Source organism: Botryllus schlosseri, chromosome 10, assembly GCF_051294905.1.
Source record: "Botryllus schlosseri isolate E-star chromosome 10, Bs_hap1, whole genome shotgun sequence".
NCBI lineage: Eukaryota > Metazoa > Chordata > Ascidiacea > Stolidobranchia > Styelidae > Botryllus > Botryllus schlosseri.
Genome location: NC_137245.1, coordinates 9,117,429 through 9,170,866, shown reverse-complemented (window position 1 = coordinate 9,170,866; position 53,438 = coordinate 9,117,429). Strand labels below are relative to the sequence as shown.

At 40.7% G+C, this 53,438-nt stretch overlaps 3 protein-coding genes and 1 long non-coding RNA gene across 5 annotated transcripts; all 4 read left to right on the top strand.

The window, feature by feature from the left end:
• The first annotated feature begins 508 nt into the window (after window positions 1-508).
• Window positions 509-12,441, top strand: LOC145447905 (CYFIP-related Rac1 interactor B-like). The gene is made up of 8 exons (XM_080326175.1): window positions 509-696; window positions 758-879; window positions 2,973-3,078; window positions 3,523-3,659; window positions 5,372-5,578; window positions 9,372-9,451; window positions 9,516-9,645; window positions 11,820-12,441. Exons 1-8 carry the CDS (start codon window positions 627-629, stop codon window positions 11,964-11,966), a joined length of 999 nt encoding a protein of 332 aa, XP_080182301.1. The 5' UTR covers window positions 509-626; the 3' UTR covers window positions 11,967-12,441.
• Window positions 12,442-18,539: 6,098 nt separating this feature from the next.
• Window positions 18,540-28,119, top strand: LOC145448422 (nucleolar protein 10-like). Of its 2 annotated transcripts, XM_080326806.1 has the most exons (19): window positions 18,540-18,683; window positions 19,586-19,767; window positions 19,844-19,988; window positions 20,286-20,363; window positions 21,230-21,267; window positions 21,331-21,467; window positions 21,543-21,608; window positions 21,675-21,827; window positions 22,193-22,271; window positions 23,526-23,675; window positions 23,739-23,858; window positions 23,995-24,121; window positions 24,388-24,566; window positions 25,133-25,225; window positions 25,284-25,469; window positions 26,085-26,165; window positions 26,224-26,360; window positions 26,709-26,802; window positions 27,788-28,119. In XM_080326806.1, exons 2-19 carry the CDS (start codon window positions 19,702-19,704, stop codon window positions 27,899-27,901), a joined length of 2,043 nt encoding a protein of 680 aa, XP_080182932.1. In that variant the 5' UTR covers window positions 18,540-18,683; window positions 19,586-19,701; the 3' UTR covers window positions 27,902-28,119. The 2 variants fall into 2 exon arrangements, with proteins under 2 accessions (XP_080182932.1, XP_080182931.1); XM_080326805.1 differs by lacking the exon at window positions 18,540-18,683 and having other exon boundaries at window positions 19,330-19,767.
• A 3,502-nt stretch (window positions 28,120-31,621) lies between these two features.
• Window positions 31,622-33,823, top strand: LOC145448511 (myosin regulatory light chain 12A-like). The gene is made up of 3 exons (XM_080326909.1): window positions 31,622-31,876; window positions 32,153-32,314; window positions 33,323-33,823. The coding sequence occupies exons 1-3, from the start codon at window positions 31,696-31,698 to the stop codon at window positions 33,490-33,492; spliced, it is 513 nt and encodes a 170-aa protein (XP_080183035.1). The 5' UTR covers window positions 31,622-31,695; the 3' UTR covers window positions 33,493-33,823.
• Window positions 33,824-48,145: 14,322 nt separating this feature from the next.
• LOC145449191 (uncharacterized) lies at window positions 48,146-49,177 on the top strand. The gene is made up of 2 exons (XR_013918168.1): window positions 48,146-48,537; window positions 48,600-49,177. It is a non-coding gene; the product is annotated as an uncharacterized LOC145449191 (long non-coding RNA).
• The last annotated feature ends 4,261 nt before the right edge of the window (window positions 49,178-53,438 follow it).

The window sequence follows — 53,438 nt, the reverse complement described above, 5'->3', positions numbered from 1 at the left end:
ACACCCGACCAACTCCGGTTGAAATTTATCAGCATGTATAGTGACATCATCACAACTAGAATTTTTCCAAGTCAGATGGTGTTTTTCTGTTGTGTTGGATTGATACATGAGCACCTCAGATTTGGAATCACTTCTCGGTTAAAATGCTGAAAAAGTATGCTGATGTGTTCTAAAAACTATAATGACGCCTGTTGTAGGCTACTATCGGTAACCATAAATGAAGTTTATATGGGATAGACGTTTCAAATTACTGCCGCTAATTCCAGTTTAAGTTCTAGTTGAAATATGTCATATTCATGTATCGATATCTGTCACTGTCAGGCTCTTAATTCTTAGTCACCTAGTAAGATTTCCAATTCATGAAATATGTTCTGACAACCAACGACCAGTGTGACATGGTCCTATTCATGCTACAGTTCCTTTAGATTTCAAGTGAAGTATTGCCAAGTGCTGTATCCTCCTTGTGATGCTATCTTGTATTAACCATGAGTCAATGCATGCCATATCATATTATCTCTCCCTTTGCAGTGTCGGTTTCTAGGTATTAGCAACATAAATAACGACACCAGCAGTACAGTGTAGATGTGCTAGCACCACTGTAGCCTGGTCAAATTTACTTGAGTAATATGGGGAATCTTCTCCGCGTGCTGCACTGTAAAGACGAACCTTACGACGAGATATTTTTAGATTTTGAAGGTGAGTGTCTTTGCTCTTCTGTGAGAATTTTTTGCGTCATCCTTGCTGGTGTGAATCCTAGATGCGAGGCCTAGTGAGGCGGAAAAGGAAGTGTACACTCAGGTGTCGCATGTGCTTTCATTCGCGCCCGGAATTATTAAAGAATTAGAAGCATATAAAGGCGCAGGGGGACAAATACGAGAGGTAAGAGCAAAAATTCCCCCCATCAGACGTGAAGGAATCAAAATCTGTCATTTTAAATGCAATCAGTTGCAAGATTGATGCATTTGATGGAATTCGACAAATTCGGTTTGTCTACTATCTAAAAAATAGTACATTGAACGCTCTTGTATTCGACATTTCATACTGGTGACGTCAAATTTTGTGATACGATTGTTGATATACGATGTTCTTTTGAATTCTGTACTAGTTGCTGACGATTACGGTACCCCTGACGAGTGTCAGCCGAAAATATTTGTGTTCATTTCGATATGAATATACTATTCAATTGTATACCGTATTGAAGTTCTGTACCTCCAAGAAGCTGTTCAAATTCTGTTTCATATTCAAATCAGATTTATTAAATCAAAATTCCGAACTCAATAAATTCCTGTTCATCGTTCACCAATCGTCATGGTTTGGTTGCATTCAATTTGTAAATCCAATTTCAATCCAATCTAAGTAGAAATAAATTATTGTCTTCATTCTCCAAAAGATGTAGCCTATAAAAACATTTGAAGAGCTTCGTGGAGGTACAGAACTTCAATATACAATTAAATAGTATATTCATATTGAAATGAACCCGAATATTTTCGGCTGACACTCGTCAGGGGTAATCGTCAGCAACTAGTAGAGAATTGGAAAGAACATTGTATATCAACAATCGTATCACAAAATATGACGTCACCAGCAAGAAATTTCGAATGAGAGAGCGTTCAATGTACTATTTTTAGGTGATACACGAACTCCTTTTGTTGACAGAGTTTTGGTTGGTGTATTTTGATACAAGTTGATTCCAAGGCACACAAATGGAATTGTGAACGGCCTCGACCTACGATTCGAAATCGGTCGTCTCGATAATTATTCGCACAAATCGGATTATCCAACAGATGTTTGCCGACAGCTTTGAAAAACAATTGATTTCTGCTGTCGGTAAATGTTACGATACAGTCAAAACCAATGTGATTTTTACAACAACACAACTGCTCCCTTCAACACGCAAAGACGTGCTTCCTGCACTTCAACAAAGTAATGTAGTGTACGAATATAGGTGCCACTGTGATTGTGGCTACGTGGGAAGAACGTCAAGACGTCTGCAGGACCGCATAAACCAACATGTCCCCAGATTTATCAGAACACGTGCGTCACGCGATGTGAAAAGCTCACCCTTAACTCATCCACTTAAGATTGATGCTGATCGATCAAAGGCAATTAATTCTGCCATCGGCAAACATCTGTTGGATAATCCGATTTGTGCGAATAATTATCGAGACGACCGATTTCGAATCGTAGGTCGAGGCCGTTCACAATTCCATTTGTGTGCCTTGGAATCAACTTTTATCAAAATACACCAACCAAAACTCTGTCAACAAAAGGAGTTCGTGTATCACCTAAAAATAGTACATTGAACGCTCTCTCATTCGAAATTTCTTGCTGGTGACGTCATATTTTGTGATACGATTGTTGATATACAATGTTCTTTCCAATTCTCTACTAGTTGCTGACGATTACCCCTGACGAGTGTCAGCCGAAAATATTCGGGTTCATTTCAATATGAATATACTATTTAATTGTATAAAAACATTGGTTATTATTCTTGTATCATTTAGGTGCCTATTTTTCATAAGGTAGGCCTGTATCTAACATCTCTTGGACATCAAGTAGGCCTATAAGCATTTGAAATATGTATGAATGCAAAAAAATGGGCAATATACATAATCACATTTGATCGAAGGTGTGCTGTAATGTTTTTTATGCCACAATTATGGATCTAATAATAGTCGAAGCTGTAAATATGTAAATTTGAATTTCGATAGCATGACATAATTCTGCTTTGTTGCAACAGTAGGTGGTGTTTCTACTTTTATGCAATGAGTCATCTCAATGACAAAAATTATCAGACCAAGCCCACTCAGGTTATGCACTTAAAGATGGTGACCTCACCATTGTGAACTATCATAAAAACCTATGTTTTACTACGTCCGATTTCATGTTGCGGCTGACGGTCTTATGCACGTCACAATGATTCGATTGATAAAGTTAATTACTCGCATCAATATCTCGCACTTATTTCTCAGGCTATACAAAATCCATCTTCAGAGGAAAAGCAAAAGGAAGCTTGGGACGCAATCATTCCACTTGTCCACCAGTTGAAGAGATTCTTTGAATTTTCTCACAACTTGGGTAGGTTTTTCGATGATTCCACTTATGACTGATTGTGTCTTCCATGAACGACTTGAAATAGGAATTTAAACTAGCATATATTATGTTGTCTTAGCGTCCTGGGAAATGGTATTGCTGTATTGGCGATTCTAGTTTCGCTAATGTGTTTCCCTGTCAGATATAACGTTTGTGTTGTCGAACGTCATTGGTTATGTAGGTTGCTGGTGTATCTTGCAAGCTACCATGGGCAAAAGCCAACAAATGTTACGTTCCACAGTATTTATTTCATCCTAGTATAGTCTATGAAATTATCCAAGTAATTGGGGTGTGTGAACATAACATGAACCATAATACATGATATATATATTCTTTATTATTGTTTCCGAAATGTGATATCTTCACTATATACCAACCCTTGTTTGCTGACCTCCCTCCGCTTGGCTACTGGTTTTATGTTTCGTTCAGAAAAATGCCTTCAGCAGCTACTGAAAGCGTTGACCAGCGAGGAACAGAGCACCACACAGCATTTGGAAGCGAAGCAGGCCTTGGCGAAACAGTTTGCAGAGATCCTACAGTACACATTAAAATTTGATGATTTGAAGGTAATCCTTGGTTGCAGCACTGAACAGGAAGTGATGGTCGTAGTAACCATTGGTTCGTTAGAACGCTTTGAGTTGAACATACTGCGAAATGTGTGTGGTGTTCTGGTGGTAGTAGGAATGTAAATGATTGCTTGGTCATCACTTTTATATACCCTATTAGGATACGTAGTTCTTAGCGCCAGGCAACTGGTAAGGTAATAAGCCGACGCTTTGTATTCAGTGCGTGTAAAATGAATTCACATTACCCTGAACATGCATTATTTAATTCGCAGTATTTCAGTAATTTATGGCCGCAATATTTGATTCTTTTACCAATGATTCTAAATTCAAGAAAACTGGCAACTTCTTGAGAATATTCCTAGGCTATTAATGTAAGTCAGCATGCTAATCGGTAAAAATATTTGTAGGTATGCCGCGGCTGCAGCCGCGTTGTGAATGCCACCACTCACCACATATCTATCTCAGCGGTGTACAGTGCACATAATATAATTATTTACAAATGCAAGCCGTGCGACCAGTCACAAGCATGTGAACGATTAATTGATAGGCTAATCCGGGGACGGGCAATAGAGTGTCTACCCTAAACGAGAAATTGTATTCTAAAGGTATTGAGTATAACTGATGTTCGCGTGCAGTCTTTATTAAGAGTGTCTACATGCGACATGCGGCCAGAGTTCAAAGAACTTGTTGACAACTTTCACCGACCACAGATATCTGATTGACTTTAACAAGCTATTGTTAATAAATTCATTACATACTGTTTTTTGCCTCCATGCTGTGAACTTGAACTTTACATTAAATACGATATATTCCTTGTATGGATAGATGAATACGAGATTAATGTATATATTTTGTAATCCAGCCCGCCAAATACTTCATTTCCCCATATCCGGCCCACCGACCGGAGAATTTGCCGCCCCTGGGCCAATCCATTCATATTGAAACTCATACCTACTCTATATAGCAAGATATGTCCCAAACCAACTGTCAGCAGACTGTATCTTTGAACCTTGTACCTAAAATGCTTCAGTAGCATGAATTTGAAGAGTTCAGGCCTGCCATGATGCTTTTTTGTGCTCGTACCATGAAAGGATCGCTGTGCCATGCAAGCGCTGAGTCGAACAATGTTGACTTGGTCAGCATGTTTTCTGAATTTCGATATCAAATCGCAGATCGACATCAGCTTTGTCTCGTCGATATGACAGATGAGAAGGGCTGCCTAATTTGGTTCCTTGTGTGCCTACTGCCTATGCGAGGTTCGTCTGTGGTCGTCTGGTCAGTTTCAACCTTCTTCTGGGCTCCAAAAATTCCTTCTCGTTGCTTTGATGGCTAGGAGGAGAAAGCGTTATAATGGCCCACAAATCTTTCATTTTTATTGAGACCTTCACGCAAATCCCCTCTTTTTTAATACCTGATACTTCCGGCCATGTCCCAGACTTCTATGTGTAACTTCTTGATATTCAGCTGATATCAGCAAATATTGGATCAGTGACTACACAGTGGGCAATATAAGTAGGCCTATATATACATATATCTAACGGAATTGTCTTGAAAAACTCAATCTGCTCAAACAATAGGCATGCTTTTAGCATTGATCATACTCAGCAACTCTTTCGACTGTTTTGTTGTTTGCCGTTATGCAAGTATGATATGATCGTGCTGTCTTGAAAGCTAATGTTCTCTATCTCGCTGCAAATTCTGCCTTTTTGCAGATGAACAATCCGGCCATACAGAACGACTTCTCGTACTTCAGAAGGATAATGTCGCGTCGCGGCATGAACAATTCCTCTAGCATCATCGACTACGCTGAGGGACAGTTCATATCGACGGAGCTCGCGAACAAGATGTCGTTGTTTTACGCCGAGGCCACGCCAATGTTGAAAACGCTAAGCGACGCAACCACAAAGTTTGTGTCTGAAGTGAGTGTAACTGGTCGATCGGCGTGGATGGGTTTTATTGTGGTCGATAATTTTTGTACTCTGTGCATAATCATAACTTTATCTTTTTTCTTGATTTAGTTTTATAGGATAATGCAGAGTCCAGGGACAACTTGGATAATTTTCAGTTTATCCAAATTAACTTCTATTAGAGTTACTGAATCCACACAAACTTGAAACAGTTCTCAACACATCACCATTCATTCCCATGAGCATGTGAATGGCAAATGTCTATACACAAAGCTTGTTGTCCTGTTGTATTTTCAGTAAAACCATAAATTACTCTAAACAATGTACTTCTACCGCAGACGGGTACTGTAGACTACACATATGGCAAGGATGAAAATTTGAAGGGGCGCCGTAAAAATATTTGTAACGTGATGGGTAAATTTTCTCAACAGTGGCACAACATCAGAGAGTAATCAGTACATATTTTGACTTTGACTTTGGAACAAGTCGGAAAATCCGGAAGGGAAAGGGCGCCATGCGTTATGTCAGTGTTTTGCTGTATCTATTCCTCTTCCATTTTGTCTCGGTCATGATTTTCAAGTCAATTTTAGTCGGGGAATTGTATTTGTTATTCAATATTTGTAGCTGGTCAATGTAGGCGCTGATGCTGCTCTAGTAAGAGGGGGTGACATTAAATTTCACACTGGTGGTGATTCTCGAAACCAGGTCACTTGAAGTTCAAGTAGATTTAGGCCTATTAGGCTTGTAATTAGTCCTCGATATTTTACTATGAATAGCCAGTGGCAAATTGAAAAAAAATAGTGATGTAAAGTAGGTGTTGATGTCACTAATTTGATAAAAGGAGAGAGGGACTGTGAGCTTTTCCACTGGGATTTTGATCGTTCAACTTGCAAACATAATTAACCATTTTGGTGGTCATAACTGTGTATTGTGCAAACAGCAATGGAAATTTCCTGGTTTAGAATCTCCTTTGCACAGCGTGAGATATGGTCTGTTTGAATTCTCTGAAATGAAGGCAATGGGCTGGTCTAGCATAATCTTCGGTAATCTAGGCCTGTATTCTGATTTGTGCCCAAGTGCAGATAAGTGGTCTGCTTGAATGGTTGAATTGAAATTGAGTAAATGTCCATTGATGCATAGCCTACTCTCATCTACATCCCGGTTTATGCCAATACCAACACATACGCTCTGAAGCACAAACCATGTTGGATCTGGTTGTAGTGCATGTCATACTTAGCCTGGATTCTTACACATATATTTGAAATAATGAATGATAGTTGGATAGTAATCCTTACTGATCAGTAGTGCTTTCATTGTGATCCTAACAGTGTTGATGAGTGTATTGTGCTCAATATGTCAGTTAGAATTCACTCAATACACCCTGTATCCATAAAACAACATTTTATCCAAACAAACAATGGGGAAATATCAACGAGTAACTAATCAATAACAAACAACATGAAATTGCTTTGTTGAAGTAAGGGGAATAAATTTCAAATCAACTCACAGTCAACCTGAGATTGACATTTTATTCACAACCACCACTGGGGTTTTCCATTCATATGCACCGACCCTTCACTGTGGAAGGGCTGCTCCAAAACAAACACAAGACTTGGATATTTTTGGGAAGTAGCGTTGAATAGAATTGCCCTGTGTTTGTGTGTCACGCCAAATCTAAGTTACGTATGGATGTCGATTTCATCAACTTTATATATAATTGGTCAATATTTTGGAATAGTATAATTGTTATATAATGCTAAAAGTTCCATCGCTACAAAAAATATGCACATTTTGGATTGTGTTCTGGAATCAATGCGGCATTTGTTGAGTTTTAAACAAGCTCACCAACCTGTTTTCTCTTTAATTAATAATATTCATATAGCTCAAGCACTTTCATCCAGCAGCCATGCTACGTTTTGCTCCTATTTGCTTCCTATTCTGGTGGGTCTCACTACTGAACTTAACTGACAAATTTGTTGGGATATTGATATGACTGTATTGGCAACTTCCTTGGAAGGCTATAACATATGCAGTATCCATATTGGATTGAAATTTATCTCTGTTCGTCACTTGCTAAATACCATTGCCATCGAAACCTGGTATTTAACGTCAAATTGTCAATATATACAAGGTGTGAATAGTGGTAGGCCCTCGTTAACAAGTCTTCTAATCTTTAATCCATCATTCAAAGTGCCCCCATGAATATTTCATCACATGAAAGGCTGGTTGCTTGTAACTCGGCCATCACTTCTAGTCATTTCATACTAGCAACCTCATTCATGTGGGAAGGTTATTGATTTTGTTTTGTGGAATTCTAATCCCATGTGACTCTTGAGAGGACTGGTAATGCAGTTATGATGAGGCTATTTCTGTGCATGTAGTATAATAACATGTCTGTTATCCAGTAATATAAGTAAAAGGATACAGACAAACATTTTCAGATGATACAATTTTACATGGTTAATTAGGCCTGATTGGTTTTTTTTATGAATATCTCATTATATAAATTGCTGATGTTGCCAGAGTTGATATGTCTGACCTTTAGCCTACCGGTATTTGAATTTAGTAGCAACCTTGTCAAAATCCTTTGATTCATACCCGCTCTTTTCTCAGTGATGCTCTATTCCTTATATGGTAATGGCATTCAATCTACAGTATTCCTTGTGTCTGCCCTGATACATTTGCAATTTTTATGTCATTTGGTAGGTTGTTCAATGTGTTGGGCCAGTTGATCATATTGGGTGGAGTACACCAGACCAATAATTATCATAATCAATCTTGATGGATGTGAGAATTGTCTCCATACAGCCATACTTGATAGGATCACTATATTAGGATTCATAATATGTGTGTTACAAGAAATGTCTTTGTCCATCGGTAGCCTACCTGGTCGTATCACTCTGACGATTAAAGGCTTTGAACAGGTGTTATGTCATAATATTGGATAGCCTAAGCCTATCTCTTCAAAACATAACTTTGATGCTCACTGTCCATGTCCAGTACACACACACCTATGTTTACTTGATTTCAAGATTTGCTATGACCTGATAGCATTAACATCTAGCATATTTAATGTTGAATATATTTCCATATTGGCATGTCAATCAACTGAATGGTATCTTGTGCTGAAGAAACTAGACAAGTTGTACGGTTTTCCTAGTAGCATCTGAGGATTTATGTACCGATATATATTGTCTGATATTATGTTGTGTAAGATAGTATTAAACTATGCTGCACTTTGCTCCTTGCTAATTTATCAAAGGAGCAAATTTCTCGGTATGATCAAAATGCTATGCTGTTGAAATAATGACCTAGCCATCATATGTGCTAGCATATCTTAATCGGTTAATACGATAAAACACTTATTCTAGCATTCATGCGCATCATTAGGAAGGACGTAATTGAGGACGCTACCCTATGCATTAGATCTGAGTCAAGTATGTGTCATACATGTAAAAAATTACACGCACAAGGAGACTGCTAGGCAATTCAATTCTATGTCTCTCATACAAGTATTGCGTCAAGCCACAAGGTCTTGACAAAAACGGCTAGCCTCATAAACTAGTGTGTGATGGTACCAAATGATGGTGCCGCCGACATCTAGTTGTATAGTAGCCAAAATCTAGGTTGTGATTTGGCACATTTTGACATCGGCCATTTACCTCGGAAAGCCAACGTATTCGAACTGCAGCTAAAAATATTTTCGCGCAATCTACCATTCCACTGCATCTATCTCTGTGGGATAGAGCTTATATAGGGACATTTCCTATCGACTGCCGGCTTTCAATTGGTCATTTTTCTCTAGAATTATCAATGCGAAGCCGAAAGAACTTCTGAAGTTTTGAGCACTATGTGCAATATCTGCAAAGTTATGTTGGAAAATCCGTAAGTAGCGAGATCTATCGTTATTTTTCGAGTGGAAACTGAATATCTTTGAATCTCATCGCAGGGTTCACATGAAAAGATTTCAAATGGGCGAGGACACGGTCCATTTTTGCCTACGTGTCATGGTAGGGGTGATCATTCTGTATGACCACGTTCACCCGACAGGGGCCTTTTGTAAAGGATCTCGAATTGACGTGAGTATGGCTGTTTTTTTCCGTAAGGGGCGTGTAAAGTTTTGATTTTCTACGTCTATGCCAGCGGTTCTCAAGCTTTTTCGACTCATCGCCCCCTTTCCAAGCTCGAACGCCGATCATCGCCCCCCAAATTTTGTGAACCGAAAAAATGGTATACAAAGTGTAATCACCGGCGGGTTGACTAAAAAAAAAAGGTCAACCACTCGCCTCGATGTCGAATTTTACACTTTTGCAACTGAATTAGACTAAAAAAAGGTCATTTCTCCGACTTGACTCCATAATAGCCGTTTTAACACGTCATCGCCCCCTTCGCTATGTTCGCCCCCCGTTGCCCCCTTTGTCCATTTTCGCCCCCCTATCGCCCCCTTCGTCATTTTCGCCCCCCTAGACCGCCAAATCGCCCCCTGGGGGGCGATATCGCCCACGTTGGGAACCACTGGTCTATACGGTTAAAATATAATAGACTAAAGATCAAAATACATCCAAGTAATTTTCTTTAGTTCACGGCTCGCTCAACACTTGTTTCAGAAAGAATATGTCAAATTCCCATATTTAAACTCTCCCGGCTCCATGCTTACCATCATTTCATGTCGTGTCTGCTGTTGATGTTTTGAATGATCTGACCCACACTAAAACGCAGATCACTGATCTTCTTTGGTGACCGCTACATGGGAAAGGGCAAATGACAAATAAGCAGCAGTGGCATTGTGTAGTTTGAGCATTTACTCGGAGGTTGCTACTTTTGAAGTTACGAATGCTTATTCGTGACTAACGCAAAATGAATACGGGCACTGAAAATAGGTTCAATTTTCTAAAATAATAGTCGGTTACCCTGATACGGCTATCCTGATGGTTACCAGTGAATTGGGCACAAAAACTAGAACTAGAACTACTCACTTTTCAAATCTCACAAATAAAAGCAGAACTAATAACTAGGGTTAAGTTTTGTTGCAATAAAATAGCGAGAAATTTATACCGTACTTAATTTTAACAAAAGTTCTAGTAAAAAGTTGCATTATTCCCGGCACACAGCAAGAAAATTACGCAATGCGGGAATAATTTTCCCGACCAAAAGCCAAACAGCATAGCGATTACCCCAAACCCCCTAGGTCGGCAAACTTGACCCAAGGCGTTACAGAAATACTCACTCTCGGCGACTTCAACAGAATCAATGGCCTGAGAAAGGTGACTCGGTGAAAATCTAATTTTTGGTGGTCTCGCCTGGGCGTTCCTGAAATGGCAGGGGTAGTTGAACTTTTTGCTTGCAAGCCATTGTGTCATAGATAACTGTGAGATGCAGCTAGAAGTAGGTTATGGCATGTTTGTTAATCAATCTTTTACATTTTTAAATGAATAGCATATTCATATTGAAATGAACCCGAATATTTTCGACTGACACTCGTCAGGGGTAATCGTCAGCAACTAGTAGAGGATGGTAAAGAACATCGTATATCAACAATCATATTACATTTTTAAGCAATATTTGATAAAAGCTGCAGTAAAAGTTGAAATGAAAAACAGAAAAGTTGCACTATAAAATCCCTCCAAACACCTTACAACATCATAGTAGGTTACGTATGTTCGGAAGCTGTAAAAAAAGATGCAAGTTGCAAAAACTTGCCCTACTAATGACGTTTTAAAAATCCCAACCAATTAACTAAACACAACTTACTAGATTAAATACATAAGCAACTTGTTAATTGTTATATTATCGTAATCTGATATCCTTTCCTCGTGAAAATCAGTAAAAGTTGGAAATGAAAGTAGTTTCGACCCCCAAAACCCACCTCTGGCTACACTGGGGTTATTATTGATGACTCTGAACTAGCAATGGCTGCAAGAACATCACACAACAAAACACCGGTATTACTTTTCACGCCAAACAACGACACATGTTTTCTAGTTTTTACGCAGCAAATTTTTTCGAATGCACTAGAATGAACTAGAACAACTCACTTATGAAAATCTGTTCTACAAATGGAACTGCTCACTTTTTAAAATGCGCCACTAGAACTAGAACTACTCAGCTATCTTTGTCGATAGTTTGTACAAGTCTGCCTGAGTAGATGGTGCCAGCTAACGAAACCGATTTGAGTAGTCCATCGCTGACTACTACCTCCATCTGTAAATGAGCGGCTTTGCGTACGTTAGTGACATGTCAATTTCAATCGCAGATTAAAGGAGCCATCAAAGTGCTCAAGGACCAACACCAGGGCCCGATGATCGTCAACCTACTCAACGCCCTCCGCTACACAACCAAGCATCTCAACGACGAGACCACCCCGAAAGCCATCAAAAGCCTGATGCAGCCGGGATCTTAGGCTCGACGTGACCGAGCCCACGCCATTTTCAGGCCCGCCTCGGTGCCTTTCTCTTGCCGCCCTTGATCAAATCGCGTTACACACTTGCCGGGCGGGCCAGACTGCAGACTGTGTACCGTTTCCCAGCCGTTAAGAAGCCGCTTACTAAATTGAATGTAGGGTCAGTCGTTTTTCTACCGTTGCAATTATTACTCTGTCGGGACTCGGCACGCGAGTGCCTCTGGGCCAGAGATGAGTGGATTTATTCCAGGATTAATTTTGTATCTAGTTCTCGTTTTGGTTTGAGTTTATATGATTCCATCGTTTCAAAACAGCATAAGATTGCGGCACAGTGAAACATTAGGAAGTTGTCTTACACGCACGCACATTTTCCTGTCATATCTGAGTCTGAATCTTTTGATGACTGAAATTTCATGCTTCTAAATCCAGATTCAAAGTAATTGTAAATACACATCCAATCCAAATCCAGCCAAAATCATCAAATCCGTTTCTTCAAATTCGAATCTACGCTCATCTCTGCCACCAGCCACTCTTCAAGAAGTGGTTCGGATGCAATCAATCAGTCTTTTAGTTCAACAATGCTAGCTAAGAAAAGTCATGCTACAAATTAGAATAGCTTTCATGGAAAATAACTTACTGCTAACCGCTTCAAGGGTACTCGCGAAGCTGAAGTTGAAGAAGAGGCTACGGGGTTATGAAAATTTGCAATATCTCACAGTTCAATTCAATGTTTGACGTAACCAGCTAAAACTTTTGTTGTGTCTACTGCCCCCTCGTCCCCTGACTGGCTATGTCGATGTGTACTCGCCGAGATGCTGTACACGCGGTATGCTTGGAACGTTCTTCATTTTTATTGCGCGTCTGACTTAGGAGATATTTTTTATTGCACCGTTTTGAACCGATCGCAGTAGTTATTTTGTTTTTGTCTCAACGTCGTCGTTTTTTCGCACTGTAATCATTCCTGGGGATGACGAATCATGGACGCCACACGTGTGGAGAATTTGCCACGTACTATTGAAATTATCGGCTTTAATCGGATATTGGTCGACTCGTTATGGTCGGTTCGCGATCGCTAGCTCGTTACTGAGTAGATTGAAATCGTGTAATGTGTATTCGGGTTTGCATGTCTGTCTTATTTGGAAATCGAAATTATTATGCTACAATTTTCATTAAATTAATCAAATGTGATGCGTAACTTTGTCTTTTGGGGTATCGCATGATAGCATAGTTGCAGTAGGAAACGTGGTTTGAACCCAAATGCCAGACTATGTCGTACAATGCAATTTCTCCTGGGGTATGTGGAATCAGAGTGGGGTGTCGTAATATCTTTTACAACTTACGGATCAGTTGGAGTCACGGAATAGAGTGTCAGAAATTCTTGCTAACTACCAATTGAATAATAAATTCCAAAGTAACTTGTATTAGGTCCCTCAGTTTTGAGTAAGAGTCGTAGTTGCAATTCCGTGCGTGTAAGAGTTGCTAAGAGGGAGTCTCTGTTCGGGTCGGTTTATGAGCGATTTTAATCAGTTCCATACACTACAGAAGTCGCGATACTTTGAAAAGATAGAAGGGAATCGAAACACCTTGGGGTAGTCTTTGAAATCAGACACCCATCTTGGTCTAGGCCAGGGGGGGCAACTTCTCCGGTCGGCGGGCAGGATATGGGAAAATGCAGTACTTGGCGAGCCGGATTACTAGCATGCACAAATTAATCGTGTATTTATCCACCTAAACAAGGAAAATATCGTGTCCTGGAAGAGTCATATTCACAGTCCCCAGACACTAAATTATCACCGAAGTGCGGCCTGTTCTATAGTCTTACACACTTCATGCCAGCCTGGGTTCTTCTGATACTCTTTTAATCCTTAATTCAATCGACGTTACAATATGGCCTATCCTCTGTTGGGGGAGGCTGCCAGTAACACTGCACTCGAGCCACTGCAAAAACTACAACAGAAATCGCCGAATTTATGTATCAGTTCCACCGCGTTCGTTGCCTCGAATATTTCAATGATTATTTTTTACCTCTTAATCAAAAGCGCACAAGTACAACACACGTGCATCCACGTCCTCCAAATATCACATGATCGACCGAAAAGGTCATCGCTCCATCAATATGCCTGTGCTGATGTGTGGAACAGTATCCTGCCGCCCATCCGACAGTCGACGAGCATGTCCACATTCAAGTCGAAATACAAGCAATTACTACTAAATGAATAGCCAACTAGTCCATTCTCAGGATTACCGCAACCATGACTGAACTATCGATATCGCCTTCCGCATTCCTCGTTGCTTGCTTTTTTCTATACTATCTTCTTTACTTTGCATTCAGTGTGCATATGTCTCTTCTTTACATCGCTTAGGCCAAGGTGGATGATGATGATGTTTAATGTAAACTTTAAGTTTAAAGCATAGACACCAAAAATGGTATTCAATGAATTTATAAACAGCAGCGGTTGAAGTCAATCAGACATCTGTGGTCGATCAAAGTTGTCAACAATTAGGTTCTTTGAACTCTGGCTGCATGTCGTAGCCTATGTAGAAACCCTTAGTAAAAGACTGCACGTGAACATCAGTTATATCGGAAAACATCCCTCTGTTTCGTTAATGTTCAAGTTCATGGTCGAAAATATGTAGCCTACACCCGAACAGAGCAAGTAGGCCTATAGTTTCATGTCCATATTTCTCAGGTTGGCAAGCTTGGATTCACTCTGTGACGCTTAAAAATTGTCATTACTTTGAGAATAGAATTTCACTTTCAGCGTAGAAACTCTCTGCGGGCCGGTCAAAATCGCTTGGCGGGCCGCATGTTGCCCGTCCCTGGTCTAGGCGATGTAAAGAGTAGGCAGCATGCACTGCACACTGAATGAAAAGTAAAAGAAGATAATATATACAAGCAAGCGAAAAAAATGGGGTGGCATGTCACGGAAGGCGAGATCGATAGGTCAGGTCGTGGTCCGGTAACCTTGAGGGCGGACCAGTGTCCATTGCGACATCAGGTAATAGCCGTCGGTTAGTCTGCGATAAGTATACGGCAAGTCCGTGATCAACGGATATCCGCTTACAGTTAAAACTTAACTGGCACTTCCGCAGTAGCTGACACGAACGTCCTGTGTTCTGTGTAGTTCTTGACTGTAGTTCAATAGACACAAACAATTGCCTTTTCCAGATATATTGTACAGTAATTCGGATAGTTTTAGCAGTAAGTTTCAGCGTACATGAGTCTCATAATCTGAGTCAATCTTTGATATGCACTGGGTTATAACTATGCGATAAGTCACGTGATATAGCATTATACCATAACAGATATAGGAGAGAGAAGGGGCCAGAGCTCCACACCATGTAGTAGAAGTTGCTTATATTTAGACTTGAATGTGGACACTGGACATGCTCGTCGATTGTTGGATGGCCGGCGGGAGACTGTTCCACACGTCAGGTCCGGCATATTCGATAAAGCGATGATCTTTTCGGTCGATCATATGATAAATTGGACGATGTGGACGCACGTGTGTGGTACTTATGCGCTTTTTAATTGATTCCGAGGTAAAGAAGTCGTTGAAATCGAAGCATGTAAAAGTTATGTTGTCCAGTATAGTCACTTTGGAAGTTAAGCGACTCCAGTTTTCGTCCATTGCTGCGATGGAGGAGGGCAGCGATTTATATGCTTGGAATATTTGGGAATGAATAGCATACGATTTCGACTACGCTGATGCGTGATGGGAAACTACTTGATGTCGGCAAAACACGAAATAAGCTCCTATGGTAGCCTACCAGTGAAATTAAGGTTGGTCGGGTCCATTGTCTATCTATTCATAGCAGAGAAGAGTTCTTAGACATCAGGGACTTGTTGGATCGGTGTCAAGGGCCACATATCCCTTGACGCAGAAAGTGCCTGGGATTTTAGGTATCGCACAGGACTGGGTTGAACTGAATGAAGTAGAAAATGTAATATATCTCCCTGTTTTTATCACTAACTAAGGCTATGCTCAGACGGCCAGGTCAAGGTGGGAAGTCATGTGTGAAAAAGTTTTCAAATTATGTTTTATTACATGAGTATTTGATTTAAATACTGGAAAATACTATGGTCTAAGCCAGGGGTTTCAACACCACGCGGCCCACGAGTGCATTTCGTGCGGCCACGTCGGGATTTTGAATTAGATTCGACAATATTTAACTGCCACATATCTTTTTTTTTATATTTGAGAACTTTTAATTACTATGGCACATTAATCATTATATTCAAGTTGTTATTGATCTGTTCAATGTGTGAACGTAAATCAAACTAACGAACCTACCGATAGATAGCCTACGAAACATCCATCGTCACGCTTGCTTGCCCAGAGAAAAGCTCAGCAACACAATTGCTAATCCATAGTTGACGTCCCGAGCGCTCAAATTATATAAAGTTAATCTTATTTGAAAGCTACTGTCGTGCTGATTCTGAAAATATATTAAAATATCATTAAGGCAATGGAGCCTCCCCAAAATAGCCCTTAAAGTCTGGGAATCGTCATTGATGCTGTAAACCAGGGGTGGGCAAACTTTTGAGCTCGCAGGCCGCATTCAACATCTGAATCCATTCGCGGGCCGCACTATATAAAATTGGGAATTTAAACCAAAACGCAATATTGCTGGTATTTGATTATATAGTGAGGACATGGAGATAATAAATATGCTTATTTCAAACAAACCAACTATTGCTATGATGATATCGTACACGCGCCAGAAACAGTGGCGAGATTTCATAGACTGGCCGACCTTAATAACTAATTTGTCAAAACTATAGAGATGAAAGGCTGTTGTCCCGATTGTTAGAACAGGATTGAAATTTAAATCTGTGAGCAGCGATCTATTCATAGATTTACTGATTCCACTTTAGGTTCAGTTTCGGGACACACAATGCTGACAGCATCATAACCATGTTAGCTTCAAACACGCTTCTACTATATGTGTAGATAAAATATAAATACCCTAATTGTACGCATACAGAGAACCAATCTATTTAAGACACGCGCAAATCGTTTTTTATAAGCACATCACTTATGAATAATAAAAACTGGAGTGGCCGATCTGAAATCACACTCGTGATCCGAATTATGTCTATCTCGTTTAGGATTTCTGTAATGTTGTAGCAGACCGCTGGTCCTTAACGTAACGTCCCTAAATAACGTCAGGTATCTGTTGAGGGAACTACATGCTTTGCTGTAGTACTGCGATTACCATGTGACCCACATACGATTGCACAATATCCTGTCTCGCTATCTTGCCGCGCACTGCGCAAGTCTATACCTTTTTTCTCGTATCGCTCGTCTATATGCGCCGACCTCTCTCGCACGCCCTCAGACTCATTTTACTACGCTACCTGACGTACGTCTCTTTACTGCAATACATCCGTACCGAGTGAAACTGTGGGTTAAGAAGTCGCCAACGCCTAAGACAGCAAGCTACAAGCAAGTCGTTCAGCTACTTACTGCTCCAGCACGACACCCAGCCACACTGTTACATGTTGCCCTGAGTTCGGTAACTCACAGCTGAGCCTCAGGATATCTATTGCAAGACCGTACGTTCGCCATCACATCCAGGAGCCAAGGGATCATCACTCAACCTCACTGTTACATGTTGCCCTGAGTTCGCTAACTCACAGCTAAGCCTCAGGATATTGCAAGACCGTACGTTCGCCATCACATCCAGGAGCCAAGGGATCATCACTCAACCTCACTGTTACAATGTTTAGCAGTTGAAACCTATTAAACTGCGTGGACCCTGAGATCGGGCTGTCGCGACAGAAATTAAACATGGAAAATAACATAGGAAGTATTTACCTTAGAAATGTAGTTCTCAAACTTTTTAAGACATACCCCCCCCCCCCTTATGATGGTGAAAGAGTTCGCGCCCCCTTATCGTTATATCATAAAACGCAACCAGGATGCTGGCAAACTTAACGGATGGTTTTCTGGCATGGAAGGTTGTGACTATGATGAGAGATTTGTAAATATGAAATACAAAGCCATAATTATGATTCAATGTAAATCGCGCGGAGCGCGAAAAAAATTTCAGTTGGGCTCAGCTTCGCGATCCCCTTCAGATGCTTTCACGACCCCAAGGGGGGCGCGTCCCCCAGGTTGAGAACCACCGCCTTAGAATTATCATGGTGAAATATACTAAGAAAAAGTTTAATCAAGTCCCTGCATTATTCGATTTTTAGTACTCATTTTATCAATATTTTAAATAAGTTTCGTTAGACTCTCGCGGGCCGTAGTAATTGCCCACCCCTGCTGTAAACAATCGTAGAGACGCAGCACAATGACCACATTACATTGGATAGGAAGATAGGAAGGTGTCGAAACGACTTATAGGAGTATAGCCTTTGAAATCAGACACCCACCTGGTCCTTGACGATGAGGAGGCATGGACACCGAATAAAAAGTAAATAAGATAATACAAAAATACTAGTATTGATTCAGTAGAAATTGCTTGTATTTCGAATTGAATGTGGACATATGGACGGACATGCTCGATGACTGTCGGATGGCAGGCGAGATACTGTTCCACAATTCATGTCCGGCATATTTGATAGAGCGATGATCGTTCCTGTCGGCCACATGATAGTTGGACGAGGACGCGCGGGTGTAGTACTCATATTCTTTTGATTCGGGGGTAACGAAGACATTGGAATTTTCTGCGCAGTGACAGCAACGGAACTAATACATGAACTTGGTAATTTCTAGTTTACGCATATCTTTTATGCTTAAGACACTGCATATTTTGAGCAGTGATTTGCTGGCCCCATTGGGGCGCAGGCCATGATTCGAAGGACCTAATGTTGCGTGAGCGTAGTTTTACCATAGCCTTTATGAAGGCTGTGGTTTTACTGATTTAGCGATGGAACATTCTAATAAAATCGTGACAAAAACGAAATCCTAATGCGATTAGGATTCCCAGAAATATTCTCAGTCGGGTCGCGAATATTGAAAACCTCTGTATGAGGATTGAGCAACGAGTGCCCACTGCCCACTGCCCAGCAAATTCCAGTGATATGTGTTCGAAAGTGGTCTGTCTGTACTGCCAGCGTACCCTATAATCAGTCATGCGTCCCGACCACTACAGAAACAGAAAATAATCAAGTATATTTGTCGCCTGTTGGTAGCAGAGATGAGCATGGATTAGGATTAGGTTTTGAAAAAACAGGATTTGTGAAATTTTGTCGGATTTGGATTGGATTTGGATTAGAGATTTTTTTCAGAACGGATTAGGATTTGGATTGGATTTACATATTTTCAAGAAGATTAAAATGTCGTGTGGCGAATGGCGACAAACTTTTTTCAGATCAGTTATTAATGTACTTGTGGTTACTAAGTTATCTTGAATCAAGTGAATCGTTGGTTGTGATAGAAAATTTTCGAATCCCTCAATTGTATAAATTAGTATTTTTTCTTGGAATCGGATTAGGATTGGACATGGACTTGATTATGAAAAAGTTGTGGATTAGGATTTGGATTTGGATTTGAAGGTTCGGATTTGGATTGGATTAGGACATAGAAATTTCAAATCCGCTCATCTCTGGTTGGTAGGTAGTGGAAGTATAGTACATCCTCTATAGTGGAAGCTTCAACTTCTAGGCGATATAGGGCTTGGCAGCAGTACGAAGATATCTGTGCTACATTCTCTGGTAAATACTTTCTGACGACCATATTTTACTGTGGAATTTGACAAAGGCTGATACGGAAGGGTCGACATGCAAGTTACGAGCCCCAACAACGTAAAAATCTACAACTTGAGCCAAGGAAAGTCGTTGCCTGAGGTATGTAAAAGGATAATTACCGAAATTTATATGCATGATGTGAAACTATTACTAACCAGTTCGCCTGTATTTGCAGTTCTTGTCTGATGCTAAGAAAAGAGCATTACTTAAGAAAGATGTAGCATTGCGGAGAAGAATTGAACTGATACAGGATTTTTCAATGCCAACTGTCAGCACAAAGGTTAAAGTTACCCCGGACGGAAATTACATATTTGCTGCGGGTAGGCTGAATTGTTATATATCGGAATAACGTTTGTCACATTGAACACAGAAACTATGCAATAGGTCTAGCAGTACTTGAGTTTAAATTGTTGTTTATAACATATAGTTGCATCCGATCTCTTTCATTACCCTGAAATTTGCTACTCTGGCTCCAATCCAAGACCAAAATCCAAATCCTGTCAAGTTGTTACATGGAGCCCCAATTTTATAGCAATCTTTATTCCAAACCCCAACAAATGCTCATTATAGAGCTTAAACTGCACCATTGTAAAGTTTCTGGTGTTATTTTTGGACAGGGACGTACAAACCACGCATAAAATGCTTCGACGTCAATCAGCTTTCTCTCAAGTTTGAAAGGTGCATCGATGCAGAAGGTAAGAATGAAGCAGAACATTTCCTTCCACTAATTATGAATACAGACACAATTAGATTTCGATCATCATGGATGCCTTTTTGATTTTGAACACTTTCATCTGTTTGCTCTATAATAAGTCAAAATAATCGTATCTCAAATGCTTTTATCCTAGCAAATAAATATTCGCTAGAGAATTTGCAGCAAAACTTGGCAATAGCAATGAGTCTATATTTGCCATCATGTAAAAATAATTGTCGACATGACAACATTGTTCAATTTACGAAGTCAAAAGAAATGAGACGCATATGAGTATTTTAGTTAAGCTTTTCAAGGACAAATTTGATAGCTTTATACTCCTCTTTAATCTTGGTAGAATGACCAATGGATGCAGGAGAATATGTATTTCTGTTGTGCAAAAGTACAATTTTTAGGCTTGACAAACCAATATTTCGCATCAGGTCATAGTCAATTATCTATTTATGCGCAGTATAAAATAAAAAACAATTCGATATTCTTCCTACCAAGTGAAACATTCAAGGGTGAATACAGTGATTTTGGGCTTTTTTAAGGGTATAAACATCTTCTGATCAGGAGCCAATCTGACAAAACTAATGTAATATCGTAATCAACAACCTTGAAAACCCCAGAAACAGCTCTAAGATGTTCTGCCAAAAAATTTTCTTCAAATTTTGTTGACCAGTGTAATTATTGGGTTTGCTGAGGACGATATTCATTCATAGGGATATTGACAGATTCAGCAGAGAGAACTCTGGTTTGAACTTAGGGCAGAGGTTTCAGTTAGACTATTGTCCATCATTGGGAATCAGGCATATAGAAGTTTCAAAGTATTTGTCAATCTAACATCTTAATCATGTCCAATTTCAGTTGCTGCCTTTGAAATTCTGACCGAAGACTATTCAAAAGTTTGTATCATTGAAATACGGCATTTTTTGTTTTGTATGAGCCTTTTCTTGTTTCCATGTCAGATTGCAATGTTGTTAAACGACCGCTATGTAGAACTGCATTCGCAAGAGGGACGCTGGTACAGAATCAGGATGCCAAAGTTTGGCCGAGATTTACAATATCACCCGGCAAACTGTGACTTATACCTAGTCGGGGCTGGGTAAGTGGCCTATTACAAATTAATATATGTTCATATATCTGACTAGATTACTTACTGTAATATTTTATCTTCAAGGCCGGAAATTTATCGTCTCAATCTTAGTCACGGACAGTTTTTCAAATCTTTTATGACTGATGCTAAGTAAGTTGTGTATGTTACAGGATACTCGGTACCTTGCATGATTATGCCGATTTTATATCTTCACAGAGAGCTTAATGTCTGCGAATTGAATAAGGAGCATCATTTGCTGGCTGTGGGTACGATTGACGGAAAGGTGGAATGTTGGGACCCACGGTCAAAGCAGAGGGTCGGGGTGTTGGATTGCGCTTTGAATATCGCGGATATGTCTGACGACTTAGAGTGAGTGTTTTAGGCTCATTTGTATCTTTTTATATTGTTAGATGTGTTTTCTTACTCAGCTATTGTTTTATGATGAATAAAGTTAAATCGGGTTAGAAATTCTTGAAAATATGTGACATGGGGTTATCGGCAAAAATATCAGCTGTGTTTGCAAAAATGTATTATATAGGGAGAGCTCAATTTATTAGAAATGGGACAACTCTGTGAGTTGGCAACTTGCAGTAATGAAATGAGTCCGCCACTGGGAGATTCCTTCATTCGCTTTACGAGTTCAACAGCGCCTGAGGCTTGATGCTGACTGAGCTGCTACTCGGAAGAGAATCTGTTCTGCTTGTCTGTTGGTCGAAAATATGTTTTTCTTTCAGGTCGTGCGTATGTCCGGAGATTACGGCGTTAAAGTTCAAAGGTGCGCTGCAGATGGCGGTAGGAACCAGCAACGGTCGGGTAAGATATTGCCAAAAGTACACACTTACGTTGCTTCGAAATTCATTCTGCAAGTCTCGTGCATTAATGTAGGCTAACCATATTTTGGAAATCTAAAAAGAGGACACTTTTTCAGAAACCTGAGACTTGCAGAACCCGAGAAGAATTCTCAAAAATCGGTGCATTTTTCCCACTTAGTGATCGGTTGACTAAAAAAAAAGGTCAACTTTCCGCTCAGAGCTCAAAATACCGTTCTCCTCTCCACATTGCTAGATGGTTGACTAAAAAAAAAGGGTCAACTTTTCGCTCAGAGCTTAAATCACCGTTTTTCACTCCGAAATAACCACCGGAGCGTCACTTCTGTGCTAAGTTACGGCATATCACTCGCATTTTGCTCTGAACGTGACCTGAATTTTCAAAAAAGAGAACAAAAAGGGCGTCTTCCGAGGACACTTTCAAAAAAGTCAAAAAAGAGGACGTATGGTAACCCTAATTAATGTGAAGCATACAAAAAATATTGAAGAGTCCACGTTTACACTGGTTTATCCAACTTCAACCAGGCCCCACGCCGACCCAGCCGCTGGCAAGCACAGCAAGTCCAGGGCTGCAGTAAATGGGTAGGGATACGGCATGAAGGTCATCCGGGGTAAAACATCGGCCAAATCGTTATGCATATCGCGAAGTGCTGATCCGCTGTGGCAACCCCACATTTGGGAGAAACTCAAACACGCTCTCTCATTAAACGTCATGTCCACTTAACCTATGATTCCTACTACCGGGCTAATATGAAAGATCTATGTCCAATTGTATTGTTTTCAAGACTTGTTTCATTTCATTATAGTTTGCAAGCTCATGTGCCCCTCATCAAGAAGATTAATGGCATGATATCGAGCAATGAAATCAAATTTGGAAAAGTATGACTCGCTGGAGTGATTTCAACAACAATTGTACACAAAGACGGCCGTACCGGTTGTCTTAATATGACAACTAGCGAGAATCAAATTGCACAATTACACGTACAAACGTCGACAGACCTATATTGATGGAATATTTTTAAGATAGTAAAACTAATTCTGTCTGGATTATTTAATTTAATGAAAATGATTGAATGATATTAACAGAGGTAGCCCTGAAAGCAATATTTTTCTACCGGTCTGAATAGCAGTAAAACCAAGATGGTGACGATCACCAGAAGTGAACTTAAAGACAGTTAGGCATTCCAGTGACTATATGATCAGTAAAGTATGGAAATCTCACCCGGTTCATCGTTGACAGGTTCTGCTCTACGACATCCGCACGAATAAGCCTTTTGTGAACAAAGACCATCACTACGACCTGCCCATCCATTCGATAGATTTTAACAACGACAACAAGATCGTGATATCGTCCGACCAGAGATGCGTGAAACTCTGGGACGAGAACACAGTAAGCGTTTGGCCGGTTCCGTGTGACTTATGCGCTTGTGTCTGACGGTGCGATTCGTTTCAGGGTGCACCAGTTACGGCCGTCGAACCGGAACACGACATCAATCATATGCACATCGTGAAAGACAGCGGTCTGTTGTTTCTGGCGAATGAGAGCAGCAAGATTCAGACGTTTTTCATACCCGTAAGTATGAACTGTATTTTTCGGTAAAACCATCAACTTTTCACACTTTCGATTTTGCCAAAAGTGGAGAAGTAGCTTGCTTGGTATTAAGCTGCATCCCCATTGAATTTCATTCAAGTATTCGCTCTGATCTCAGATGCTGGGCCCTGCTCCAAAATGGGCTTCTTTCCTGGACAGCTTGACGGAAGAACTTGAGGAAAATCCGACCCAAGAATTGTACGACGATTTCAAATTCATCACCGTGAAGGAATTGGAAAGTCTAGGTAGTTTTTCTGTTGCTTGTATCTTGTGTTGTCTGACTATGCATCCTGCAATTTCAATAGCAGCCACTTCCGAATGATTCTTAGAAGTAAGCCACCACTCGGCCAAGTCTACTTGTAAAAATTGCTGGAGTGGGCTACTTTTTTGGACTTTAGTTTATGCACATCTTAAAAATCACTACTTTTTGCTTTTATTTACAGCAGAAAGTTTGGGTGTTATTTTAACTTGTACATCAGCGCCTTTATAACCTTTGAGATCCATTTCTTAGGCCTTTCGCATCTGATCGGGTCTTCGTTGCTGCGAGCGTATATGCACGGATATTTTATGGACATTCGGCTGTATCACAAGGCAAAATCGATAGCGAATCCGTTCGCGTATAGCGAGTATAGGAAGAAGAAGATTCATGAGAAGATTGAAGAGTCGAGAGAGAACCGCGTTCAAATCAAGGTAATCTAAGTTTTTGTGTACTGACACAAAAACGTGACGATGTGATACTTGTAAAGTTTTGCATTACCCATTTGCCACTTCATTGGTGAAACTTCTGTTTTCGCCAAGTTTCCTTAATGCTATTGCTCATTCATTCAGGGCCTCTGTAGATATCAGTTATCAATGATGATATTGGATGGAAAGCACTTTATTGACAGGCTATATCAAGTCATGGTTTTGTTGCATGCCAGTTTGTTGGCAGACTCGATATTTAAGGAACAGATCTGGTACGATGTATCGCTGTCTGCGTTATGCTTATGCAGACACTCAAATCTATGTAATGAACCTGCTGTATATTGCTATTGCCTGTTAAAGAGAGAGTAGATTGTATTCAATGTGCCGGTTAGCAATCCCTTCTTATACCAGCCAAGAAGTATCCAGCAAAACACCCGAGAAGCAAAGTACGGTAGATGTGAAAAAAAATTTTTTCTCTTAGTATCTTTGAATGATTATTAATAATTGAACCTGACTCTTGTCTCAAGACATTGGTTATTTTCATCGATGAGGTCATGCAATTGATTTCACAGAAATTACCTAAAGTCAACAGGAATCTTGCGGAAAAACTAATGCACCAATCTAACGATCTCGAACTGAAGAGTGGCAAAAAGAAAAAACAAAAGGTATGTGGTTATTCGCAATGTGTGCCGGCCTTTGTTAATGGTTTCTCGGTATACACAGAAAGAAGCGGAGTCGCTTCTTGGCGACAATCGGTTCAAAGCTATGTTCGAAAATCCCGAGTTCCAAATTAACGAGGAATCTGAAGAATTTCAAGTTATCAACCCTGTCGTCACCAAGAAATTCGATAAAATGCGAAAGAAAAAGATCGCGAAAGATGAGGATGACGTATTATCAGATAAAGAAGATGTAAGGCATTTTGTATAATTAGGACCTAACAAATGCTATGTGCAGCAGTTGCCGTACTTCTACTCACGTACAAAGGGCAAGCAACACAATTCTTTCCACCTGTGAATTGACCATTGTATTCTTTGGCAGATATTGTCATGATGTACTTCTACTTTAACAGTTTTTAGGTAAACTGGCTCCTTTACAGTTTGGATTTTAGTACAAAGTAGTTTTGGCCTGTGGGCAAAATCTAAACCAGTTTTATGGGTGTAATTGTCTGGGTAACGTAGTCGGGTATTGCGGTAACTATATATAGATATATATATATATATTCAAATATTTCACCTATTCATAGTGTGATTAAGGATATTGTGTTGGTCGGATAATACATCTTGCAATTTTGACAGTAGCAACGTCCTACTAATGACATCCCTCTACTTGAATCTATTTTTAGGCTAATTGAGCACTTTCGGAACTTTTCTTTGCTTCTTCTAATTGAGCATAAATTTACAGTATTGCTACTTTCGGAACTTTTCTTTGCTTCTTCTAATTGAGCATAAATTTACAGTATTGCTTCTAATTCAGCTTGAGTAGCAAATGCAGAGTATATTTACCACATCTGTTCCTTGACTTCAGAGCAAGCCGGAAGGCAAGGGATCCGATAAAGAGTCTTCCGACGATGAATCGGCTATGAGATGGATACAGCATCACAAAAAGGTATCCGTCTTAAATGTGGCGCTGCAGGGCCTGTTGTGAGATTTTTGATTTTCGATAGTTGCCCAAGCAAGCGAAGAATCCAAAAGCGAAAGAGGCTAAGATGTATCAATTAAAGACCGATCAAGAATTCTACACGATGAAGGATTTGAGCAAAGTCAAGCATGACGATATTAAAAAGCGACGCAAAATTATGAAGTAAGTTTTACTTGCTTATTTCCGGCTGATCGTTATCAATCGACTCCTATCAATATTTACTGGCCTGAGTGTCTAATGACGTTACCACTATTGCAACTGTTTCATGCGAGCGGGTCTTCAGCAATGTTGCATTGATTCGTGAGGATCTTGGTACTTCAATTCTTGATGGATATGCTGAAATAATATATTTCCAGGTGCTTATTACTTAATTCTAGTTTTAGTCTGAATAAATAAAGTTCAAATTACTGCCACCAATTTGAAGTTCTAGTGTACACATATCACATTCTGATATCGGTTGAGCTCTAGTTGTGATCATAAAACTGTGATTTTGTTTATTTCACTCTGAAGAGCAAGCATTGAAGATCGTATTGAAAATGATGATTCGACCAGCAAGCGGCCAGTTACACAGCAATGTGCAGAAACAACATTCAAATCAAGAAAAGTGAGTGAACTATTGTGTTGTTCTGTTGGAAGCATAAGTATCGACTTAATGTGTGTTTTGGTCCCTATATTATATATTTGGAGTGTAGCTTGTATCTGATATCTAGCTACAAGTCTTAGAACTATTGTAGGTCGATGAGATCGTTTGATCTGCAGCTTTCACACTGTTTTGTATCGACCTACCTCAAGATTCGGTTTGTCTTCGTGCAATAGATCGACAGTAATCGCCGTGTTCTGTGTAAAATCTGATTGAACTATGCTGGATATGATATGCTATGCAGTCAAATAGCGAAAAGTAAGTAAGCAGATCACAAAGTATTACGAAATAGAAGTAGCGAAAATCAGATCTACTTGAGTAAGTACCAGAAGTGGAGGAAAACTACTTGAGCACTTTGAAAAAGTAGAAGTACTTCGTTACTGACCACCTCTGCTTACAACTAATCGGTCATGCCTAGGAATTTGACATTTCTGGCCATTGGGTCCCAATTTTCCACTGTCCACATCACCCAAGACCAAAAATTGAGGCGGACGAAGTACCACTACTTTTTCAACTCCTCAGTTAGGTTTTGGATAACTTTTTAGGCAAAGCTAGGTCTGGAATACTTACTTTTTTACTTGATTGGAAATAGCTTTCAATACAATATCCATTGTAGAATAATATTTATTAACTCGAAGACTTTTCGGGTGCCTCTTTTCAAGAGTTATCGGCACACTAAAGGGATTTAAACAGATTTAAAAGCAAAACCAAAAAGGCAATGTATGACGCAACAATCAAAATCACAAACCATGAAATTCGCATTGTACCAATGGCAACAATAACAAACTATGAAGTATACGGACATACGGCACTATAGTAACAGCACAATTTGTAAATAAACGATTGCATTCTTGCAATTGATTATATCAATGATGACTACTTTAACGAACTCTGCCCAACATATAAGCATTGTGATTACACAAGATTCAACGCTTGTCCCATTTTGCAGTCTGAAAACCAGGCAAAGAGAGACAGAGAACAGAAAAGTCACAGAGAGGAACGGAGGAAAGTTCGCCGGAATGCAATGAATTTACCAAAAATTAAAAATAAGCCTACCTTGTGAGGCTTTCTTTCGAAGTCCTGCAATTGGAGGAACTGGGATGGGGCAGCTGCTCGAGTGCTCTATAGGCATCTCTTCGCAAAGCGATTCTGGCTGATTAACAACATGCAGATGCCGACAAGAAGAGGGTGTGGAAAAGCTCTGTCGATGGTCGAAGAGGGTTGACAAGCATTTGTTCGTGCGATATGAATATTAAATACACGTGTTCACCCGAAAACGAATGAAGCGAGTAGTGTGTTCATGGTTATAGGTGTTGCTTTCATGTTTCTCGTGTGCGTCTAGGTAAGTGGGCTAACCGGAAGTGCCACGTTCACTACCCATGTGTCGGTAAAGAGTGCGTCGGAGCGGGAGTTACAGATCTAGGCGAAGTTGAGTGTAGAGATTGAGCTGATGATGAGAGCTAGGTCGGGCGAAGGGTTACGTTGACGTGTTGCTGTGTAATCCGCGACAGGATAATGAATAATGGCGTCCTGTGATCCCCTGCCGGATGTTGGTTGATTAATGATTACGTATGAGTACACCTACAATGTAGCAGCTGCTTACTATACTATCACCTTGCGAATCTTTCAGCCCGTGCTAACAATATATATATATATATCATTAGAACTCAGTAGCAGTTTTTGCGATGGTATGATGTGAGCAGCGATTGATAGGGATATATCGTATGCAGCTACTGCGAACGCCCTTGCGGCGGCTGAATTGTACACTTCATCTGTGTATGACCCATTTGCTAGGGTTACCATACGTCCTCTTTTAAAAGGGTTTATCCGTTTTTTTTAAAAGTGTCCTCGGAGGACGTCCAAATGTCCTCTTTTTTGAGAATTATGGTTAAATATAGGGCAAAATCCGATTGAGATACATTAAATCAGCGCTGAAGTAATGCTCCGGCGGCTATTTCGGGAGCTGAGTCAAAAAGCTGACCTTTTTTCTAGTCAGCCGAACACGAAGTGAAGAAAATTTACCATGTTTTTTTAGGATTTCCCTCCGGTATTGCAATTCTGAAAATCTTGAAAAAGTGTCCTTATTTCAGATTTCCAAACTATGGTAGCCCTACCGTTTGCAAGGTAATATTTAGGAAATTGAGATTGATTTGATGGAATCTCTGTCAGATATTGAAATAATATTTACCTCGTGGTGTATTGAACTGATAAAAAATGCTAATAAACCAATGATGATGATCGTGAAGCCTGGTGCTCTAAGAGATTCTGCGTAAATCACCGATGCGTGATGATGTTCGGAATGACGTGATGGACGTACCTTATATGGAGGTCGCTTCATATTTCGCTTCAACTTCTTCGATTCGGCATAAAATCCGTGAGCAGGGTGAGGTTGCGTACTTTTGAGTTTTGGCAAGGTTTTATTCGTAAAAATAGCTTGGATCGGGTGTTTTCTGCCTTAGTATGCAGTCATTTTGTTTGATGTGATGGTATGGTTTCGATACCCCAAACAAAATCCATACCAGTATATCAGTATGGGCCGTGCATAGGGTATTATAAAGTCTTTGTTAGTAAACTGATTTGAAACAGAACTGTTGACAATTGCTATACTGCGTTCGGACGTTAGGTTATATAGATTTATTGGTCCGACCTGTCGTTTTCACTTACCCTTAATTTTGCATTCGTGTAATCGCTTATGTTATTTGTTCGTAGGCCTAGTACGTACACGTTTGTTATCGCATCAACAAGATGTGACTTAGTTTGGCATGTGTTTTCAATCAATTCCCAGAAATGGCGTAATTCTGAAGAAAATTAAAAGTTTGAAAGCACTACCCATCAATTTGTGAATTGAATTTACGAAAAAGTACCTTACATCCTATAACAATTGTAGACCTACAGTAGGCTATACACTGTGACTCGGTGTTGAATGTCGTTTCCTATCGTTTCTAAGTGAGGTAAGGTGGAAATACTTCAGGTTTTTGTAATTTTTCTAAGCTTTAACATTCCTGTCGTTCATCATATCAACTAATCTCTTTAATACCGGGAAATATTTCAATACTCAGCTGTCAATATAATTCTCTGGAAAATTGATTGATTAAATTCTTTTCGAATTCTTCTACTTGCTTAAGTATTGCAGGTGTGAGTGAGATGTATTTTGTTATGAAATTGATGGATCCAATCCAACCCCCTTTTTCTGTTTTGTAGTAGCGGAAATACGGTAGCCTATACACCTAATATAACTATCTGATGTGAAAATTGATAATCAAAAACCAATGTTTACAACTGCATGAAGTCTTCTTGCAATGAAACATACTAACTGTCAATTTGTAGCTACTATAATTCAGGGATATATATATTATATTTTGACATATATAACTCATAAATTGTGAAGGATATATCAGGCATAGTTACTAAGCTGTCATTCAGGTAAATGATAACCTTCACATGCTAAGACACAGATGCTATTGCTGTTCTGAATGATTAAATATCAATATAATTATGAAATTCCAGGTGTGTACTGTGGATATGTGTCCAAACCAATTTCAACAGCTCATATAAGCATATGGTGGCTTAAAAGGACCACAATCCTACACAACAACGTGAACGCAAGCTATATAGCTATAGGCCAGGGGTCACCAACCTTTTTGTAACCGAGAGCTACTTTTGCGTAATGATTGAAGCGGCGGGCTACTAGTTACTCCCACCGTTTATCCGTACCTCACTGAATTTCCGCTTTGATATTCATAGCACTGGGTAGGACTGGACATCATGTTATCTGTTTCTATAGCAGTCAGTGGGAAGCCTGGTATTGTATGATATCAACTAGTGCGCTGTACTCTGGTATTTAACTTGACACTGCAATTCTGAGTGAGTGTTCCAGATGTGCAATAATTAGGCGTGTTTTGCGTTTGTTTTTGATGAAGTTCATGTCCGATAACGTTGATTCACAACGATAAGTTGAACCATACACGCCTGTAACCTTCATAGTTGATGCGCATACACCAAGTGCTGTACTTTTCCGTATCAATAATGCACCAAACTTTTGCCGCAAAGTGAGGTGGGGGTCATTTTGCAGTGTTACAATTTCAAACTCCTACTGTTCAGCATCCAGAAATGACAAGATTTCATTATACCGGACAGCAGCAACGATTACAGAAAATTAGAAACATGGTACATTAAACTGCATTGAGTGTAACAGAAACAAGCTGTGCCAAAAATGCAATACGTAATGGGTATACAGATACTGAAAATCTGCTAGTACTTCACGGCTGTCTGAGTCCGAATAGTAATTTTGTTTACTACTTTGGCATTGTCCTGGTCGTCGAGCTATCGTAACGGAACCCCCCACCATTTCAAGAAGACCGTTGACGGCATTCCGTCATGGCACCTGTATAGGCAATGCGCCGTATCTTGAATTTCTGATGATTCTATCACATACATCTATATATTACTAATTGTAATTAAAGATATTTTTAAGTGGTTACGTATGTAAGTTACACGTTAGTTAGTTTTAAACAAGAATAGTTGAATCAATCAATCTATATATTTAAAAGCTCACTGGTAATAATCTGACGAATATTGGTAAATGCTGCTATTTCACCTATTTTTAGAATGGGCTCGCGGGCTACTCATCTTGTCCTCGCGAGCTACCCGGTGCCCGCGGGCACCGGGTTGGTGGCCCCTGCTATAGGCTATGTTGATTTTCCCCCTCTCGCAGGGAATGATGATTTCTATTGCGTTCCAACAGAACAAAGGCAACTCACTATAGGCGTGTGTGCTGTGATGTCACTGAAGTATCGGATTTATGCATTTACAGATATCTCTCGTTACATCTTGATAGCATAATCCTAACCCGCCAACATGTCCAGTCGTAAGACGAAGAAGACCACAAAGAAGCGCGCTCAGCGTGCGACTTCAAATGTCTTCGCTATGTTCGACCAAGCTCAGATTCAAGAATTCAAAGAAGCTTTCAACACCATCGATCAGAACAGCGATGGTTTTGTCGACAGCGATGATTTGAAGGATATGATGGCATCTTTAGGTAATATCATTGATTATATTCCATATATACTATATTTCTACATATACTGTTAGTTCAATATGAACTGTCAGCATTTTTTATCATGCATTTGTATTTCTCATGAATTATTTTAAAATCCATCCTCAACTGCACTAAGTTGAACTATAAATGAAATTCAGGAGAAATAGGCATGAAACACAAAGAGGTATTTAAAATTTTTAGTGTGATATTAATTTCATTTGTTGTCAACTTTCAATAAATTTCAAGCGTGTTATATGGTTTGATTTCTGATTTTAGGAAAAAATCTTCCTGACAAGTATTTCGATGACATGGTCGGTGAAGCTCACGGGCCAATCAATTTCACCATGTTCCTGACAATGTTCGGTGAGAAGTTGAATGGCACTGACCCGGAGGAAGTCATAAAGAATGCTTTCGCATGCTTCGATGAAGATAGTACAGGTTGGCATTTCAGTTATTCCCTTGTTTCGAATCTCAACTACTGATGAAAAGTTTTCAACAGAGCTCATTTTAATTACGATCATCCGTTTGCCGATCGTACCTTTTTTCTGAAATTAGCTGAAGCCAAAGCAATTACCTTTCACGTCTCAGATTATGTCAAGTCGTAGCTTGTCGATGAATGGCATAAATTTTTTGATCCAACTCATCACAAAAACTGAAACCAAACAATTCGTAGCTCCTTAAAAATCATTAGTAACTGCACACCTCCTTTATAGAAATCTGTTAGTGGCGTTCAACTATTGAAAGTAGTCCCATGTGATGCCTGGTTTTCATCAACTTTTTCGCAGAACTTTCCTATTTAAGCATTTAGCATTGGTATGTCTTTGAAAGGTCAACGTGTAGCCTATAGCCTAGTCCGGGAGTTGGAGATGTAGCCTACACATTTAGGATTGTGGGGTCTAACCCAACAGAGACGATGCGAATTTTTCAGAAACGTGATTGGTCCAGGCTTGATCTTTCCTAAAGTGCTGAAACGTTATCTCGGGTCTATCTAGATATGTCCATTGATGCATAAACGCAGACAGAATCTTGAATTTGGAAATCCATGTTGGTCGAGATTTGCATTGCATCAAACCGCATTATGTACAGCTCCGATAATACGATATAGATGTGAGTCATACAATTATTCGAGTTCATTTTGTTATCACAGTAAACATAAGAAATATCAAATACAAAAATGATAAAATTATAACAGGGCTGCAGTGAAGGTATATGAAATCATCAAGTCTGTGACTGTATCTGATAGCAAAATAGGTCATGCTTGAATGAGATTTATAATGTATAATATAGCATAAGTTAATAAATCAGGCAAATAATACTCAGAATACATCGATATGATTCATAATATAACATTCATTTCAGGAGTCGAAATTGATGCCATTGCCAATGTAACATGTAGATCTTGATCAGCATCATTGACCAATTTCACCAACTGTGACATCATCATAGGAAAAATCAACGAAGACTATCTCCGCGAGCTGCTGACCACCATGGGCGACAGATTCACGGACGAGCAGGTCGACGAAATGTTTCGCGAAGCCCCCATCTCTCAAAAGACGGGCGACTTCGACTACGTGGAATTCACGAGGATACTGAAACACGGAGCCAAGGAGCCGTAGACACGCCACAAACTGGATTGATACACAAAACGAAACGGGTGCACATCTTACCATCTTTTGGTTGGACTCAATGAAATGATCATAGCGGCTATTATGTTAACAATATTATTCAGGTTAGGTTTGATTGTAACGATGTCTTGCCGAGTTTGATGCTCCGTATTTTGGATCCTTTTGGGAACTTTGGAGCCTCTCCAGTCCAATCTGATACCGATATTAGTGAGCCTGGTTTTGAGGCGTTGTATACCTGCATTCCCAATGCTGCATTATAATGTAACCATCGATTTATTTCTGGTTTTGAATGAATTGTATAAATATAGATTCAAGATTTTCACTTTGTCTGGATGCTGGTAGATTGTTCGCATTTGCAGCGACGTGCTGCTGTTAACAGTGACGAGAAGAAAGCTGCAATGAGTGAATATCTTTCCCGATCCAGGACCTTTTCGAAATGGGCGCTCGGATCCAAATGAGGAATATATTGCATACCAGGGTTGTAACCAAGTCACAAGGCTCCGAGTCACTAGTCAATCTCACTTATAGTTTTGACTCGAGTCAAGTCGAGTCATTTTTAATTCACCACCGATTCCAAGTCAGTGAGCAGAGGGTCGAGTCCGAGTCATGGTATCATGACCCGTGTCCGAGTCCAAGTCATTGCGTTGACTGCTCAGTTTCCAGTTAAAGTCTTGTTAAACCCACTTTTTATAACTTTGTCTGGTGATATCAAATGGTTCTCATTTAAGATATACTAATTTTCCTCACTTTTAGCAGTTTCTGGTCGCATTTTCAAGTACAGTACCGATAGGCGAAATACCAACAGTGTGCTTACTTTAATTCTCTTCCAAATTACCGTACAATGAAATGTCGGACATGACCGTCTGAGACTCGAGTCATATGACTTGGTCCGAGTCATGCCGCAATGACTCGAATCCAAGTCGAGTAAATATACAGATCGACCCGAGTCGAGACATTTTTCGAGAAAAGGACTCGAGTCGTCAGAAAATGGCCAGTCGAGTCATGACTCAGTCATTACAACCCTGTTACATACAACATTTGGTTGATCAGTCGGTATCTGGACATGATTCCGCTACATTCAAAGGCTGCATTAAACTGCAAATTGAGGAGTCCATCCTCATAAGCATGAGGAGTCCATCCTCATAAGCATGAGGATGGCATATGTCTGTACGGCAAGCTTGGCTTGTTTCGCACTACACAGTTCTGAATTTCCAGGAAAACCAGAGATTAGATTAGCATTAGAGCAGAAAAGTCAGAAGTAATTTATGAACCACTGTATATAGCCTAGGGTTACCTTACGTCCTCTTTTAAGAGGATTTGTCCTCTTTTTTGACTTTTTTGAAAGTGTCCTCGGAGGACGCCCTTTTGTCCTCTTTTTTGAAAATTTAGGTCACATTTAGAGCAAAATGCGAGTGATATGCCGTAAATTAGCACAGAAGTGACGCTCCGGCGGGTATTTCGGAGTGAAAAACGGTGAGCTCTGAGCGGAGAGTTGACCTTTTTTTTTAGTCGACCGATCACAAAGTGAGAAAAATTTTGAGAATTCTACTCCGGTTTTGCAAGTCTCAAATTTCTGAAAAAGTGTCCTCTTTTTAGATTTCAAAAATATGGTAAGCCTAATATAGCCTATTGATATAGGGTCGTCCATTCAAGTAAACCATTATTCGAAACAGCATGTGATATCTGACCAACGGTAGCTCATTGGATGCTGCAAAAGCAGTCTGCATTCTTCCAATGTAATGTGGCATGCTATGGTGGACAGAACAAGAAATTGTTCACTCACGGCATTAATGTGTGTATATAAATAAATTCACAATCAAGTTGGAGAGCGAATTTGCCCGAGAAAAAAGAAAATACTGCTGCTGCAATATCAAACTTCGACATCATCCCCAGGCCAGCGCAGCTTAGAGGGAACAGAACAGTGCCCCATACGCACTTTACTGCGGGTAAGTTGATCACTTCCAATTATACACACACGATCATTCCGTAGCGAACCAAGTCTGGTTTTACGCAGTTCACGAAGGAGTCGCAATAATAGATTATGACTTTGGCACTTACGATAAATTTTATCCTCTCTCGGGAGAAGGGGTAGCCTACCAATAACAAATTCAAGAAATCCAGTGTCAGTAAATCACACGAATAATAAAGTAAAAAGTTCACGTTAAATATATCTACACACGAATATTTTACTTTATGCTCTCAAGTGAGGGGCTTCGAGTGCGGCTGTTACAGCCCTGATTACCGGCCGCAGACATCACAAATCACAATAATACTTATCATAACGATTCCAAAGCGTGGCTAACATTTTTAGCTCGCATCCTTATCTGCCTAACCACGAGGGGCCTCGCTTTTTAAAATAACTTGAAAAACTATACGCACCCGCAAAAAAACAAACGTTCAGGAGAGGGATTAAATCTGTGATAATCCGCAACAGGAATCTGCTTGATCAAGATCCCAATCCACAGATTAGGGCTCTCATTCACGGATTCAAAAATCTGCTGAATATTATCGAGAATAGTAGCCTACTTTTTGGCGGGAGGATCATAATAAATAGCTTAATCGTCAGATTATATTTTCATCTTCTGTGGCACAAACACGAGTAGCCTACAATGCGATGTAATGAACAGATAGGCGGATGGCGAACCGACCAGTTGCTGTCTCATATCGGGCATCCACCTTGATCTAATGATACGGTTACCATATTTTGGGAATCTTAAAAGAGGACACTTTTTCAAAATTTTCAGACTTGGGCGACAATGCCGGAGTAAAATCCGGAATAAATTTTTTCAGTCTGTATAGTTGGTTGATTAAAAAAAATCAACTTTGTGGCTCAATTCCCGAAATACACGCCGGAGCGTTACTAGAGTAGTCAACTGAGTCCCCATATCTCAGTCGAATTTTAACATAAATTAAACCAAAATTTTCAAAGAAAAGGACAAATTCTCAAAAAAGAGGACATCACTTTCAAAAAAGTCAAAAAAGAGGACAAATCCTCTTATAAAAGAGGACGTATTGTAAACCTACCTAATGCCCGATGTTGCAGTGTTGTTGGCTTTTCATTTCTTCTTACACCATTTTATTGACCGTGGTGCAAAAGACCAACAGGTGATAATTGCGCCAAATCTTCCCGTTTAATAAACAACAACAACCTATAGTAGCCGGTGTTACAGTATTTTTCGATGATAATCTTATTTCGTCGCTATTTCTTGCTCTTTTCTTTCTTCATCGGGTATTTTCCATTGCACTTTTTTGTCGCCGTAAGAATAGCGACACAGGGGACTAATAAGTTTTAGAGCAGCGGTTCTCAACCTTTTTTGACACGCGCCCCTTGGCGATGGTCAAAAAAATCGCGCCCCCCCCTAACCCCCCTTACATCTATCGTCATGTCAAAAAGAGCACATCATCTAATACAGACGTGGGCAACCTTCTTGCTAATCATAGCCGCATTTCGATTACTTGTGTAGCCTAAGGCCGCATTCCAGGGCATGGCCGCAATGAGCGATATAGACGCAAAATACCTCCTATGGTAAACTGTCCATATCCAATCCCGGTGAACTCCGGACTATTCTACTTTTCACAACGGACTATTGTACGCACCGAAATCGCGAGTGGCAATGTTATGAATAGTTGCTGGGAGTGGATAATGTCGCGCGGAGCGCGAAAATTTTTCAAAGCCGCGAATGAATTGTTGTTTCTTGAGGATTCCCATTCCTGCTCCAATTAAGAAGGGCTCTACTGCATTAAAATCGAAAAATGAAGTCTTGTTTAATTGCGCGGAGCGCGAAGAAAATTTCAAGATTAAATAAAGTCTCTCGAAAATTCGGGAGTGAATTCGTAATTACAATTTGCACGTCTACGGCTGCCAACACATACTAATTGAATTAGGCGTCGACGGCCGCACAAATTATCTTCTACGGCCGCATGCGCCCGTACGGACTGCCCACCCCTGATCTGATAATATACATAAGGTATATCTTACGCCAATTCTGAATCCGCATTCCAGTTTGTTTGTTTGTTTGTTTTGGGGTATTCATGGTGTTTGTCGACTACTATGGTCATTTACACCAGGCCGATATTCTTCATATTTTCCGTAACTGCCGACATATAGCACGGCCCACCTCTAGGCTTTTGTAAGACACCGCTGACGCGGATGAGGTGGCGAGGAGGAGGCATTCCAGTTGTTTAGTCTTTTACATTGCTGACAAACTTCCCCAAATTTGTTTGAAAATAACAAAAAAAAACATTGAAAAGGCCATCAATTAATTTCAAGGTAGGTTGCACTGAGACTAATCCTGATGCTGGCAGTGACTATATATACAGAGAGCACGGCGTCGTTCTGTCCTGCCATGCTAAATTTGATCAGTTTTGGAAATGAATTAAATTGTGTTGATTTATAGCCAAATTGAGGGCGAAACCGGGCAACCTATATTGCATATAAGTCCGTCTTAGGTAGTGCAGTTTGCCAGCTATCAGCAACAGCTACCTAGCGCACAGAGATTTTGGCTACTGCCAAAGCTATAAAGTAATGAATGACTTGCACGTAGGAACTTCTCTAAATCTTCAAAGAATATCAAAAATTTGCTCAAATGAAGTTGAAGTCAGCCTATACTCCGTTGAGCGCGACTGCTGGAGTTTGAGTTTGCCAAGCTTTCTAGAATACGAATTAAGTTTAATCTTCAATAATCGTCTCTTCAGAAGGGTTGTGAAACACATGTTTAGTCACAATTAATACAGGCATTGACAAAAATGACAAAAATTTCTCGCGCCCCCCTGAGATCTTCCCGCGCCCCCCAAGGGGGGCGCGCCCTCCAGGTTGAGAACCCCTGTTTTAGACTGTATAAGCACAAGGGTACTTGTTTGATGCGGGTGTGATCAGACTTTGACCCTCAAGGTCGTATCGATCATTCCTATCACGCACCGAATACTGTGCAGTGTGCAATGTGCAAGTGCATGCATATTTTGTGTACCTCCATCATTGCTGTAGGTTTGTTATGTATTTTGGTTGTATGAAAAAACAGAGACTCTCTCTCTCACGCTCACTTGCACACATTACTATCAATATTTTTCTCTATCAGCTTAAGTGATCAGATCTATAGTTTGAGCTGATGGAGGTTACGACTCATGACTTAGCTCCGAGTCGTCCTATTGGTAATTTAGTCACTTTGGTGAAGCATGTTCTCATTCCATAACCCCAGGAAAATATTTCCGCTACTGTAATGATATTGAAATCCCTCAAACCTCCCATACAGCCCGCCGAAAGGAAAACTACTATCGTGATTAATGAGGCGCACGGGTTTACAAATTCGCATTTTTCCTTGGGGCCTCTTATACGTTTCATGCCAGCCTGGGTTCTTTTGATACTATTTAAATCCTTAATCCAACCGAAAGTTACAATACAGCATCCTCTGTTGGGGGGTGCTGCTAGTATAGCGGCACTCAAGCCACGGCAAATTCGCCAACTTTGTGTATCAATTCCGCTGTGGTCGTTGCTCCGAATATTTCAATGACTTCTTTACCTCAAAATCGAAAGTAAAATACACGCGCCTCCACATCGTCTAAATATCATTTGATCGACCGAAAAGACCATCGCTCTCTATAGTCTATAGCAGGGGCGGGTAACATACGGCCCGCGGGCCGAATCCAGCCCGCGAAGGGATTTTGTCCGGCCCGCGGACAGTTTTCCGTCTTACATGATAATGTGGCAGCGGCCTCAGTCTGCCCAGATTCCCCACTACTTGCTTATTACGTCAAATTTTAGTGACCATGTTATTATATACGTGTATGCACAGCGTGCGAGAGTGGACCTTACGCGTGAGTTCGTCGAAACGAGAAGACTTGCATTATCGGCATTTACGATGTACTCAACCCTCATTTCGTTGGTGGTAATCATGGTGTTCATCGACTACAATGGTCATTTGCACCAGGCTGATATTTCTTATTTTTGATTCCGTAAACACCGACTTGTAGCACGGCACACTTCTAGGCTTTTGTAAGGCACCGCTTATGCCGGGGGTCGCCAACTCAAAACAGGTCGCGGCCACTTTTCAAATTTCGTAGAGGTCGCGGGCCGCATGAATTCAATATCGAGATTAATTAGGGCACACAGTTCATTAACGACACTATCTCGTCACCTATACTCAACCCTAATGAATTGATATCTTGGTAAATTTGGGGTACCGGGTAGGGATGGTGTGAACCTCTGAAAGGTTCAGGTTCGCGTGAACGCGAATCTTTTTGAGAGGTTCTGTGTGAACGCGAACGTGAACCTCATGACGTCACGTGACGTCATATTGCTAATTCCAACCCTACATTTCAGTGAAGTGAGAGCCTATCTATATTAATGTACAGATGTACGTACTAGGGATGGTGTGAACGCGAGGTTCACGTTCGCGTTCTGTGTGTGAACCTCGGGAATTTGGAGGTTCGCGTTCACAACAGAACATTGGTAGGTTCTGCACTGTGAACCTTTTTCATGTATTACAATTTTCACTTCATAATGACATCTTTGGTGCGAATTTATTGCATTTCAACTGAGGGCCACTCTATGAATGACGCCGGCAGCATAAAAAAAACTCAAAACGAGCATGCACTTTGACAATCTCAAAGATTTTACTTGCTTTGTTACGAAATTTTGCTTTAAATATCCAACTTCTCGTTTGTGAATATATAGTGACTCTTTGCTGTAAGTTGACCCGCAATCACATAACATCACGAGCGACATACATAACATGTAGAGAGCGATTCAACCAATCTATGAGATTGATATCGTTTTTTGATGTAACAAATCTAGCTAGCGTACGGGGTCTATCTTCACTTCATATGTTTACTGTATCATTAAAACCAAATCCGTGCGATTGAGGTGTTGGCTACAGCTGTATAACTTTTGGGGTAGCCTAATATAGGTAGCTAGTATAAAAACCTGTATTACCCTCTGCCCAATACCAATGTAGCAATACTCATACACCGAATACATTGCTCGGTCTGGTCAAGACCGTTAAGGCGTAAGCTTATATTCCCTGGCAACACCTCTTCGAAATTATTGGCAAAGCGACGGATGATACTGATTTTATGGGAGTATTATATCATATGATTGCCTCAGTTGATACATTTAGCGACGTTTAAATCGCCAAAATGTACTTCAGCATTATGGCAATATGTGGCCCGAGTCGTCGCTAGGTATCGTGCACATTAATATAGGCTATCACTTCATTAAAAGATAGGGTTGGAATTAGCAATATGACGTCACGTGACGTCAAGAGACGTCACGAGGTTCACGTTCGCGTTCACACAGAACCTTTCAAAAAGGTTCGCGTTCACACGAACCTGAACCTTTCAGAGGTTCACACCATCCCTAGTACGTACACGATACCAAACGACGACTCGGGCCAATAATGCCACAATGCTGAAGTAGGCTACACATTGACGTTTTATACGTCGCCAAGTGTATCTGGGGCAATCACATGATATAATAATCCCATAAAATCAATATCTTCCGTCGCTTTGCCAACAATTTCGACGAGGACTTGCAAGGATTATAAACTTAGCCTACGCCTTAACGGTCTAGGCCAGATCGGACAATGCATTCAGCGTCCAAGTATTGCTACGCTAATATTGAGCAGAGTGTAAAACGGGTTTCTATATTTGCTACCGATAATACCGCATTACAAGTTATACAGCAGTAGCAAACACGCCAATCGCATGGATTTGGTTTTTATGGTACAATAAACACAGGAAATCATAAGATTGTTCCCGTACGCCTGCTAGATTTTTTACATCAGACAACGTTATCAATTTCATTAATTGGTTGAATAAGCATCATTCGCTGACTACCTTCATGTAGTGTATTTCGCTTTTGATGTTGTGTGATTGCGGGTTAAGCTCACAGCAGAGAGTCACTAAATATTCGCAAACGTTAAGCTGGATATTCCGAGCAAACTTTTGTAACAAAGCAAGTAAAATTTTTGAAATTGGTAAGGTGCATCACGTGCATGCCCGTTTGGTGTTGATTTTTTTGTATGCTGCCAGCGCTATGCATAGAGTGGTGCGAAGTTGAAATGCACAGAATTTCAACCAAATATGTTATAATGACGTGAAAAATTGTAATCTATGGAAAAGGTTCACAGTGTAAAACCTACCAAGGTTCGTTTGTGAACGTGAACTTCTAATTTTCTGAGGTTCACACACAGAACGCAAACTGGAACCTCACGTTCACACCATCCCTAGTACCGGGCTTATCGAACGCCTTGAAATCTTAATTAAAGGATTGTACCGTGTGGTGATTGATCAGAGAGAAGCAGACATGGCGGCGCCTGTATGACAATGCTATTCTCAAATCCACATTGTCTTCGTCATTATCGGCGAGAAATGGCTTTGAGGTGACATTGCTGTCGTTAAAATACATTCATTAAATACGATTTATTCCTTGCGTATGTGGATAAATGGGCGAATAATGTATCGATTCAGCAGTCCGGCCCGCCAAGTACTTAATTTTCCTATATCCGGCCCGCCGACTGGAGAAGTTGCCCGCCGCTGGTCTATAGAAATATGCCGGACCTGACGTGTGGAACAGTATCCCGCCGGTCATTCGACAGTTGACGAGCATGGGTCCACGTTCAAGACGAAATACAAGCAATTTCTAATGAATAAATACCGGTCCGTCCTCAAGATTACTGGACCACGACCTAACATCGTTCTCGCCTTCCATGACATGCCACTCCATTCTTGTCGCTCGCTTTTTTCTATACTATCTTCTTCTGCTTTTCATTCAGAGCGCATGCCTCCTCTTTACCTCGCCTAGCAGCAGCAGGCCATGGTGGGTGTCTGATTCCAAATACTACTCTAAGTCGTTTCGACACCTTCCTGTCTTTTCATTGTATCACAATTTCGTGGTGTATTGAACTGATAAAAAATTGCTAATAAACCAAAACCGAAACCGCATATCATTTTTCTCTACGATTCGCATTTGTACCGCGGAGCTCAGATTGCAAACCGACATGGACTGGACGTATCGATATCAAAGTTTTCGACCAACAAACAGCGCTGTTTTTAGGTCAAGGCGTTTTCGCCGACGATCTTTTGGCAAGGAATTTCGCAGAAACACATTTTGGCCAAAACCTAGTGTATCTTGGTGAGTCCTGTGGCGAAAATGACTGGCGCGGTAGCGCCAATGCCTATTGCGAATCTTTTTGTTGAGGGAGAGGGGTATCAAAATGAAAATCAAGAAATCTAGTGAAACTAAATCGCGTGAATAACGAAGGGAAATTTCACGTTAGACATCTGCCCACGACACGAACATTTTACTTTATGTCCATTTACAAACTAATTTTGGGACCCCTCATAAGTGGGAAGTTTGGAGTGCGGCTACTACAGCCCTAACTACCGGCCGCACACATCACAATAATATTTACCATAACAATTCCAAAGCGTTGCTGACACTTTCGGCTCACAGCCTTAGCTCTCTAGCCACGAGGGGCCTCAATTTTCAATATAATAAATATATATTGCCAAAATATGCACCCGGAAGAAGAACATTCGGTGTAGGGACTAAATCTGTCAGGATCGTGTCGTGGACGACAGAAAACTGCTAGTGCTTAATCATCATGCCTAATCCAGATAGAGCTATTATTCACCGATTCATAAATAGTAGCCTACTTCTTGACGTGATGATCATCTATCTCGTAATCCATGATTGATCAATCAACAGCTTTGTCGTAAATACGGGATGACCTATTCGACTTTATAGCCAATTCCCTACGATTTTGAGCGGCCGTTCAGGGGGTTGGGGCACTCAAGTTTAAGACCCCATGAACTGCTTTGTTTATCGAAAACAAGAGAGTCGGATCGGCGAGACAGGTTTAAAGCTCACGCATAAACCCAACCACAATCTAAATGCCTAGTCAAGCCATTCGCAATGATTTACAACTACCGTAAACGCTATTATAATACGGAATTACGAACTAAAAATATATCATATATGCAGCGATCAAAAACAAACAGCTAAGCCTGTCACAGAATTGCTGAATAACTGCTGCAAATCTGCCAAGCTAAGCTTAGAATAGTTCCTTTCCATGGAAGCCGACTCGCTAAAGGTGCGGGTGTTGGTGTCCGAAGGTCAGGTACACATAAAAAGACTTGCACGGATGGAGATGGCGAACCTAGATCGACTCGAATCCACGGTCATCGGTTATGATTTAAACTTCTTCTACACTAATCAGGCTTTTACTCAAAGCTAGGCCTAGAATAGTTACTTTTTTACCGACTTGTAAGTCGTCCCTTCTATGTCTACTTGAGTAGAAATCTACAGCGTTACTATTACTGCTACTTGGGGGTGGGTATCGGCGGTGACTATTTTAACCACCTTTTGATGCAGCCAAATCCAAAATATATTTCCAAACTCATCAACTGGCGTGTATGACAGTGTTGACTCAACACAAGAAAGATTTGTCCTCCGATATTTCAGGAAATCCAAAATGTCCTCCGGGACGCCTGAACGTACTCCTGTTTGGGAAATCGTCCTCATCTATAGCTTAGACAGCCAGGCTAATGGGCAGGCACAACTAAAAATACGCCATAAATGACGTGGAACCTGGAATGGGGATGTTCGAGCGGGTATACCGGGAGTAGGACTGGAAAGATGATCTTTTTTTATAGTCAACACCAGAGCACTACACTATAAGTAGGTCATTCGGGAGTCGAGCCAGAAAAATGCCCTTTTTAGTCAACGCAATAGGGTTTCCAGTAAAGTTTTAGAATCAGCATTTTTCTAGTCCGGTAATATAACTTTTGTGGTTTTTAGAAATAATGTCCTCCAGTCCGGGTTCCAAAATATGGTAACCCTCATATTGCAGGATTGTGATGAGCAACCGTGCGGTTCACGAAATCCCTTGAGTGAAACTTGACAAATTTGAGATTTGCGTTTTTGACAGCACCTTTCCATGTCCAAGACTGACGTTGAACTTATTGAAAACCAACAAACCTAAAAAATGTTTTTTTTTACTACCATCGGTTATTTAAGGCATTCATATTCTTATATCAGTCTCGAATTGCCCGCAACATCATGTCACAGCGCAACTAAACTCCATCGGCATAACGCGTGTTCAGTTCACTCTTCTCACCTTATCGGGAAGAAAACGAAATATGTGGGAGAATTTGCTTTTATATTGATAATACAGTTTGTATTAGTCAATGACTTATGTTAGTAGACTCTGGCCAGGTGTTTCACATGCGTCATTATGACACCATTGGTGAGGGGTGACAGCGTGAGAGATTAGCCTACGTTTGTTCAAACTCTTCCAGTCCGGAACAGCGCTCTGATAAAAGTAAAACTATGTTAGCCGGTCTGATCCATCTGCTGAAGTCTGCAAACATAAATGATCACTTAATTGCGATATGCTCCACACTCAAAGATATCAGTAAATAGGCCAGCTATTACCAACCTCTACCGCATTGAAAACAGTATTACCGGACTCAAGTAGGCCTATTGGAACTTGGAAGTGAATGACTATATATTAACCTATTAAATAATTAAACAATGGCCTTTTACAGACACAGGGCTTTTTCGGTAGGCATGCCTGCGCTATAATTCTAAGTGAGAGCATATCCGATTAACCTGATTCACATACATCTATATAGATGTAATTTGGAATCAATGCCAATTTAATTCATTCTCCAACTATAGTTGGCTCCCGTTACCCACAACCTTATGTGATAGTACCGTGGGAAATACAGCCTCTCAGATTTATGAAGTAGGAAAGAGCAAAACAACTATATCCACTTTTTTCAGAGGTCATAAATATTCAGACTGATCTAGTTAGCACCTTAGCAGTAGTGCGATGGTGTGAACGTGAGGTTCACGTTCGCGTTCTGTGTGTGAACCTCAGAAATTTAGCGGTTCGCCTTCACAAACGAACCTTGGTAGGTTCTGCACTGCGAACCTTTTTCATACAATTTCCACGTCATTAAAACATCTTTAGTTGGAATTTACTGCATTTTGACTTCGGGTCACTCTATGCATGGCGCTGGTAGTAGGGATGGTGTGAACCTCTGAAAGGTTCAGGTTCGTGTGAACGCGAACCTTTTTGAAAGGTTCTGTGTGAACACGAACGTGAACCTCATGACGTCACGTGACGTCATATTACTAATTCCAACCCTATCTTTCAATGAAGTGAAAGCCTATATTAATGTACAATTATACACGATACTTAGCGACGGACTCGTGCCTTATAATGCCACAATTCCAAAGTACATATTGGCGTTTCAAACGTCGCTAAATGTATCAACTGAGGCAATTAAAGGATATAATACTCCCATAAACCAATATCTTCCGTCGCTTTGCCAACAATTTCGATGAGGACTTACCAGGGAATATAAGCTTACGCCTGAACGGTCTAGACCAGGCAGGACAATGAACTCGGCGTCTAGGGTTCTGGTTTAAATCAGGCTGATTTAAATCACACTGATTTAAATCAGTTTTTTTTCCTTGATTTTTGATTTTAATTTCACCATTTTGATTTTAATGATTTTTTTGATTTTTTTCAAATTTTCTGAATAGATGCGTGAATGTGGCTCATTATCGGACAATCATGTGCGTTTTATAAAAACCGGGCGTAGTATTTCGTCACCGGCACCGTTATGGTTCAGCTATTTGACAGACAGGCGCGAAAAGAGCAAAGAGCGCCAGTCAATCAATGTGTTAGTGTTTTTGCTGTGGATGGTTAGTTGTCTACGACATGCTGCTGCTATTTCTGAGGCACTCGTGCGACCCCGAAAAGGAAGCGCAATCCGGAGTCTCCATCGAAAGATTCCCTAATCTCTGATGCCTAAGCGTTGCAGAAATCAGTTTGCAGTTATTGCGGGCTGGAGTGATGGGCCAACTAGCTGTGGAATGTGAACACAAGTAAGATACCATGTCATTAAGTGTGATTCATATTTATGTAGCTGCTTGAATACTGGTTATGGATTGAAATAAAAACGATCTGTGTATACCGTAAACAGGAACGCATACCGTAGAACACCATGTCCCTAGATTTATCAGAACATGCGCATGACGTTCGGTGAAAATCTCGGCACTTCTTCGATAGTAGGTAGACATCGAAAAGTGTTCACCATGATCGCCAATGAATGTTTTTCATGAACACGAACAAAAATTTATAAACGTCAAAATGTATTGTTTTTGCGTTTGGAGTGGGTTAGGGTCAAAGTTGGGTTTAGGGTATGCCAAGATTAGGGTTGGAGTATTAGGGTAGGAGGGGGGATATTAGGGTTGGGGGAGGGGGGATATTAGGGTTGCGGGATGGGGATATTAGGGTTGGGGGAGGGGGGATATTAGGGTTGCGGGAGGGGGGATATTAGGGTTGCGGGAGGGGGGATATTAGGGTTGTGGATGGGGGATGTTGGGGTTAGGGTATATTAGGGCTGTGGGAGAGGGGATATTAGGGTTGGGTGAAAGGGAGATTGGAGGTGGGTTAAACACCGGTTAGGGGTAATCTAACCCCAACGTTGAACCTAACCCACCTCCAACCCTAATATCCCACTAACTCCAACCTAATATCTCCCTCCGCAACCCTAATATCCCCCCTCCCACAACCCTAATATCCCCCCTCCCGCAACCCTAATATCCCCCTAACCCCAACATCCCCCCTCCCACAACCCTAATATCCCCATCCCGCAACCCTAATATCCTCCCTCCCGCAACCCTAATATCCCCCTTCCTAATCTTGGGATACCTAACCCCAACTTTGACCCTAACCCACCTCCAATTCCCCTTTCCTCAAACCTTAATAACCCTCTTTCCCAAACCCTAATATCGCCCTTCCCATAACCCTAATTTCCCCCAAGCCTAGCATCCCCTCCCAAGCCCTAATATCCCTCTTTCCCAATCCTAATACCCCCAACCAGACCCCAATATCCGTCTCTCCAAAGACACAAAAAACAACAATTCATTTTGACGTTTATAAATTTTTATTCGTGTTCATGGGAAACATTTATTGGTGATCATGGTAAACACTTTTCGATGTCTACCTACTATCGAAGAAGTGCCAAAATCTCACCCTTGACTCATCCCCTCAACCTCGATGCTGAGCAATCAAAGGTCATAACTTTTGCCAATGGCAACCGTCTATTGGGCAATCCCGCTTGTATATGTTAACCAAAAATATGGTAGCTCGTAAGATTGCCATTTACGTTTAATTTTACTTCAGAAAAAGAGAGACAATACGGCACTTGGTTTTTGAGTTAAACATGCATGCTGTGCGCAGAACAAGCAAGCTCCAGGAGGACGTAATTTATTTTTGTCCTTGATGTTTTTGCGGCATATACACCGACTCATGATACACATAAACACGATCTGTGCATATGCATACCATGAGTGCATGATGTGCATATGCCGCTGGACAAGGAAGTGCAGATATAGCCTTTACGGCTTTCTAAGTCGTGCACCACCCCTCAATGCTATCCCAGTAATGCATGAGCGCCAAGCAGGGAAGCCATGGATACCAGTGTTACTAATCAGGTCTTTGGTCTGACCCGGCCGGGAATCGAACCCACGACCTACCGACCAAGAAGCCGGACGCTTAACCATTACGCTATCTTGATCGGTTACAATGATAGCGACATCAAAACATATAGTGGACACTGGTTCCAAAACTTTTTTTGACTAATCGCATGTCTGAATTAAAAATCTTGCATTTTTGCAGCCATCTCTGGACAATACCTCTGCTGCCCTTCTCTTATCAAGCTGGATGTAGCTCAAGCTCGAGATTAAAAAGACTATTGCTCTTTGTGCGGACGATAAAGTCTAATGTTGTCGAAGATGCAGCTATAAGAGCATTAACTCATGTCGGGGACCATCATTTAGTTTCATGGATTCTAGATCCTCGAGTTAGAGGATGTGGCTTGGACAAGGGACATTAATCGCAAAAGAGTTGTTCCAGACCTGGCAAAATGATTATTTTCAAAGATGGAACCAAAATGCAATGATTAGTCTGCTGGTAACCTATAATCGAACAATGAATTGGATTGACTATGATTGTAAAGTTGGTGAGTATAATTGTGTACACTCCACACACACTGAATGTCCCTTATCTTCCCTTAATTTTTAGGAATTTTCGATGGAGAATCGAGTATCTCGGTACCATATCTAATTCGTCAGCCAGCATTATTCTGGATGGATCATGCCGGTGTTCTCCAAAGCTTTCAAGACTCGCCTTTCGTCCGTTGCACATGCTGCATCTTGTGAGGGGCATCAGTCATGTGCAGCCGCAACTAAGCAAGAGTCGTGATTGCCTGCCACAGGCAAATCTTGAAGTGATGCTGCGAGTGAAAGATCACTTCATGGACTATGGTACTAACAAAGCAGATAAAGAGTTCAGGAAGATCAACAGTTTGCTGGCAGAGACCAATCCATCAATCAAGATGACGATGAAACTATAATGGATGGTCCCGAGATAAACCAACATGTTCCTCGCTAATTGAACAGATCAGTATAATGACTTTAACGACACTCCATTACCGCATAGGTTGAACGTTTTCAGCTATGTGGGTGATGATTCACAGCCCCACATTATGAAAGTTTAAGCGTTATCCTTCATCCCCTTGATTGACAGTGTTGTCATTCATCGCATTATCTTTTATTCGTGTTGTTGTTATTATGAGTAAAAAAACCAAAAAAATCAAAAAAATCATGATTTGAATTAATTATTCGATTAAAATCGATTTTAATCAGAGGCAAAATGATTTAAACCGGAACCCTATCGGCGTCTGAGTATCGCTACAACTACATTGATATTGAGCTGAGTGTAAAACGGCCTTCTATACTTGCTTTAAATATTATCGCATTAACAAGTTATACACTATACAGCAGTAGCCAACACCTCAATTGCATAGATTTAGTTTTAATGAAGCAGTAAAGATATGGAGTCAAGATTGACCCCCTACGCATGCAAGATTATGTTTCATCAGAAAACGATATCAATCTCATTGATTGGTTGAATAAGAATCATTCGCTGACTACGTATTTCCCTCATGATGTTGTGCAATGGCGGGTCAAACTCACAACAGCGAGTCACTAAATATTCACAAACGGAAAGATGGATATTTCGAGCAAACTTTTGTAACAAAGCAAGTCAAACTTTTGAGATTATCAAGGTGCATGCTCGTTTAGTGTTGATTTTTAATGCTGCCAGCACCATGCATAGAGTGGCGCGCAGTTGAAATGCAATAATTATGAACCAAAAATGTTATAATGTAATGAAAATTGTAATATATGAAAAAGGTTCACAGTGCAGAACCTACCAAGGTTCTGTTTTGAACGCGAACCTCTAAATGTCCGAGGTTCACACACAGAACGCGAACGTGAACCTCACGTTCACACCATCCCTAGCTGGTAGCATACAAAATCAACACTAAACGAGCATGCACCTTGACAATCTAAAAAATTTTACTTGCTTTATTACAAAAGTTTGCTCGAAATATTCAGCTTTCCGTTTGTGAATACTTAGTGACTCTCTGCTGTGAGCTTGACCCGCAATCACACAACATCATGAGCGAAATACGCTACCTGTGGGTAGTCAGCGAATGATGCTTATTCAACCAATCAATGGAATTGATATCGTTGTCTGATGTAAAAACATCCAGCAAGCGTACGGGGTCCTTCTCGATTTCATATGGTTATTGTATCATATAACAACCAAATCCGTGCAATTGGGGTGTTGGCTACAGCTGTATGACTTGTTAATGGGGTAATATCGGCAGCAAGTTTAGAAACCCGTTTTACGTTCTGCTCAATATCAATGTAGCATCACTCAGACGCCGAATACATTGTACGGTCAGGCCCAGACCGTTAAGGCGTAATAAGCTTACATTCCCTTGCAAGTTCTCGTCAAAATGATTGACAAAGCGACGGAAGATATTAACTTTATGGGATTATTATATCATTTGATTGCGTCAAGTGATACACTTGGCGACGTTTAAAAAGTAAATATGTACTTCAGTATTGTGGCATTATGTTGCCCGAGTCGTCGCTAGGTATCGTGTAGGCTGCATTAATATATCACGTCACTGAAATCTTGGGCTGGATTTAGCATGAGGTTCACGTTCGCGTTCACACAGAACCTTTGAAAAAGGTTCGCGTTCGCACGGACCTGAACCTTTCAGAGGTTCACACCATCCCTAGTTAGCAGTATTAGTCCAGAATCTAGTTTCGATAAACCAATTTGCTCGTCTATGTATGCCGACTCCCAGGTCCTCGCTTGTCCATAAAACCATACACTCGACTGGTGTAAAATGCATTTCCTTCGTGATACTTGTGTAGTTGCTTTTGGAATCACTTGTATTCATTAGCAAAGCTCATTTTATACAGCAACAGATAACCCCCAGCTGTTTAATATCGAATGCAATATACCGTGGTCGGATCATGACAGTTTTTCGCCTCCTGTTCTTTCGTAAAAAAAGAGATATGACTCAATTTATCGTTGGCTGAATTTCTAGTTATGCTCTGAGTATTGGTACTTCTGCTTTCGTTCAGATATTTTAAGACTTGGCGAATTCAAAGGGTACGTTACAGTGGACCTAGTCATTGCCGGCTGGGTGTGCCCGTCCCAATAATGTGTCAAGAAGCGTTATCGGCATATCCCGGCCGTTCCCAAGCTATATTCTTGCATTCCCTTTGGAAATGCGAAGCCTTTGTGAATTCAAAGGTTTGAAGATTTCAAGATAAGACTATACAGCAGGGGCGGGCACCATACGGCCCGCGAAGGGATTTTGTCCGGCCCGCGGACAGTTTTCCGTCTTACATGATAATGGGCCCGTGGCCCCAGTCTGCCGACATTCCTCACTACCTGCTTACTAGTCAAATTTTAGTGACTGTAAGTTATTATATACGTGTCGTTTATGCGGCTGCTCAAGCGTTGCGAGAGTGGAGCTTACGCGTAAGTTCGTCGAAGCGAGAAGACTTGCATTATCGGCATTTACGATGCACTCAACCCTAATGTCGTCAGTGGCATATAGGCGCCGACTTACGGGGTGGCGGGGTGGCGCAGCCACGTACCCCATGACACATTTATAGGGTGGCGGCCACCCCATACAATAAGTTTAAACGCTCGCCGTCTGCGATTTCAAATCATCAGCGCTGTCAATTAGCGAGTCCGTGATAGCGCGTAAATGCCAACTATTTACCATCGACCGATACGCGCGCGAATAATGGAATACGCAGCTTCGTCGGCGACGACGAACTAGCGCTTAAAACGCCCCAATAAATTGAAATCCGTGACAATCGACAATCAGACAATCAGACAATCGAAGCAACCTCGTTTACGATGCCGATTTCGACACGCTTGAACTGGGAAACATCTTTTCTCTCGACTAGATGATCGAATTCACGTTCTCCTTCTCTTAATTAATTTGTATTTGCGCCCATATTCGTTTACAAAATAATTCTTGAGTTAGTTCCGTGATAGTCGCTTTAATTGGACGCTTGGAGCGCGAAATAGGACAGTGTGTTTGTGTATGCCTGCGAATTGAAAGTCATTCCTTCGCAAAGTGCGCATATTCATTACTCTAACAAGGCTTTGCCAACTTTTATCGTGAAATGCAACAATGCAGCTCAAACGTCGTTATAATGAGCCAACAATTTTCGCGATGTCAGACTTGGAACCTCATTGCGCTGTACGCAAGCTGAGAAATTACTGATAAGATGAGGAATTACTGATTAGATGCGTGTTGTTTCTCGTTTGCTATCATCTGCAGGCTACTAATTTTTGTCTGCTTTATACACTCGTATTCCCTGGCTGTCACTTGTCAGTGTTTGATTTGTTATTAATACTTCGCATTGTGCAGTGCACACTGCACAGCGTTGAATTACGTTGTCAACTATTGATGCAACACGAGATTCTCGGTGGCGCAAATTCTGAATTTATTCGATGAGTTTGAACGGGAACCTTATATGTTCCAATAAACTTGATTGCTGGACGGACTCTGTCGAGCGCAATCATATCGCGGATAGAATTTCAAACGTTTGGGATATGTATCTCTATTGATAAGGTCGCGGCATGCGCCCATATTGCTCTTACTGCAATATGGATAATTGATAGCGCACCATTTTACGATCAACTTCGACTGGCTAGTCGGGGCCTACGTAGGCCGTGGGCCCCGGGCTGATATTAACCAGCGCGTTGTCGGCATTAAAACCCCAGATGCGTAGCAAGTAGGGATGGTATGAACGTGAGGTTCACGTTCGCGTTCTGTGTATGAACCTCAGAAATTTAGAGGTTCACGATCACAAACGAACCTTGGTAGGTTCTGGACTGTGAACCCTTTTCATAGATTACCGTTTTTCTCGTCATTATAACATGTTTCGTTGAAATTCCTCGCATTTCAACTTCGCACCATTCTATGCATGGTGCTGGCAGCATAAAAATAAACATCACCAAACGGGCATGCACCCGCCAATCTCAAATATTTTACTTGCTTTGTTACAAAAGTTTGCTCGAAATATCCAGCTTTCCGTTTGTGAGTATTTAGTGTTTCTCTGCTGTGAGTTTGACACGCAATCACTCAACATCAAGAGCGAAATACAGCACATGAAGCATGTATATGTATAGGTAATTGGCGAATGATGCTTATTTAACCAATCATTGAAATTGATGTCGTTGTATAATGTAAAAATCTAGCAGGCCTATCGGGTCAATCTTAATTTCATATGTTTATCGTATCTTTAAAAATATCCGTGCGATTGGGGTGTTGGCTACTGCTGTATAAATTTTTAATGGGGTAATATCGGTAGCAAGTACAGAAACCCGTTTTACACTCCGCTCAATATCAAGCAATAGCAATACTCAGACGCCGAATACATTGTGCGGTCTGGCCTATACCGTTGAGGCGTATATTTCCTCGCAAGTCCTCGTCGAAATTGTTGGCACAGCGACGAAAGATATTGATTTCAT

Bases quoted from the DNA above. Each gene is read 5' to 3' on its own strand.
- LOC145448511 (XM_080326909.1), top strand. From the start codon at position 31,696: ATGTCCAGTCGTAAGACGAAGAAGACCACAAAGAAGCGCGCTCAGCGT. The intron at 31,877-32,152 runs GTAATATCATTG...TTCTGATTTTAG, and splicing joins GGATATGATGGCATCTTTAG to GAAAAAATCTTCCTGACAAG. The intron at 32,315-33,322 runs GTTGGCATTTCA...ACATCATCATAG, and splicing joins CTTCGATGAAGATAGTACAG to GAAAAATCAACGAAGACTAT.
- LOC145447905 (XM_080326175.1), top strand. From the start codon at position 627: ATGGGGAATCTTCTCCGCGTGCTGCACTGTAAAGACGAACCTTACGAC. The intron at 3,660-5,371 runs GTAATCCTTGGT...GCCTTTTTGCAG, and splicing joins TAAAATTTGATGATTTGAAG to ATGAACAATCCGGCCATACA. The intron at 9,646-11,819 runs GTGAGTATGGCT...TTTCAATCGCAG, and splicing joins GTAAAGGATCTCGAATTGAC to ATTAAAGGAGCCATCAAAGT.
- LOC145448422 (XM_080326806.1), top strand. From the start codon at position 19,702: ATGCAAGTTACGAGCCCCAACAACGTAAAAATCTACAACTTGAGCCAA. The intron at 26,166-26,223 runs GTATCCGTCTTA...GATTTTCGATAG, and splicing joins GGATACAGCATCACAAAAAG to TTGCCCAAGCAAGCGAAGAA. The intron at 26,361-26,708 runs GTAAGTTTTACT...TTCACTCTGAAG, and splicing joins AAGCGACGCAAAATTATGAA to AGCAAGCATTGAAGATCGTA.